The sequence below is a fragment of the Ranitomeya imitator genome, chromosome 2 (genome assembly GCF_032444005.1).
Source record: "Ranitomeya imitator isolate aRanImi1 chromosome 2, aRanImi1.pri, whole genome shotgun sequence".
NCBI lineage: Eukaryota > Metazoa > Chordata > Amphibia > Anura > Dendrobatidae > Ranitomeya > Ranitomeya imitator.
In genome coordinates, this window is record NC_091283.1 from 642,397,506 (window position 1) to 642,448,499 (window position 50,994).

The following is a 50,994-nucleotide window of genomic DNA, read 5'->3' on the forward strand; positions in this document are numbered from 1 at the left end:
GGCCCAAAGGCATTTAACCCCTTAAAAACATCAGTTACTTATTGAAATCTGTGAAAATGGGCTGTTTGCCCACTTTGATGCCAACTCTGGTGCCCAGAACCCATTTGGGCCAGGCTGGCGGGACCTGGGTTTGATGCAGGGCATCACTTTCTGTGTATTTTAAGTGTCAGATCAGTGGCCCAAAGGCATTTAACCCCTTAAAAACATCAGTTACTTATTCAAATGGCCAAAATTGACTGCCCACTTTGATGCCAGTTCTGGTACCCAGAACCCATTTGGGCCAGGCTGGAAATAACAGGTTTTGATTTGGGGCGCCCGGTTCTATATGTCTGCAGTGTGAGATCAGTGGCCCAAAGGCATTTAACCATTTATTCTGTGGTTTTTGGTGCCCACTTTGATGCCCATTTTTGTGCCAGTTTTATTATTTTTGTAGCCTTTTAAAGCGTATTCACATCAGGGCTCCTCACTGCATTTGTATGGTATTATTGTGATGCTGATTTTTTGTTGTTAAACCTATAAAAAACAGAAAAGGAAAAAATGCCGAATAAGAAACTGACGAATAAGAAACCAACTTCAGCCTCGTGTACATTTCCTGTAGGCAGTGCATGTCTTCAGCGTCAGACAGTAGAGGGAGGAGACTAGATGGAGTCATGTGACTGTGATGTCACGAAGGTCCTGTCAGGGAACCATAGGTGGCCGTGCGCAGAGCCCTGTCTTCGGCAGTGTCAGTATGTATGGCAGCGGGCGGTGTGCAGGCACGGCGTGGCTTTCCCAGGTGGCCGGTCTGGAGCAGATGTAGTTGTTAGGCCACACAATGACGATTTATGCTCTGACTGTCCAACACTCTTCCGCCGCCAGGGGTCGCTAATCCCCGTGTGTTCTATAGCGCTGTATTGCCCAGAGGAGCCACCTATTTCTGGTTAGCAATGTCTCCAGTGCTCCCTGGGAAGCCCCAATGTGGCTGCCATTTTCCGGAAGTCCGAGTATCATTGCACCCAATAGGAAGGGATCTCCTGTGACTTGCAGACCACTGCTGGGATTACTGGTTATGGGTTAATTCTGTTTTTTATATTATTCCTTATGGGTTTTGCCTCTTTCAATGATAGAAGTCATTATTTGGGCTACATAGTATGGGAGTTTTACCTTTTTCTATAGGACTCAGGAAGTACTCATTAAAGGACTACAAATCCCAGAATCCCATGCTGTATCACTTCCAGGGTGCTGTTTAGGGGTGACTGCCTGAAGTGTTCTGGAGATGCCTATAAAGCTGCCCTTTAATTGAAGCTTGCCGGGAGGGTAAGGTCTGGCATGTGCCATGTGTAAGAGTAGTATGCTGTATTAGCTGATCGGCAAGATTATTAATCCCTCACAATTAATGCATGTTAATATTTCATTGTTTCCTATCCTTCGTAGATTTTGATCATCTCCTAATGAAACCTTAAGTAAAGTATTCCAGTCTGCACCGCAAGCTGCCCATGTACGATGGACAAGAATCACATAAGTGAGAAGATCCTGAAACTCACCTTGGAGATCATCTACCTGCTGACTGGAGAGGTGAGGGGTGCGGGGAATTGATGAGGGGCTATAGTACGAAAATTGACCTTGCCTTCATCTCCCTCCTGTCTGTAACACTCTTTTTACTCCTCTTTCCTACGCAGCCTCATGGCTTATCTGTGTCACATTACAATTGACATGACTCTTTTTATTTTCCTACCAGTATGGATCCTATTCGTACACTGCGTGATCAGGTGATATATTTGACCCAGGCGGTTCAGGATCTGGTGGCCAGGGAGCACCAGTGATTTGAAAATTCCCAGTCTCAGTTTTCTAGCATGATGGCTGCTTCCCAGAGCCGGCAGTCGCTTTTATACCTTTTATATTCTGGTGTGTAGGTAGTATCTCCTGAACCAGTACAGGCCCTCCCTGATAAATTCTCCAGAAACAGTTTAGGGTGTTCAGGGAGAGCTGTGGGCTATACTTTACCCTGCTAGCCTGGTCGTCAGGGGATGAGTCCCAGTGGGCGTCACACCTGGAAGGCTAATGTCTTTCATCTACCTTTTATAATGTAATCAGGAAGCAGTTTTTTTTTATAATCCTAATACTCGCGGTAACTCTGGACATGACATGGCATCATGTGTGATTTCAACCATGCTTAAAAGGGTTTTCGAGTCTACTAACAAACGTCTACAATCACTCTGTGACTGCTGACTTCTGAATCCACGCAGCTTCCAGTGTGTATGGTGTCAGGAGTCTCTGGTATTGTGGCCACATGCCAACTAGTCGTGCTCTGCGTCTCTCAGTTTACTTTGAGTGAGCATGAGCACGACTAGTCGGAACGTTGTCAGAAGTATGCAAACTGAATCCTTGCGTCACGTGACTGCTTGCTCTCGCAGGCAATACTGGACAGTCCTGATAGATTGCTCGCCACACGCTGTAAGAATTCGACAGTCACATAGCGTGATTGCAAACTTAACAGAAGACCGGACAAACAATTTAAAGGCGACCTGTTATCAAGATATAAATGGACAGTTTATGCTCTTACTTTATGCTAACCCATCCCCTGAGTATTCCGTTTTTTCTAAATCCTCCGTACGGTTCGAGAGATTTGGACCTTTTTTATTTAGTGTTCATTTTTAAGGTCTCTGCCAAAGGTGGGTGATCATGCTAAGCAGCCTAAAGACACGTCCCCATGGTAAAGATCGTAAAAATAAAATGAAAAGACCCATATCTTTGAAACCCTATGGTGGATGTTAAAAAAAAAAATACTTAAAACTGGTGTCCATAACAATTTTATTATTTTTTTTGCTATGGGCCTAAAAAAACTAACAGGCAAGTAGTTATTAACAGAGGCAACTACCTGTCTCCCTCTACCTGGCTCAGAGTAGTCACCGACTGTTCCCGCCAGCAATTCAGGTGCTCCACGTCAATAGAGCTGCTTTTCTTCTTCTTGGCTGCTCTGTCGATGGAGCGTGACTGGTGATATCATGCTGATTGACAGCTGACCAGCCTCAGTTAAAGGGACACTGTCACCTGAATTTGGAGGGAACAATCTTCAGCCATGGAGGCGGGGTTTTTGTGTTTTTGATTCACCCTTTCCTTACCCGCTGGCTGCATGCTGGCTGCAATATTGGATTGAAGTTCATTCTCTGTCCTCCATAGTATATGCCTGCACAAGGCAATCTTGCACAGCGCAGGCATGTACTATGGAGGACAGAGAATGAACTTCAATCCAATATTGCAGCCAGCATGCAGCCAGCGGGTAAGGAAAGGGTGAATCAAAAACACAAAAACCCCGCCTCCATGGCTGAAGATTGTTCCCTCCAAATTCAGGTGACAGTGTCCCTTTAAGCAGTGGGGAGCCGGACATCAATCGGCATGACGTCAGCATAGGCCGCTGAATCACGAGGCGGTGTGGTCTGTGACTGCTCTGTGCTGACAAAGATTGGCACCTGTCCCAACAGGCAGATAGTTCTTAAGCCCATAGTAATAATATTAATAGTACTAGGTAACCACTTTAAGGGAACAGCAGGTAAAAATTATAGCAAAGACTGCAAATTTTACCTGATAACAGGTTCTCTTTAATGGGTTAATTAGGGCAAAGGGACTCCTTGTTTCGTAAGCCAGCCATACACGTGAGCTATGTAGGCCTACAGCTTTCTAATAATTCTTCTATAAACATGCTTTCAGACATTGACTGAGTAATCACGTTTAATACACCACTGGTAGACATCTTGGCTTATATCTGAGAGGAAAATTAAAGTAGGGTATGTTGCAATACAAATGCATAAGCCTACATGCCCCAAAAGAGTTAAAAGAGCTGTATGGCCAGTTTTACTCCATGTGTAGAACATCGGGAATCTTAATTCATAATAAATGTATGCAGATGTGCCTGAAAGTAAAAAGCGTTGTGTCCCAGTATAGACTGTATGAGTCTGCTGTAGCTAACATGGCCTCCAGTAAAGCATTGGTCCTATAATGTTTCGCAGGATTACTCAGTGGTTAACAAAGCCGGTAAGCATGTCAGTACCATCCGAGGCAATCCTTGTCAACCAGAGGGGTTGTGCAAAATGGTGAGGCCTGACATGGATTCTCCACCAGAGGTATATGAAAAGAACAATGAGCAGAAGATCCTGGATCTCACCAATAAGATCATTGCACTGCTGACTGGAGAGGTGAGCGCTGCTGGGAATACTGGGATAACGTTTGTACCGTAACCCTAGGGGAGATGATGACTGAATCATTGTGTGTGTCAGGTCCCTATGAGATGTGAAGATATCATTGTCTGTTTCTCCATGGAGGAGTGGGAGTATATAGAAGGACACAAGGATCTGTACAAGGACGTCATCATGGAGAATCACCCATTTCTTGGTTCCAGTGGTAAGATAAAGTCTAATGGTCTTTTTTAACATAATGAAATGTGTTTAATTTAATAGATTCATGGTTATACAAGATAAATCAACAATGCATTAGGCCTTTAATAACGGTTGAAGCCACCTGCAGACATGCTGCCCTTGGCACTGGTGGCATGTGCGACTGTAGCATATTCTCTTCTATACAGGGGTGAGAGACTGCTAGATATGTGAGTGCGCCTCTGATATGGTGGAGCATACCCCTAGCTTCAGAGGAGCAATTATGTGGAAGAAGAAAGCTAACTTCATGCGCAAGCTTTGCAGAAAGCTGGCTATGATGCCGGCTGTTGTAAATCATGTTATCACACCCACAGGGGCATGATAACATGCTAAGACAGGCGACTAGTCTGGGAAAAATGCCCCATCGACCAGTATAAGGCCTAATCAGTGGATGAAACATGCAGTTTATAAATCCTTTTTTCAACTCAAGTCTAGGTGTTAGACACTATAGAGGGCTTGTTAGGCAAGGTATTTAGCAACAAGTAGTCTAACGCTGTTGGGTTGGAGGGCAGGAGGGATCTGACAGGCTCAATTTTAAGTATTAGGCAGGGTTGCCCTAAAGAAGATCACACCACTGCAAATGCAATGAATATGTATAAAAATAAAACCGCAATAGTTTGAAAAAAAGGCAACTTAATAGTATAATACCTGAATCAATTGTGTTTCTTACATTGTGGACTGTACATGAAATATAAAATAAATGATCATTTGTGTATGTCACTCTATGAAAAAGAGGCCTGATAAAATGTATTACCACTGGACTGCCAACATTTTATTATTATTATTATTATTATACATTTTTATAGCACCATTTATTCCGTGGCGCTTTACATGTGAGTACGGTGCAAATATAGACAAATACATTAAACATGAGCAAAAAACAAGGCACACAGGTACATAAGGAGGGAGGACCCTGCCCGCGAGGGCTCACAGTCTGCAGGGGATGGGTGAGGATACATTAGGAGAGGGTAGAGCTGGTTGTTCGGCGGTTCAGTAGGTTGAGGATCACTGCAGGATCTAGGCTTGTCGGAAGAGGTGAGTCTCCAGGTTCTTTGTTGGGGTAGAGAGTTCCAGAGTTTGGGGGAAGCACGGAAGAAGTCTTGGATGCGGTTGTGGAAAGAAGAAATGAGAGGGGAGTAGAGAAGGAGATCTTGAGAGGATCGGAGGTTACGTGTAGGTAGGTACCGGGAGACCATGTCACAGATGTATGGAGGACATCTCTGGGTGATAGGAAGCCAGTGAAGGGTTTGGCATAGGGGAGAGGCTGGGGAATAGCAGGGAGACAGGTAGATTAGTCGGGCAGCAGAGTGTAGGATGGATTGGAGTGGTGCTAGAGGGGAGTCCAGAGAGTAGGAGGTTGCAGTAGTCAAGGCAGGAGATGATAAGGGCATGCACTAGTGTTTTTGTGGTGTCGTGGTCAAGGAATGAGCGGAGCCGGGAAATTTTTTTGAGTTTGAGACGGCAGGAGGAGGCAAGGGCTTGGATATGAGGCGTGAAAGAGAGGGCAGAGTCGAGGATCACCCCGAGGCACCGGGCGTGTGGGACTGGGGAAAGTGAGCAGCCATTGACATTGATGGATAGGTCTGGTAGAGGGGTAGAGTGAGATGGGGGAAAGATGATGAATTCTGTTTTGTCCATGTTCAGTTTTAGAAAGCGAGCAGAAAAGAAGGCTGAAATAGCAGACAGACAGTGCAGAATTTTGGTAAGTAAGGAGGTGAGGTCAGGTCCGGAGAGGTAGATCTGCGTGTCATCGGCGTAGAGATGATACTGCATACCGTGGGATTCTGTGAGCTGTCCCAGGCCGAAGGTGTAGATGGAGAAGAGTAGGGGTCCTAGAACAGAGCCTATTTAATGGGTTGTTCCAGGAAAAAGTAAAAATTTAGTCTTCCATCCAAAGTCTTGGTATTATATTTTGCTCCCGAAGTTTCTTTTACCTGAATTGTGTCCTTGTGGGAATTCCCTTGTCACAAACTAGGCCATGGCTGAAGTCTGCGCTGCCATATAATCAGAGCAGAGCTGTCCTGAGCTAGAGTCAGTAGGAGAAATACACTCACGCAGCATCACAAATAACTACCACTCCCAACATGCCACACTGTTCAGCCACCAATGATTGAGTCTTGGATGGATATTTATCTCAGCTCTATGTCTGCCATGCTCCATGAAGCATATTTTCCAGTTCACCTGACAGCACACTGGAGGACGTCCTTCTTATCCTTGATGGGACAGGAACACAAGAGGTTAAAAGGACCCTCCCCCTACCACCCTTCAGTGTTTTTCCTGTCCCATCAGGGATAGGAACGGACGAGAGGATCTGCCGTTCTGTGCGGGGGGATGTGGATCGGGGGGGCTCAGCCTCACCCGTCACTTCTGAGACACCCGTTGGCTGACACCCGCCCGAAGGGTCCCTCAGCCTACCAGTGTAGCGCTGCTCCTGGGTTGGGGATCGCTTCCTCCTGGCGGGGGCTCTCGATTCCTTCGTCCGTCCCCTGGTGTGTGCAGGCTCAGCGGCGGCCTCTGCTGGCGTCGGCGTCTCCATGCGGCCGCTGGGGAAACCAGTTCAATGCCGCACCTTCCTCTCTTTCCGGCCGCATGTCACTTCCGGTTTGCGGCTGAGGGGGACGGACGGCATCTCTGCTACAGGAAGTGCAGAGAAAAGAGTGGTGGAGAACGCTGGAGCGTCATTTTTTGTTTTTTTTGAAGTGAGGAACAGAATAAAAAGGTATGTACAGGGGCGGTAGTGATCTCTAGAGCATCATGGAGGACGCAGCTAGAGCAGAGGGTCAGGAGTCAGCAGCACTAGTAAGTAGAGGCCAAAAAAAAAACGCTAGTGTTTACTAATATATATATATATATATATATACAGGGTGGAGCGCGGTAATTTGCTTTTTTGCACTGCATGCTGTGGCGGCACTGTCAGTCGAAGAGAGGGGAGAGTGGGTGTGGCTTACAGTGGCTGATGGGAGATTTGTATTCCTCTGCCTTTCAGTTGCCATCATGCAGTGGACACGTGAGGAGAGGTCATTTTGTGTTGAAGCGTATTTTTCAAATGCCCACTCGATCATTGCAGTGCAGCGTGCTTTTCGTTTACAATTCGCTGTTCCTCCACGCGGACGTGTTCCTGGACGGCAATCAATTGTAAATTGGGTGAATGCATTCAGAACAGCAGGGAATGTGTCATGTGTACGAAGGGTACATTTCAAAAACCTGACCTGCACATCCAAACATAGACTGAGTGTGAACAGGTGCTGAACCCAGAGTCGCCAACTCGTATATAGTTAAATAAATAGGGCAGCACACCGCAGCGCCAAAACATGCAAACTTGAAAAAACGAAATTTGAACTGCATTACTGCACTAGAAACATGAAAAATGAGAGCTTTTAGCGCACAAAAATGGCCAATTTTATGTGTACCTCGTAGCCACGTTAAGGCATCTCTCTTATACGAGGTCCTACGCTTGACCTACCTCACTGAGAATAAACGTCTCCATCTGAATGGGTACATGTAGAAACCTCTTCTTGGACTCAAATTCTCTCTCTATGTGGAGGGGTATTGGACCTACTATAATTAAAACACCTGAAGCTAGGAGGCGGGGAGTGCACGATCAGAAGGCTAGAGAATACATTTCAAAAACCTGACCTGCACATCCAAACATAGACTGAGTGTGAACAGGTACTGAACCCAGAGTCGCCAACTCGTATATAGTTAAATAAATAGGGCAGCACACCGCAGCGCCAAAACATGCAAACTTGAAAAAACGAAATTTGAACTGCATTACTGCACTAGAAACATGAAAAATGAGAGCTTTTAGCGCACAAAAATGGCCAATTTTATGTGTACCTCGTAGCCACGTTAAGGCATCTCTCTTATACGAGGTCCTACGCTTGACCTACCTCACTGAGAATAAACGTCTCCATCTGAATGGGTACATGTAGAAACCTCTTCTTGGACTCAAATTCTCTCTCTATGTGGAGGGGTATTGGACCTACTATAATTAAAACACCTGAAGCTAGGAGGCGGGGAGTGCACGATCAGAAGGCTAGAGAATACATTTCAAAAACCTGACCTGCACATCCAAACATAGACTGAGTGTGAACAGGTGCTGAACCCAGAGTCGCCAACTCGTATATAGTTAAATAAATAGGGCAGCACACCGCAGCGCCAAAACATGCAATCTTGAAAAAACGAAATTTGAACTGCATTACTGCACTAGAAACATGAAAAATGAGAGCTTTTAGCGCACAAAAATGGCCAATTTTATGTGTACCTCGTAGCCACGTTAAGGCATCTCTCTTATACGAGGTCCTACGCTTGACCTACCTCACTGAGAATAAACGTCTCCATCTGAATGGGTACATGTAGAAACCTCTTCTTGGACTCAAATTCTCTCTCTATGTGGAGGGGTATTGGACCTACTATAATTAAAACACCTGAAGCTAGGAGGCGGGGAGTGCACGATCAGAAGGCTAGAGAATACATTTCAAAAACCTGACCTGCACATCCAAACATAGACTGAGTGTGAACAGGTGCTGAACCCAGAGTCGCCAACTCGTATATAGTTAAATAAATAGGGCAGCACACCGCAGCGCCAAAACATGCAAACTTGAAAAAACGAAATTTGAACTGCATTACTGCACTAGAAACATGAAAAATGAGAGCTTTTAGCGCACAAAAATGGCCAATTTTATGTGTACCTCGTAGCCACGTTAAGGTTTCTACATGTACCCATTCAGATGGAGACGTTTATTCTCAGTGAGGTAGGTCAAGCGTAGGACCTCGTATAAGAGAGATGCCTTAACGTGGCTACGAGGTACACATAAAATTGGCCATTTTTGTGCGCTAAAAGCTCTCATTTTTCATGTTTCTAGTGCAGTAATGCAGTTCAAATTTCGTTTTTTCAAGTTTGCATGTTTTGGCGCTGTGGGTCGGAGGTAGAGGAGGAAGATGAGAGTAGAGATCCCCCGGAGAAAGGGAGAAGATATCTGTTCTCTGCTGCGGACACTGGAGAACTGTTGGAAGCAGTGCGGCACACCATGCAGGTGGAGGACCCGCAGCCATCTTGCTCCGTTCAGGACGAAATGTTTGGAGGCTTGCGCTCACAGACATCCAAGGTGTTCCCTGTTAACTCCCATATCAGATCTATGATTCTGGAGGAATGGGAGGAAGCCGAGAAGAGACTGACTATCCCTAAGGACTTCAGACTTCGCTTGCCGTTTAACCCAGAGGAAGTCAAGGAGTGGGTTGATGTACCAAAAATTGACATACCCTTGGCTAAAGTCTCCAAAAGGACGGCGATTCCGTTTGAAGATTCGTCCAACTTGAAAGAACCCATGGACAGAAAAGCAGATGGCCTTCTTAAAAGGGCCTGGGAAAGTTCCTCGGCAATTATTGGGACTAATATTGCAGCGACATCTGTAGCCCGCTCCATGGACCTTTGGCTAGATGATCTCAAAGATCAGTTGATAGCTAAAACATCCAGAGATAATATTCTAAAATCCCTACCCTTGCTAAAACTAGCAACTTCCTTCTTGGCAGACGCATCTGCAGAATCGGTTAGGTTCGCAGCTAGGGGCCAGTCGCTATCGAATGCAGCCCGTAGAGCCATCTGGCTTAAGAGCTGGTCAGGGGACATGCATTCTAAGAATAAATTGTGTGCTATACCATTTTCCGGGGGCAAGGTCTTCGGACCAGTCCTCGACGATATTTTAGAGAAAGCTGCAGATGTTAAGAAAGGTTTTCCGGAAGAGAAACCTAAAAAATTCCAGCCCTTTCGGAGGCCCCGCTATAATCAAAAACCCGATTATAGGGGTAAGGGAAAGCAGGGTAGATGGAGCTACCAAAAAGGGGGGGATAACAGGCCTAAAAATAAAGAATCAAGCTACTCTGGACAGGGTTCCAGTTATCGCAGAAAATGACGCCATCAGAGTGGGGGGTCGTCTGACAGGTTTTCTGGAAGGTTGGAGGGAGATCACATCAAGTCCATGGGTCTTACAGATAGTATCCCAGGGATACAAAATAGAATTCACATCTCTTCCTCCCGAAAGATTCCTGGTATCCAGCTCCCATCTAAAACTGTCATCCCCCATGTGGTCAGACATTCAGGACCTTCTAAAAATGGCGGCCATTGTCCCAGTACCCCCTCAGGAAGAGGGCGGGGGTCATTACTCCAATCTCTTCTCGGTAACAAAACCATCGGGAGAATCGAGAACCATTATAAATTTAAAACATCTGAACAATTGGGTCATTTACAAAAGGTTCAAGATGGAGTCGATTCGGTCCACCATTCCCCTGTTGGGAAAAGGCATGGTCATGTGCACTCTAGACTTAAAGAGTGCATATTACCATGTTCCCATCTATCTAAACCATCAGAGGTTCCTGCGGTTCGCGGTAGTCTTGGAAGGAAAGATCTTCCATTTCCAATTCCGCTGTCTCCCCTTCGGCCTGGCCTCCGCTCCCAGAGTTTTTACAAAACTTATGGTAGAAGTAGTTGCTTTCCTGAGGAATCAGGATATAATGGTGGTCCCCTATTTGGACGACTTCCTAATAGCAGCAGACTCAGAAGTCCAACTTAGGATCAACTGTCGGTCCCTCATCTCAACTCTAGAGAATCTAGGATGGATTGTAAATTGGCAAAAATCAGACCTAATCCCAAAACCCAAAATAAAATTCTTGGGAGTCATGCTCGATTCACAAACAAGAATGTCCTTCCTTCCGGAGGACAGGCTGAAGGGCATAATACAGAAGATCCGTCACTTTTCCCGAGGTCGGAATACGATCAGAGACGGGATGAAGATACTAGGTCTGATGACGGCGTGTATTCCCTGTGTAAGATGGAGCCAGTTTCATTCTCGACAGCTTCAGAGGGGAGTCCTGAGAAGCTGGAACAGAAGAGAAAACTCGCTGAACCGAACTCTGAACCTTACTCCGCAGATCAAAAGATCTCTGGGTTGGTGGACTCTTCCCAGGAACCTCCGACTGGGGGTACCATGGCTTCAAACACCAAGTGTTTCAGTTACAACAGACGCCAGTCAGCTCGGTTGGGGAGGTCATGTACTGGGAAGATATTTTCAAGGTCGCTGGAAAGAGGCAGACAGCAACCAGTCATCAAACCACAGGGAACTACAAGCGGTTTGGGAGGTCCTGACGGCAGCACAACATCTGCTACAGAACAAACACGTGAAGGTCTTCTCAGACAACACGACAACGGTAGCATTCCTGCGGCATCAAGGGGGTCCAAGATATCCGGCATTACAAGACCTGGCGGAATGGATATTCAAGTGGGCAGAAAAGTCGGTTCTGTCAATCACGGCAATTCACCTGGAGGGCTCCAAGAACCAGTTGGCAGATTTCCTCAGCAGGAAAAGCGTATCCACCACGGAGTGGGAACTGAACAACGAGGTGTTCAAAGACCTGTGTCATCATTGGGGAATGCAGACGGTTGACCTATTCGCTTCAAAGGGAAACGCAAAGCTCAGGACCTTCTACTCCCTAAACCCTTGGGAGACTCCTGCCGCGATCGATGGTTTCTCACAACCCTGGAATCACGGTCTCCTGTATGCATTTCCTCCTCTAGCGATGATTCCGAGGACACTCAGGAAAATCTGCGAGGACGAGGCCAAGGTCATTCTCATAGCTCCTCACTGGCCGAAACGCAGTTGGTTCCCATTGTTGAGAAAACTATCAGTAGAAGAACCCCTCCTGTTGCCGGAGAGAGAGGATCTTCTTCTACAAGGACCAGTTCTACACCAGAATCCAGGAGCACTTCAGCTGGCGGCCTGGATCCTGAACGGAAGGTCTTGAGAGCAAAAGGTCTCTCGGATGATGCAATTTCTACCCTTCAAGCGAGCAGGAAGCCGGTAACATCGGCTATTTATTTGAAAATTTGGAAGAGATTCTGTGGGTTTTGCGGAGAGACGACAGTTGATACTGACCACCCAAATATCCCCAAAATTCTTGATTTTTTTGCAGTCGGGGTTTCAAAAAGGTCTTAGACCAAGCACATTAAGGGTCCAGATAGCGGCCCTAAGTGTATTCTTTGACTCTTCCCTTTATGCTCATCCCTGGATTAGCCGTTTCTCTAAAGCCGTCCAGAGACTAAAACCACTGATTAGACGTTCTGTCCCGCCGTGGGATCTGAACTTGGTTCTGAATTTCCTATGTAAACCGGCGTGGGATGTATCGGGGGATATAGAAGTGGATAAACTCTCTCTTAAAACCGCATTTTTAGTTGCAATCATGTCGGCAAAAAGATTGGGGGAACTACAGGCCCTGTCGGTGCAGAATCCATACTTGCAGATATTCGAGGATAAACTAGTATTCAGACTCGATCCGGCGTTTCTCCCTAAAGTTGTGTCAGATTCCAATATGAATCAGGAAATTGTCTTACCATCATTTTGCCAGTCCCCTAAAAATCAGAAAGAAAGATTTTATCATAACTTAGACGTAAGGGTCTCGGTGCTCAGGTACCTTGAAACATCCAGACCCTGGAGACAGGACAACAATTTGTTTGTCCAGTTCAGGGGTCCAAATAAAGGTAGGAAAGCGTCTAAAGCGACTATCGCACGGTGGATAAAATCCACGATCAACTTAGCCTATAGAGCTAGCGGGCAAAATTCCCCGGTCAACATCAAAGCCCATTCATCTAGAGCCATGGCCACGTCATGGGCAGAGAAAGGGGGGGCGACGGCAGATCAGATCTGCAGAGCTGCATCATGGTCTAGCCTTAGTACCTTTTCGAAGCACTACAAGTTAGATGTAGTATCGCCTCAGTTGGCTTTTATTAGGAAGGTACTTCAAGCAGTAGTCCCACCCTGAATACCATTCTCCTTTGGTATTTCTCCAGTGTGCTGTCAGGTGGTGAACTGGAAAACAGTAATTAGACCTACTGGTAATTGTATTTCCAGGAATCCATCCTGACAGCACTATTAGTTCCCTCCCTAATGTATGATCTTTATACTCATGTGATGTAACATTTGTATGATTGATTATTTTGTTGGAATAAACCTGTGTTTTTGCATCCATCCAGATGTGTTACTTTGGAAAAGCACTGAAGGGTGGTAGGGTGAGGGTCCTTTTAACCTCTCGTGTTCCTGTCCCATCAAGGATAAGAAGGACGTCCTCCAGTGTGCTGTCAGGATGGATTCCTGGAAATACAATTACCAGTAGGTCTAGTTACTGTTTTTTAATTTCCAGTTTTACATTTTCGCCACTGTTGGGCATTGCGTGCACCCGTCTACTGCTCTTTATGTAATTATTATTTGGCTTACAGAGTCATGGGGTTAACAGTCCCTGCAAACTCGGGTTGTCCTGAGCCAAAAAAGGGTTGTGTTTGAACACTTGAGCATGGGGCCAAAAAATGCCTCAAAATTGACAACATCAGTGTTATCCCCTTCACCCTTGGGGGACTTTCCATTTTTTTTCTTTTTCATTCTTTCCTCCCTTTCTTCCCAAAGCCATAACTTTTTTTGATCAATATAGCCATATGAAGGCTTGTTTTTTGCAAGACAAGTTGTACTTTTGAATGACACCATTCATTCTATCGTGTGATTCACAGGAAAGGTGGGTAAAACAAATTCCAAATGTGTTAAAATTGCAAAAAAAGTGTAATACCACAATTGCTTTGTTTATTTTTTTTATTTTTTTTATTTACAGTGTTCACTATACGGTAAAACTGACCTGGCAATATCATTGTCCGGGTCAGTATGAGTACGCAGATACAAAACATGTATAATGTTTTTTTATTATTATTTAAGTGGTAAAAAAATCGGAAGTTTGGAAGAAATGCAATTTTCGCTTGTGTCCTCATTTTCCGAGACATTAAACGTTTTTAATTTTTTTTTTCAAGATCTGGTGTTGGGTGAGTGCTTATTTTTTGTGCCCTGAGCTAATGTTTTTACTGATACCGTGTTTGGGTAGATACAATATTTTCATGGCCTCTTATTGCATTTTATTGCAATGTCACGGCGGCCAAAAACACGTAATTCTGGTGTTTTGACATTTGTTCTTGCTTACCGGAATGATATAATTTGATAGATCGGACTTTTATAAAATGCGGCAATACCAAATATTTTTTTTGTTCTTTTTTAATGGGACAAAAGGCTTTCACATGAGGATCATAATGACTAGCATGGAGGTCATGCAGGTCCCGGCTGTCATGAATACCCATCAGCACAACGCAATCACATCACGGGTCACGCTGATGGGCTCATACAATGACAAGCTCCCCTCCAGTGCATGTTGAATGCAGTTGTCAGAGATTAACAAGGTTTAAAAGGTTAATAGCCCCAGGTGGAACTCTGTTCCAACTACGGCTGTTAAAGGCACTTGATGGTTGATTAACCCCTTCCCGACCCATGACGCCACGTAGGCGTCATGAAAGTCGGTGCCAATCCGACCCATGACGCCTATGTGGCGTCATGGAAAGATCGCGTCCCTGCAGATCCGGTGAAAGGGTTAACTCCCATTTCACCTGATCTGCAGGGACAGGGGGAGTGGTAGTTTAGCCCAGGGGGGTGTGGCTTCACCCCCCCGTGGCTACGATCGCTCTGATTGGCTGTTGAAAGTGAAACTGCCAAACAGAGCGATTTGTAATATTTCACCTATTATAACTGGTGAAATATTACAATCCAGCCATGGCCGATGCTGCAATATCATCGGCCATGGCTGGAAACACTAATGTGCCCCCACCCCACCGATCGCCCCCCCAAGCCACCGATCTGTCCGGTACACTGCTCCGGCTCCCCTCCTGTTATGATCCGGTGGTTTGGACAAATAATGGACCTGATAGTTACTGATAATAAGGACGAGCTCTGGGACGTGGGAACTCTGCTGACCGCAATCCCTAAACCTATCAAACACACTAGAAATAGCCGTGGATTGCGCCTAACGCTCCCTATGCAACTAGGCACAGCCTAAGAAACTAGCTAGCCCTGAAGATAGAAAAATAAAGCCTACCTTGCCTCAGAGAAATTCCCTAAAGGAAAAGGCAGCCCCCCACATATAATGACTGTGAGTAAAGATGAAAATACAAACACAGAGATGAAATAGATTTAGCAAAGTGAGGCCCGACTTACTGAACAGACCGAGGATAGAAAAGGTTACTTTGCGGTCAGCACAAAAACCTACAAAAGACCACGCAGAGAGTGCAGGGAAAAATATCTTCCGCACCGACTCACGGTGCGGGAGGCGCCCCTCTGCGTCCCAGAGCTTCCAGCAAGCAAGGCAATATTGACAAAAGCAAGCTGGACAGAAAAAAATAGCAAACAAGCAAAATAGCACAGAGGAACTTAGCTTCTGCTGGAGCAACAGGAACTCAGAACGATCCAGGAGCGAACTAGAGCCATAGTACAACATTGACAGCTGGCATGGGGCAAAGATCTAAGTTGAGTTAAATAGAGCAGCCCACTAACGAATTAGCCTCGTCACCTGTGGAAGGAAACTCAGAAACACCCACAGGCACCAGAGAAAGTCCATGGACAGAACCAGCCGAAGTACCATTCATGACCACAGGAGGGAGCCTGACAACAGAATTCACAACAGTACCCCCCCCCTTGAGGAGGGGTCACCGAACCCTCACGAGAGCCCCCAGGCTGACCAGGATGATCCAAATGAAAGGCACGAACCAGATCGGCCGCATGAACATCAGAGGCAAAAACCCAGGAATTATCCTCCTGACCATAACCCTTCCACTTGACCAAGTACTGGAGTTTCCGTCTCGAAATACGAGAATCCAAAATCCTCAACCACATACTCCAACTCCCCCTCAACCAACACCGGAGCAGGAGGGTCAACGGATGGAACCACAGGCGCCACGTATCTCCGCAATAACGACCTATGGAACACATTATGGATGGCAAAAGAATCTGGAAGGGCCAAACGAAATGACACAGGATTGATAACCTCAGAAATTTTATACGGACCAATGAAACGAGGCTTAAACTTAGGAGAGAAAACCTTCATAGGAGCATAACGAGACAACAACCAAACCAAATCCCCAACACGAAGTCGGGGACCCACACAGCGCCGGCGGTTAGCGAAACGTTGAGCCTTCTCCTGGGACAATGTCAAATTGTCCACCACATGAGTCTAAATCTGCTGCAACCTATCCACCACAGCATCCACACCAGGACAGTCCGAAGACTCAACCTGCCCTGAAGAGAAACGAGGATGGAAACCAGAATTGCAGAAAAACGGCGAAACCAAAGTAGCCGAGCTGGCCCGATTTATTAAGGGCGAACTCAGCCAACGGCAAAAAGGACACCCAATCATCCTGATCAGCAGAAACAAAGCATCTCAGATATGTTTCCAACGTCTGATTAGTTCGTTCGGTTTGGCCATTTGTCTGAGGATGGAAAGCCGAGGAAAAAGACAAATCAATGCCCATCCTAGCACAAAAGGATCGCCAAAACCTCGAAACAAACTGGGAACCTCTGTCCGAAACGATGTTCTCCGGGATGCCATGCAAACGAACCACATGCTGGAAAAACAATGGCACCAAATCAGAGGAGGAAGGCAATTTAGAAAAGGGTACCAAATGGACCATCTTAGAAAAGCGATCACAAACCACCCAAATGACTGACATCTTTTGAGAGACGGGGAGATCCGAAATAAAATCCATGGAAATATGCGTCCAGGGCCTCTTCGGGACCAGCAAGGGCAAAAGCAACCCACTAGCACGAGAACAGCAGGGCTTAGCCCGAGCACAAGTCCCACAGGACTGCACAAAAGAACGCACATCCCGTGACAAAGACGGCCACCAAAAGGATCTAGCCACCAAATCTCTGGTACCAAAGATTCCAGGATGCCCAGCCAACACCGAACAATGAAGCTCAGAGATAACTCTACTCATCCATTTATCAGGGACAAACAGTTTCTCTGCTGGGCAACGGTCAGGTCTATCAGCCTGAAATTTTTGCAGCACCCTCCGCAAATCAGGGGAGATGGCAGACAAAATTATCCCCTTTTTGAGAATACCTGCCGGCTCAGAAACACCCGGAGAGTCAGGCACAAAACTCCTTGACAGGGCATCAGCCTTCACATTCTTAGAGCCCGGAAGGTACGAAACCACAAAATCAAAACGGGAGAAAAACAACGCCCATCGAGCCTGTCTCGGATTCAACCGTTTGGCAGACTCAAGATAAATCAAATTTTTGTGATCTGTCAAGACCACCACGCGATGCTTGGCTCCTTCAAGCCAATGACGCCACTCCTCGAATGCCCACTTCATGGCCAACAATTCACGATTACCAACATCATAATTGCGCTCAGCAAGCGAAAACTTTCTAGAAAAGAAAGCACATGGCTTCATTCCCGAGCCATCAGAACTTTTTTGCGACAAAACAGCCCCTGCCCTAATCTCAGAGGCATCAACCTCAACCTGAAACGGGAGCGAAACATCTGGCTGGCACAACACAGGGGCAGAAGAAAAATGACGCTTCAATTCCTGAAAAGCATCCACGGCCGCAGAAGACCAATTGACCACATCAGCACCCTTCTTGGTCAAATCAGTCAACGGTTTAGCAACACTAGAAAAATTAGCGATGAAGCGACGATAAAAATGAGCAAAGCCCAGGAACTTTTGCAGGCTCTTCACAGATAACGGCTGAGTCCAATCATGAATGGCCTGGACTTTAACAGGGTCCATCTCGACAGTAGAAGGGGAAAAAATGAACCCCAAAAATGAAACCTTCTGAACTCCAAAGAGACACTTTGACCCCTTCACAAACAAGGAATTAGCACGAAGGACCTGGAACACCATTCTGACCTGCTTCACATGAGACTCCCAATCATCCGAAAAGACCAAAATATCATCCAAATACACAATCAGGAATTTATCCAGGTACTCTCAGAAGATGTCATGCATAAAGGACTGAAATACTGATGGAGCATTGGAAAGCGCGAATGGCATCACCAGGTACTCAAAATGGCCCTCGGGCGTATTAAATGCTGTTTTCCATTCATCGCCCCGTTTAATACGCACAAGATTATACGCCCCTCGAAGGTCTATCTTGGTAAACCAACTAGCCCCTTTAATACGAGCAAACAAGTCGGACAGCAACGGGAAAGGATACTGAAATTTGACCGTAATTTTATTAAGAAGGCGGTAATCAATACAAGGTCTCAAAGAACCATCCTTCTTGGCCACAAAAAAGAACCCTGCTCCCAACGGTGATGACGATGGGCGAATATGGCCTTTCTCCAAGGATTCCTTTATATAACTCCGCATAGCGGCGTGTTCTGGCACAGATAAATTGAACAATCGGCCCTTAGGAAACTTACTACCAGGAATCAAATTAATTGCACAATCGCAATCCCTATGAGGAGGTAGGGCACTGGCTTTGGGCTCATCAAATACATCCTGATAATCCGATAATCCGACAAAAACTCCGGAACTTCAGAAGGAGTAGAAGACGAAATTGACAAAAATGGAACATCACCATGTACCCCCTGGCAACCCCAGCTGGACACAGACATAGATTTCCAGTCCAATACTGGATTATGGACCTGTAGCCATGCTAACCCTAAAACGACCACATCATGCAGATTATGTAACACCAAAAAACGGATATCCTCCTGATGTGCAGGAGCCATGCACATGGTCAGTTGGGTCCAGTACTGAGGCTTATTCTTGGCCAAAGGCGTAGCATCAATTCCTCTCAATGGAATAGGATGCTGCAAAGGCTCCAAGAAAAAACCACAGCGCCTAGCATACTCTAAGTCCATCAAATTCAGGGCAGCGCCTGAATCCACAAATGCCATAACAGAATAGGACGACAAAGAGCAAATTAGAGTAACGTACAAAAGAAATTTAGACTGTACCGTACCAATGGTGGCAGACTTAGCGAACCGCTTAGTGCGCTTAGGACAATCGGAGATAGCATGAGTGGAGTCACCACAGTCTGTGTTCCTGCCGTTCAGCTCTGGTCAAAGTCCTATCACACTGCATAGGCTCAGGCCCATGCTCAGATAGTACCGCCAAATGGTACACAGTTTTACGCTCACGCAAGCGCCGATCGATCTGAATAGCCAATGACAGACTCATTCAGACCAGCAGGCATGGGAAATCCCACCATGACATCTTTAAGGGCTTCAGAGAGACCCTTTCTGAAGATTGCTGCCAGGGCGCATTCATTCCACTGAGTGAGCACAGACCACTTTCTAAACTTCTGACAATATATCTCCGCTTCATCCTGACCCTGACACAGAGCCAGCAAGATTTTCTCTGCCTGATCCACTGAATTAGGTTCGTCATAAAGCAATCCGAGCGCCAGGAAAAACGCATCTACATCACGCAATGCCGGGTCTCCTGGCGCAAGTGAAAATGCCCAGTCTTGAGGGTCGCCACGTAATAAGGAAATAATGATCCTTACCTGTTGAACAGGATCACCTGAGGAGCAAGGTTTCAAAGCTAGAAACAATTTACAATTATTTTTGAAATTCAAGAACTTAGATCTATCACCAAAAAATAAATCAGGAATTGGAATCCTAGGCTCTGACATCGCATTCTGAACCACAAAATCTTGAATGTTTTGTACCCTCTTAGCGAGATTATCCATCCAAGAGGACAGACCTTGAATGTCCATGTCTACACCTGTGTTCTGAACCACCCAGAGGTAAAGGGGAAAAGTGAGACCGAACACGCTGCAAAGAAAAAAAAATGGTCTCAGAGCTTCACTTATCCCTCTATTGAGATGCATCAATACTTCTGGCCAGCTGTACTGTTATGATCCGGTGGTTTGGACAAATAATGGACCTGATAGTTACTGATAATAAGGACGAGCTCTGAGACGTGGGAACTCTGCTGACCGCAATCCCTAAACCTATCAGACACACTAGAAATAGCCGTGGATTGCGCTTAACGCTCCCTATGCAACTCGGCACAGCCTAAGAAACTAGCTAGCCCTGAAGATAGAAAAATAAAGCCTACCTTGCCTCAGAGAAATTCCCTAAAGGAAAAGGCAGCCCCCCACATATAATGACTGTGAGTAAAGATAAAAATACAAACACAGAGATGAAATAGATTTAGCAAAGTGAGGCCCGACTTACTGAACAGACCGAGGATAGAAAAGGTTACTTTGCGGTCAGCACAAAAACCTACAAAAGATCATGCAGAGAGTGCAGGGAAAAATACCTTCCGCACCGACTCATGGTGCGGGAGGCGCCCCTCTGCGTCCCAGAGCTTCCAGCAAGCAAGGCAATATTGACAAAAGCAAGCTGGACAGAAAAAATAGCAAACAAGCAAAATAGCACAGAGGAACTTAGCTTCTGCTGGAGCAACAGGAACTCAGAACGATCCAGGAGCGAACTAGAGCCATAGTACAACATTGACAGCTGGTATGGGGCAAAGATCTAAGTGGAGTTAAATAGAGCAGCCCACTAACAAATTAGCCTCGTCACCTGTGGAAGGAAACTCAGAAACACCCACAGGCACCAGAGAAAGTCCATGGACAGAACCAGCCGAAGTACCATTCATGACCACAGGAGGGAGCCTGACAACAGAATTCACAACATCCTCCGTCCTGTGCTCCGCTCCCCCCGTGCTCTTGTCCACTTCCCCCGTGCTCCAATCACCCTCCCCATGCTCCAATCACCCCCGCTGCACTCCGATCCACCACCCCCTGTGCTCCGTTCCACCCCCCCGTGCTCCGTTCCACCCCCCCGTGCTCCGTTCCACCCCTCCCGCGCTCCGATCCACCCCCCGCCCATGCTCCGATTTCCCACCCCATCATACTTACTGATCCTGCCGGGGTCCATCCGTCTTCTCCCTGGGCGCCGCCATCTTCCAAAATGGCGGGCGCATGCGCAGTGCGCCCGCCGAATCTGCCGGCCGGCAGATTCGTTCCAAAGTGCATTTTGATCACTGAGATAGATTATATCTCAGTGATCAAAATAAAAAAAATAATAAATGACCCCCCTTCCCCCTTTGTCACCCCCATAGGTAGGGACAATAAAAAAGAATTTTTTTTTTCCACTAATGTTAGAATAGGGTTAGGGCTAGGGGTAGGGTTAGGGCTAGGGTTAGGGTTTCGGTATGTGCACACGTATTCTGCTCCTCTGCGGATTTTTCCGCTGCGGATTTGATAAATCCGCAGTGCTAAACCGCTGCGGATTTATGGCGGATTTGCCGCGTTTTTTTTGCGCATTTCACTGCGGTTTTACAACTGCGATTTTCTATTTGAGCAGTTGTAAAACCGCTGCGGAATCCGCACAAAGAAGTGACATGCTGCGGAATGTAAACCGCTGCGTTTCCGTGCAGTTTTTCTGCAGCATGTGTACAGCGATTTTTGTTTCCCATAGGTTTACATTGAACTGTAAACTCATGGGAAACTGCTGCGGATCCGCAGCGTTTTCCGCAGTGTGTGCACATACCTTTAGAATTAGGCTATGTGCACACGATGCGGATTTGGCTGCGGATCCGCAGCGGACTGTTCCTCAATAGGAATCCGCAGGTGAAATCCGCACAAACAACACTGGCTATCCGCGGAAAATCCGCAGGTAAAACGCAGTGCCTTTTACCCGCGGATTTTTCAAAAATGATGCTGAAAAATCTCACACGAATCCGCAACGTGGGCACATAGCCTTAGGGTTAGGGTTGTGATTAGGGTTATGGCTACAGTTGGGATTAGGGTTAGGGGTGTGTTGGGGTTAGTGTTGGAGGTAGAATTGAGGGGTTTCCACTGTTTAGGCACATCAGGGGTCTCCAAACGCAACATGGCGCCACCATTGATTCCAGCCAATCTTGTATTCAAAAAGACAAATGGTGCTCCCTCAATTCCGAGCCCCGACGTGCGCCCAAACAGTGGTTTACCCCCACATATGGGGTACCAGCATACTCAGGATAAACTGCGCAACAATTACTGGGGTCCAATTTCTCCTGTTACCCTTGTGAAAATAAAAAAATGCTTGCTAAAACATCATTTTTGAGGAAAGAAAAATGATTTTTTATTTTCACGGCTCTGCGTTGTAAACGTCTGTGAAGCACTTGGGGGTTCAAAGTGCTCACCACATATCTAGATAAGTTCCTTGGGGGGTCTAGTTTCCAAAATGGGGTCACTTGTGGGGGAGCTCCAATGTTTAGGCACACAGGGGCTCTCAAAACGCAACATGGTGTCCGCTAACGATGGAGATAATTTTTCATTCAAAAAGTCAAATGGCGCTCCTTCCCTTCCGAGTCTTACCATGTGCCCAAACAGTGGTTTACCCCCACATGTGAGGTATTGGTGTACTCAGGAGAAATTGCCCAACAAATTTTAGGATCCATTTTATCCTGTTGCCCATGTGAAAATGAAAAAATTGAGGCTAAAAGAATTTTTTTGTGAAAAAAAAGTACTTTTTCATTTTTACGGATCAATTTGTGAAGCACCTGGGGGTTCAAAGTGCTCACTATGCATCTAGATAAGTTCCTTGGGGCGTCTAGTTTCCAAAATGGGGTCACTTGTGGGGGAGCTTCAATTTTTAGGCACACGGGGGCTCTCCAAACGTGACATGGTGTCCGCTAAAGAGTGGAGCCAATTTTTCATTCAAAAAGTCAAATGGCGCTCCTTCCCTTCCAAGCCCTGCCGTGCGCCCAAACAGTGGTTTACCCCCACATATGAGGTATCAGCGTACTCAGGACAAATTGGACAACAACTTTCGTGGTTCAGTTTCTCCTTTTACCTTTGGGAAAATAAAAAAATTGTTGCTAAAAGATAATTTTTGTGACTAAAAAGTTAAATGTTCATTTTTTCCTTCCATGTTGCTTCTGCTGCTGTGAAGCACCTGAAGGGTTAATAAACTTCTTGAATGTGGTTTTGAGTACCTTGAGGGGTGCAGTTTTTAGAATGGTGTCACTTTGGGGTATTTTCAGCCATATAGACCCCTCAAACTGACTTCAAATGTGAGGTGGTCCCTAAAAAAAATGGTTTTGTAAATTTCGTTGTAAAAATGAGAAATCGCTGGTCAAATTTTAACCCTTATAACTTCCTAGCAAAAAAAAATTTTGTTTCCAAAATTGTGCTGATGTAAAGTATTCATGTGGGAAATGTTATTTATTAACTATTTTGTGTCACATAACTCTCTGGTTTAACAGAATAAAAATTCAAAATTTCCGTTTTTACCACAAATAAACGCAGAATTTATTGACTTAAATTTACCACTAACATGAAGCCCAATATGTCACGAAAAAACAATCTCAGAACCGCTAGGATCCGTTGAAGCGTTCCTGAGTTATTACCTCATAAAGGGACACTGGTCAGAATTGCAAAAAACGGCAAGGTCTTTAAGGTCAAAATAGGCTGGGTCATGAAGGGGTTAAATGAGCCATCATGTGCGGGGAAAGATGCGAGCCTGCCTCAAGGTCAGGGACACGACTTTTGATGTACATGTATGCGAAAAGTCGTGAAGGCCTAAGGCCGTGTTCACACTGCGCTAGCAGCAGCCCATTCAGCACATACGCTAAGGGGCTGCTGCTAGCGCAAGTGCAGGCGTTCAATGGCGCTAGCACAGATAGAGCATCTGCTAGCTCTATCTGCTTTAGCAGTGACGGACCCGGAAACGCTGCAGCCCGCGTCTCCGGGTCCGTCACTCAATGACGGCACATCCCTAGCGCACGCCCATTGTGGGCGTGCGCTAGCGATGCGTCCGACATTGCAGTTAATGGCGGCCGTAACGGACTACGTTACAACGCGTTTATGCCGCAGTGTAACGTAGTCCGTCTAGCGGACTGCCTTGACGCAATGTGAACCAAGCCTTAATAACTATGATATGTAGTAATCTCCTACACCTTAGGCCTTTAACCCCTTTCTGACATTAGACGTACTATCCCGTCGAGGTGGGGTGGGCCCCTGTGACCACCGACGGGATAGTACGTCATAAGCGATCGGCCACGCTCACGGGGGAGCGCGGCCTGGTGTCAGCTGCCTATCGCAGCTGGCATCCGGCACTAGGTGCCAGGAGCGGTCACGGACCGCCCCCGGCACACCGCGATCAAACATGATTGCGATGTGCCGGCGGTATAGGGAAGCGTCGCGCAGGGAGGGGGCTCCCTGCGGGCTTCCCTGAGACCCCCGCAGCAACGTGATGGGTCTCCCTACCTCCCTCCCTGTAGCAGGCACGGATCCAAGATGGCCGCGGCATCCGGGTCCTGCAGGGAGGGAGGTGGCTTCACAGAGCCTGCTCAGAGCAGGCACTGAAAAAAAAGAAAATATTATTCCCAGAAATATATTTATCTAAATAAAAAAAAAAAAAGTACACATATTTAGTATCGCCGCGTCCGTAACGACCCCACCTATAAAACTGGCCCACTAGTTAACCCCTTCAGTAAACACCGTAAGAAATGAAAAAAAACGAGGCAAAAAACAACGCTTTATTATCATACCGCCGAACAAAAAGTGGAATAACACGCGATCAAAAAGACAGATATAAATAACCATGGTACCGCTGAAAACGTCATCTTGTCCCGCAAAAAAACGAGCTGCCATACAGCATCATCAGCAAAAAAATAAAAAAGTTATAGTCCTGAGAATAAAGTGATGCAAAAATAATTATTTTTTCTATAAAATAGTTTTTATCGTATAAAAGCACCAAAACATCAAAAAAAATGATAAATAAGGTGTCGCTGTAATCTTAATGACCCGAAAAATAAAACTGCTTTATCAATTTTACCAAACGCGGAACGGTTTAAACGCCTCCCCCAAAAGAAATTCATGAATAGCTGGTTTTTGGCCATTCTGCCTCACAAAAATCGGAATAAAAAGCGATCAAAAAATGTCACGTGCCCGAAAATGTTACCAATAAAAACGTAAACTCGTCCCGCAAAAAACAAGACCTCGCATGACTCTGTGGACCAAAATATGGAAAAATTATAGCTCTCAAAATGTGGTAACGCAAAAAATACTTTTCGCAATATAAAGCGTCTTTCAGTGTGTCACGGCTGCCAATCATAAAAATCCACTAAAAAACCCACCATAAAAGTAAAATCAAACCCCCCTTCATCACCCCCTTAGTTAGGGAAAAATTAAAAAAATGTATTTATTTCCATTTTCCCATTAGGGCTACAGTTAGGGTTGGGGCTAAAGTTACGGTTAGGGTTTAGATTACATTTACAGTTGGGATTAGTGTTAGGTGTGTGTCAGGGTTACAGGTGTGGTTAGGGTGACCGTTGGGATTAGGGTTAGGGGTGTGTTTAGATTAGGGTTTCAGTTATAATTGAGGGGTTTCCACTGTTTAGGCACATCAGGGGCTCTCCAAACACGACATGGCGTCCGATCTCAATTCCAGCCAATTCTGCGTTGAAAAAGTAAAACAGTGCTCCTTCACTTCCGAGCTCTCCCGTGTGCCCAAACAGGGGTTTACCCCAACATATGGGGTATCAGCGTACTACAAATAGGACAACAACTTTTGGGGTCCAATTTGTCCTCTTACCCTCGGGAAAATACAAAACTAGGGGCTAAAAAATAATTGTAGGAAAAAAAAAAGTTTTTTATTTTCACGACTCTGCGTTACAAACTGTAGTGAAACACTTGGGGGTTCAAAGCTCCCACAACACATCTAGATGAGTTCCTTAGGGGGTCTAGTTTCCAAAATGGTGTCACTTGTGGGGGGTTTCTACTGTTTAGGTACATTAGGGGCTCTGCAAACGCAATGTGACACCTGCAGACCATTCCATCTAAGTCTGCATTCCAAATGGCGCTCCTTCACTTCCTAGCCCTCCTATGCGCCCTAACAGTGGTTCCCCCCACATATGGTGTATCATCGCACTCAGGACAAATTGGGCAACAAATTTTGGGGTCCAATTTCTCCTGTTACCCTCGGGAAAATACAAAACTGGGGGCTAAAAAAATAATTTTTGTGGGAAAAAATTTGTTTTATTTTTACGGCTCTGCATTATAAACTTCTGTGAAGCCCTTGGTGGGTCAAAGCGCTGAAAACACATCTAGATAAGTTCCTTAGGGGGCCTACTTTCCAAAATGGTGTCACTTGTGGGGGGTTTCAATGTTTAGGCACATCAGTGGCTCTCCAGATGCAACATGGCGTCCCATCTCAATTCCTGTTAATTTTGCATTGAAAAGTCAAACGGCGCTCCTTCCCTTCCGAGCTCTCCCATGGGCCCAAACAGTAGTTTACCCCCACATATGGGGTATCAGCGTACTCAGGACAAATTGTACAACAACTTTTGGGGTCCATTTTTCTCCTGTTACCCTTGGTAAAATAAAACAAATTGGAGCTGAAGTAAATTTTTTGTGAAAAAAAGTTAAATGTTCATTTTTATTTAAACATTCCAAAAATTCCTGTGAAGCACCAGAAGGGTTAATAAACTTCTTGAATATGGTTTTGAGCACCTTGAGGGGTGCAGTTTTTAGAATGGTGTCACACTTGGGTATTTTCTATCATATAGACCCCTCAAAATGTCTTCAAATGAGATGTGGTCCCTAACAAGAAATGGTGTTGTAAAAATGAGAAATTGCTGGTCAACTTTTAACCCTTATAACTCTCTAACAAAAAAAAATTTTGGTTCCAAAATTGTGCTGATGTAAAGTAGACATGTGGGAAACGTTACTTATTAAGTATTTTGTGTGACATATCTCTGTGATTTAATTGCATAAAAATTCAAAGTTGGAAAATTGCGAAATTTTCATAATTTTCGCCAAATTTCCGTTTTTTTCACAAATAAACGCAGGTACTATCAAAGAATTTTTACCACTATCATGAAGTTCAATATGTCACAAGAAAACAATGTCAGAGTCACTGGGATCCGTTGAAGCGTTCCAGAGTTATAACCTCATAAAGGGACAGTGGTCAGAATTGTAAAAATTGGCCCGGTCATTAACGTGCAAACCACCCTTGGGGGTAAAGGAGTTAAAGTGATCCTGTCAGCAGGATTTTGCAAAGTAAACTACCGGCATTGTGATGTTGGCATTGTTACACTGATTAAAATGATACCTGGGGTGAAGAAATCCGTCTTGTGGTTCTTGTGTAATCAGTGTTAGAAGTTTTCAGTTAATGATATGCCCGTGCTCCGGGGCAGGACTGTAGGCAGTCTTATCTTCTGCTCTAAGCAAGAGAAACCAAGGATAGACCTGCCCATAGCCCTGAAGCTCAAACATGTTCCTCATCATAGAGACAGACTGTTTATGCTTCAGGATGGCCTGTGGGCAGGTCTTTCCTTGGTGTCTCTGGCTTAGAGCAGGAAGATAAGACTCTGCCTACAGTCCTGCCCCGGAGCACGGGCATATCATTAACTGAAAACTCCTAATATTAATTGCACAAAGTAAGACAGAAAGGGGAGGAAAAATGATCAAAAAGTCCCATGTAGAGTAAAATTGTAACAAAACTTTATTTAACAATTGTAATAAACAGGCAAGGAAAAACACATGCAAACACATTGCATATACAAAATACGTGCATGGGACACACAGGGCAAGGAGGTATGACATACCTCAATAGTGGGGTATTCGTAATAGGACATTTATAATGATATATGTAACATATAAGGCAGGCCTGCGGTACAAACCAGGTGGTATGATGTCAGGTGATTTATGAGCGTGAACAATAATCACCTAAGAGAAGGTGAATGTAGAATAGATGGCCATAAGGTGGTAGCCTGAAAACTGACCCCAATATAAGCAGGGGCTCACAATGCCTCTGAAGGGGCTATTTGCTTACATGCTTTATAGTCTGTTACCATCCTGCCTTATCTATTCCTCCAGATGTGCAATACAGCCAATAAATCACCCACCAACCAACTGCTCAACCTACAAAGCTGCAAAAATAAAACCCACCAAAAAATGGCCCAAAAAACTATAGTAGTAACAGAAAATTGATTTAAAGAAAGATACAGTAATATATTTCTGAAAACGTTTCCAAATAATGTTTTGAGAATTTTTATAACAGTAGTCCTGAAACTAAAATGGACAGAGTGTCTTGGAAACAAGCTTGTGGGGGCTGGAGATGCCGTCTGGTTTTGAGCATGCCACTTTATCAATTTTTCACTAATGTAAAATCAGACGCTAATTTTAATGCTGAACTGTATTGTGTTACAATTTTAATGTGTTTTTTTTTTTTTTGTTTGTTTTTAGATTTTCCAAGCTCCGACAACTTGTCAATGAAGCTTAATTTACATGTACAATCCCCTGACGTTGCATGTGAGGATCATTCATTAACCTTATGTAAACCAAAGGCTAAAATCGGTGTTTTTGAAGACAAACAAAAGGTCACTCTCCAATCAGACCATGACAAATTCACTAGCCTGTCCACCTGTACGAAATACACACAGACCGAAGCTGCTGACAGTGAAGAAGGGGTACTATCTGAGGACACAGAAGTGGACGTTATTTATGTACCCCCACAAAATACTCAGCTGGGAAGTTCTTCTGATGCCTACACAGCATATAAAGGAGGAAATCCCAAAGACTCGGATATTTGCTTGCTCAGTGAGCAGATACAAAATACACCCGATGGGAACAGAAGTGTGGTGGAGCCTTGTGAAGATGGCATTCTTGCAGTTGACAATATTTACACGCCCGCATGTGTCAAATCTATGGATCTTACAGACCAGTCAACACAATGGGGAAACGATGTAAACTTAGGGCATTCCACAATGAGCCCACACCACACAAATCCCCAATATATGTCTGGTTGTATTATTGAGGTTCATTCTGATTGTGAAGAAGGAATTGTCACCGGCACAGATGTTTACACTCCCACAGTCCATAAATCAGCATTGTACACATCTGACAAGGTGAAGGAGATACCCATTTCATGGGGCAAGGATGTCATATACACCAACGTTTATACACCTGTAGAACTAACACAGGCAGATTTATCTAGTATAAAGAAAGAATTGGTTTCATGGAAAGATGGAAGTCTGGAGCTCCAGAATATTTATATACCTTCAAAACCTATGGGAGAAAAAGCAGAGTCCACTAGTTATAGAGTTGATACACTACAATGGAATGGAAGTCATGCTAACCCACATTCCTCACCTTCACTACATAAGGTATCTCCTCACATTAAGACTGAAGAGCATTTTCCAGACTACTATGAAACTGCAGGACAAACTCAACCTTCTCATACTCCTGTTAATCCAGAAGATTACAATGATGATGCCATTAAGAAGGAAATGTTAAATATGTCTATAGATTATGAAAGTGATCACGGCAGACCAGAATACACTACATCCCAAATGTATAGTTGCTCTGATTGTAAAAAATGTTTTTCCAGTGACACAAATTTAGTCAAACACAGGCTGATGTGTAGAGGTAGAAAGCCCCATGTTTGTTCCGAATGTGGAAAATGTTTCGCTAGCGCCTCCTATCTTGTGATACATGAGAGAATCCACACAGGTGAGAAACCATATTCTTGTTCTCACTGTGGAAAAAGCTTTAGTCGGAAACCAGATCTGATCCGTCACGAAAGGATACATACGGGGGAGAAGCCATTTGCCTGCCCGGAATGTGGTAAATGTTTTACCAGCGTCTCCAATATATTTATGCATCGAAGAATTCATACAGGTGAAAAACCTTTTCCTTGTGGTGAATGCGGTAAACGGTTTATCAAAAAGTCTGACCTGGTTCGCCATCAAAAAATACACTCGAGATAGAAGCCTTTGCCTTGTTCTGACTGTGGAAAATTGTTTAGCTCAAAGATATATAAGATATGACTGTGCCGATATCTTTTTTTTAAATAAAAAGGTTAGTTGACATTTATTATAAAGGGGTGTTCCCTCAATGGAAAGATATTTTCTATCCATCGAACTGCCAGAAGTAGCCAAATGCTGTACTCGGTAGTTTGTGAAAAGGTTGTCCACTACCCTTTCTCCACCTGAATGTTTGCCTCTTTTAAAATAAAAACACTTATACTTCCCTCCCATGCCGGCACCATTCCGGATGTGTCCGCACTCGTGTTCCCAGAGCTCCCATAACTTAATCTCACATGAGCCCGGAAACGCAAGTACCGACACCAACGGTTCCAGCACGGGAGGCGAGTATAAGTGTTTTTATTTAATGGGGGCAAACATTCAGATTAACAAGGGCTTGTCCTAGTAGTGGACAACCCCTTTAAACAACAAATTGAGTTCAAACATACAGACCTCCACTCCATTAAGAAATCCCTGTTCTTGGGATTGCTTTGGCTCTTAGTGGTCGGATCCCTAGAGAGTACTAATCAAATAGTGGCTCATGTTGAATTTTGGGAAAACCCTATAAAGGGACTCTATAAACATTGTTGAAATTAATGTAGATATTTAATGGGTTGCCATGGTTCACATTGGTCTCTCAAAACTGTAAACTTTTAATGCTTATCAGCTACATAAGAAAATAATTTCTCAGATGAGAAATGGCCCACTCTTACCCTTGGTTGTCAGGTGGTATAACTTCTTTGTGTGACATTCACGTGAATGACAATTATATGTCATTATTGGGTAAATATTCCAATCACAGAATTGCAGAGTTCTGTTGTGAATTATCATTCTCTTTCAATCCACATCATAACATCGGAATCTGTATATATATATAATAGGTAAATATGTTCTCTTTTTGGGTCCATTTTGGTATTTTTCATATATTTGGGACTCAAATAAGCTCAAAATGATCTTTCGTGGTTAGCGCTTGAAGCTCTGGTTAGCAGTCTCGGAGGTCTCCTAAAGGAATCTAGATTTCATCCTGGAATTGGTTCGCCAGCCAGTTTCCTTGATTTGGCCGGTCAACTAGAAACCTCAAATAAGCAGAACTCCCATTGGTAATCCTACTTGGGTGGCCAAGCACAATGTGCACCCGCTGCCAGACATTTCTGCCAGCAGTGCCAAGATAAAGGAAGTGGCAGCACCTGACAGAGGAATGGTGTAGGAACACCATGAGGCTTTATATGAGAGGGTCATGCTTTTTTCCAATGCTTTTGTAAGGCCATCTGGTTATACATTTCTTCAAACCCGTAACATATAAGTTAATTCCTTAGAGCTATAACATAGGCTGGCCACATTTTGACTTTTGTGAGGGTTTTCTTTCTACAATGCCAGTGATAAACTTAAATTATTAATTTGATATTTTTCAGGTTTTCTTTAGTCTATCCCAATCGAAGGCAATATGTGGGTGTTCTCTTTTGGGGACTATTTTTTTTCCAGGTTACTATTTTAAGTCACCCTTGTTGGCACCATGGCCAAAAGAGGCCATATTTAAAGCTAGTGGTATAGGGGAACCACTGATGTTAACCATAGTAATCCAGCAGATATCTGCATTAATTTGGACATCACAGAAGCTCAGTGGTGCAATCAGTTTGTAAGTAGTGTTTTGTAAGTAAGCACACAGATGATATATAGCAGAAATATATAATGTTAAATATGTTTAATAAGACTTTTTTTTTTTACAGTTTGTTGCATGAATTTTAGGATGTTTCTACCAGTAAAATAAAATATAGTACATTTCTTCTTCATACGTCTTAGATTATAATTTACATGTGTTCTGGATGTTGTTAAGGACAATGGTGCACATTTATTTTAGAAACCAAAGTTTGTATGCCCTGATAGACTATAACCTTAATGATTGTGGTTTGATGCATTACTTGATATATAGGACGTAGAACCAACCTTAACCTCTTCCTGATGGGGCCAATTTTTTTCCTTCTACTTTTTTCCCTCCCCTTCTTCCAAAAGCTATAACTTTTTATTTTTCTGTCAGTTGTTCTGTGCATGGACTTATTTGTTATACGGCAAGCAGATGTTTCATTGCTACAATTATGGGTTACATATAATGTTTAGATTACTTTTTTTTTTACGACGGATGAGGAAATGTTATATTTTAGAAGTTTAGACTTCTATGGATGAAATTGGAAATTTTAGGTTTCCTTAAGTTGTTGTTTTTTTTTTTAATGACTTTTTACTTAAAATTTTGTGATTGGCGAGCTTGAGTATCTGGCGATTCGGGCGCCACCCCCGCATGTTTGGCGCATTATTTTCAGTCATTAAACATGCGGGGATTGCCTGAAAATCACTGTACTGCCATAGACCTATTGGCTACTGACATCTCTGTGATTGGCCAGCCACACAGCGTCATCGGATCTATATAAGACCCAGTGATGCCATGTGCGGCACGCTGTACCCAGAAATAGTGTAAGGAGAGTTTCTGTTGTAGAAAGGACAGTGTGTTATATAGCGTTCCAGTACCTTCTGGGGCAATATTAATTCCCTACCTCCGCCGTACTATTACTGCGAAGGTTGGGCCCCCTGCTTTGATGTTGGCTATGGCGCTGAGCCCACCTCAAAGCTGGGACATGTCGGCTGTTTTGAACAGCTGACATGTGCCCGCAATAGCGGCGGGTGAAATCGCGATTCACACGCCGCTATTAACCAGTTAAATAACGCTGTCAAACGCTGACAGCGGCATTTAACCGGCGGGGGTCAGCGGAAATTATCGCATCGCCGACCCCGTCACATGATCGGGGGTCGGCGATGCGTCAGGATGGTAACCATAGAGGTCCTTGAGTCTTTGAGGTCTGATGATCGCTGCTATGTAGCAGAGCCGATCCAGTTGTGCCAGCTTCTAGGCTCCCATGGAGGCTATTGAAGCATGGCAAAAGTTAAAAAAAAGTTTTAAAAAATGAAAAAAATAAAAAAATATAAGTTTAAATCACCCCCCATCCAAAATAAAAACAAAAAAATCAAACCTACACATATTTGGTATCGCCGCGTTCAGAATCGCCCAATCTATCAATAAAAAAAATTAACCTGATCGCTAAACGGCGTAGCGAGAAAAAAATTTGAAACGCCAGAATTACGTTTTTTGGCCGCCGCGACATTGCATTAAAATGTAATAACGGGCGATCAAAGAACGTATCTGCACAAATGTGGTATCATTAAAAACGCCAGCTCGGTACGCAAAAAATAAGCCCTCACCTGACCCCAGATCACGAAAAATGGAGACGCTATGGGTAACGGAAAATTGCGCAATTTTTTTTTTACCAAAGTTTGCAATTTTTTTTTTTACCACTTAGATAAAACGTAACCTAGACATGTTTGGTGTCTATGAACTCGTAATGACCTGGAGAATAATAATGGTAGGTCAGTTTTAGCATTTAGTGAACCTAGCAAAAAAGCCAAACAAAAAAGTGTGGGATTGCACTTTTTTTGCAATTTCACCGCACTTGCAATTTTTTTCCCGTTTTCTAGTACACGACATGAAACCAATTATGTTGTTGAAAAGTGAAACTTGTCCTGCAAAAAACAAGCCCACACATGGCCATATTGACGGAAAAATAAAAAAGTTATGGCTCTGGGAAGGAGGGGAGTGAAAAACTAGAACGCAAAAACGGAAAAGGGCAAGGTCGTGAAGGCGTTAAACCAACAGCCCTTTTTAGGACTAATTCAAATAGATATATTCTATAATACTGCTCTTAGCTGCAATTAGGGTAGAATTAGCTGCTGGAGTAGGAATAGTGTATTAGACGCACTTGGAGCAGGGTTGATTGCATTACATTCCTTGATGCTGCTACGTTAAATCAACAGTCCTTTTTAGTGACAATTTTAAATAAATTATATTCTCTAATAATACCACTCTTATTTGTAATTCGTTTAGGCTTAGCTGGCTGAGTATGGATGGCATATTGCAAGCATATTGTCACTGTTTTACCACGACAGAGAAGAGCCAGAAGACCAGTGTCTGATTTCATGTACTGATTAGAAGCACTTCAAGATCATATTAAACCGTGCAGGTATCTGCTAGCAGTGCAGGGGTTAATCTGTTCAAGTTGCGAACTCCTGGAGCTTTCCTGCTTTGATGGTCTGAGCTGTCCTGTTTTGGCCTCCCCCCTTTGCTATATATTCTCGCCTCTTTCAATCAGGGACTGCTAGTATTGGTTTTATACTGCTTATGGAGTTGGAGTGTTGTTCAGAAGACTGTGGTTTGGTGATTTGTCTTTGTGCATTACCTCATTATTATTATTATTATTATTATACATTTTTATAGCGCCATTTATTCCATGGCGCTTTACATGTGAATACGGGGCAAATATAGACAAATACATTAAACATGAGCAGATAACAAGGCACACGAGTACATAAGGAGGGAGGACCCTGCCCGCGAGGGCTCACAGTCTGCAGGGGGTGGGTGAGGATACACTAGGAGAGGGAAGAGCTGGCTGTACGGCTGTTCAGTAGGTTGAGGATCACTGCAGGCTGTAGGCTTGTCGGAAGAGATGAGTCTTCAGGTTCTTTTTGAAGGTTTCTATGGTAGGCGCAAGTCTGATGTGTTGGGGTAGAGAGTTCCAGAGTATGGGGGAAGCACGGGAGAAGTCTTGGATGCGGTTATGGGAAGAAGAGATGAGAGGGGAGTAGAGAAGGAGGTCTTGGGAGGATCGGAGGTCGCGTGTAGGTAGGTACCGGGAGACCATGTCACAGATGTATGGAGGAGACAGGTTGTGGATGGCTTTGTATGTCAGTGTGAGGGTTTTGAACTGGAGTCTCTGGGCGATAGGAAGCCAGTGAAGGGCTTGACACAGGGGAGAGGCTGGGGAATAGCGGGGGGACAGGTGGATTAGTCGGGCAGCAGAGTGTAGGATGGATTGGAGTGGTGCCAGAGTGCTAGAGGGGAGTCCAGAGAGTAGGAGGTTGCAGTAGGCGGGAGATGATAAGGGCATGCACTAGCGTTTTTGCAGTGTTGCGGTCAAGGAAAGCACGGATCCAGGAAATATTTTTGAGTTTGAGACGACAGGAGGAGGCAAGGGCTTGGATATGTGGCTTGAAAGAGAGGGCAGAGTCGAGGATCACCCCGAGGCACCGGGCGTGTGGGACTGGGGATAGTGAGCAGCCATTGACATTGATGGATAGGTCTGGTGGAGGGGTAGAGTGAAATGGGGGAAAGATGATGAATTCTGTTTTGTCCATGTTCAGTTGTAGAAAGCGAGCAGAAAAGAAGGCTGAAATGGCAGACAGACAGTGCGGGATTTTGGTAAGCAAGGAGGAGAGGTCAGGGCCGGAGAGGTAGATCTGCGTGTCGTCAGCGTAGAGATGGTACTGCATACCGTGGGATTCTATGAGCTGTCCCAGGCCGAAAGTGTAGATGGAGAAGAGTAGGGGTCCTAGAACAGAGCCTTGAGGAACACCGACTGACAAGGGGCGAAGTGAGGAGGTGGTGTGGGGGAGGGAGACACTGAATGTTCGGTCTGTCAGATATGACGAGATCCAGGAAAGGGCCAAGTCTGTGATGCCAAGGGATGAGAGGATTTGTAGCAAAAGGGAGTGGTCTACAGTGTCAAAGGCAGAAGACAAGTCCAGGAGAAGGAGGACAGAGTAGTGTCGCTTGCTCCTGGCAGTTAGTAGGTCATTGGTGACTTTAGTTAGGGCAGTTTCAGTTGAGTGATGGGAACGGAAGCCTGATTGTAACCGATCAAAGAGGGAGCAGGAGGAGAAGTGGGAGGACAGTTCAAGATGGACGTGTTGCTCCAGCAATTTGGAGGCATAAGGGAGAAGAGATATTGGGCGATAGCTAGACACAGAGGATGGGTCGAGGGAGGGCTTTTTGAGGATGGGTGTGATCTTGGCATGCTTGAAGGATGAGGGAAAGACACCTGTTGTGAGTGAGAGGTTGAAGAGGTGTGTTAGGGTTGGGATGAAGACCGTGGAAAGGTTAGGGATGAGGTGGGATGGGAGCGGGTCAAGCGTGCAGGTGGTGAGGTGTGATCTTGACAGGAGGGTGGAGAGCTGATCTTCTGTCATGGTGGAGAAGCTGGTTTTGGAGGAGCAGGGTTGAGCAGCTAAGAGGGGCAGTGGGCGCTGTGGGCCAAAGCTTTCTCTGATCTTATCGATCTTCTGTTTAAAGAAAGAGGCAAAGTCATCAGCAGAAATGAGGGGGGAGGGAGGAGGTGCGGGGGGACGGAGTAGAGAATTGAAAGTGTTGAAAAGCTGTTTAGGGTTGTGGGACAGGGAGGATATGAGGGATGAGAAGTAAGTTTGTTTTGCGGCAGTGAGCGCAGACTTGAAGCTGGCGAGGGACTGCTTGTATGCAGTGAAGTGGTCGGCAGAGTGGGATCGCTTCCATCTCCGCTCAGCAATCCTGGAAGCCCGTCTCAATTCTTTGGTCAGGCTGGTCAGCCAGGGCTGCCTGTTAATTGTACGAGTTTTACTATGCATGAGTGGGGTGGCCGAATCGAGTGTTGTTGTTATTGTGGTGTTATAAAAAGTGGCAGCAGCATCTGTGTCATGAAGGGAGGCTATGTCTGTGAGAGGGAGAAGGGACTCAGAGAGTGATTGTAAGTTGAGATGTTTGAGATTTCTGCGAGGGTGAGTGAGTTTGTGGAGTGGGGGTTGCACACTAGGAGAGGAGAGGGACGAGAATGTCAGTAGGTTGTGGTCAGACAGGGGGAGGGGTGTGTTAGTGAGGTTAGTAAGGGAGCAGAGGCGGGTGAAGATGAGGTCCAGCGTGTGGCCATCTTTGTGAGTGGCCTCAGAGGACCTCATCCTCTCCTATTTGTTTTCTCCATCCTTTACTTCTCGGTGTTCCACTCTGTTGTTTGTGAGTGCATTTTTGAATGATTGGTATTTTCATTTATCCCTGTACATCTTCCCTAATTTGTCTGGTTTTTGTATTCTTATACACTGCAACTCCTCACTTCCTTATCTTCCCACAGATAAGGGCTGATTTAGGAGCTTAGCAAGGCATGTGACCCCGGCATCTTCACCATCAGAAGTAATCCGGGGAGCAGGTATAGCTAATGAGCCCCTAGCCACAGGATATCCTGTAACAGTGCCGTGATACATAGACTTGGTGCTGCGATGTACATGCAAAACTCCTTTCAGGGACATTTTAAATACATTCTATTGGGCTGCGTAGATAATTTAAAATGCACAAGGAATGCGGTAAGGGACGGGGAAGTGGATGTGCTGCTTACGGTGCACGTAGAGGCCATGGTCCAGATGAAACTATGCATGCTGCAGGAGAAAAACACGCTCATCCAGGCAACCTAGCTTCCTGCACCACTTTTTAGGGGGGCATGGGACACCACTTTTGAAGCCGGAACAGTGCAAGCAGGTTGTGAGTTGGATGGCAAATGTTTCTTGTCTGTTTCCAGTACCACCCTGTATTCCACATCGTCTAGTCTCACTAGCCAAAAATCTGGACCACATAATCCTCATCCTGATCCTCTTTCTTCCCACCATGGTGAGTCCTAGGAGACAAGAAACCCCATACTTGGACACTCCGAGGTGCTTTTTAACTTTCAATTTATGGCTTCTTCTGGCCTTTCATCATGCAAATTTCAAGAGGGACATGAGGAGATTGTGTGCGGTAATATCCAAATATTTGAGCAGCCACGGTTAGAAGAAGCTGACAGGTATACGGCAATTTCTGTCTCAAGAGGTAGATGATGAGATACAGTTGCCAAAAAGTCAAGACAACAAGTCAGGAGGAGGACCACAGTGAGTAAGCAAAAAATGAGTTGGTGGCTGATGAAGTCTCTGACCCAACTTGGCAAGATGGCATGCAGAGCGAGCACAGCAGCACAGAAGGGGAGGGACCAACAGCACCGCAGGAAGAGGCAGTGGTGTGGACAGATGGAGAAATCGGTCAACTGTTTCCCAGAGCAATCACACATGGCTAGATCCCAAGCCAATGGTTAGGTGTTCCCCAGTCTGGTGCTTTCTTGCAGAAAGTACGGAAGACAAGAAAACAGTCATTTGCAATCTGTGCTGTACCAGCCTCAGCAGGGCCAGATCACTACAAGCCTGACCACCACCAGCATGCTCAGGCACGTCATCCAAGCACCCGAGAAGGTGGGACGAACACATGGGTCCATAATCTGTGTCTGCGGGTGACACCATTGTCACTTTTCCTGTGCTATGTGCTTGCCAATCCCGTGTCCAGGACACAGGCGTGGATGCCTCCCACCCTGCACCTGTCATTGCTGTCACGAATCCACACCACTGCCACCAATTTGTCACGATTCACACTGTGACTGTCACCCCCACGTCACGGATCGGGGTAACTTTAGACCAACAGACGGCTATCACATGTGCAGGGGGGCTTATCTTAGTTATCCCTCCACTGCTACAATGTGATGAAAAACACACACAAGGCTATTGACCTCTTAGTTTACAGCAGGGGCTTATTTTAGGTATCCCACTACTCTTCAATATACCACGAACTGCAGGGATTTATGTATATCCCACTTACAGTTCCACTTGAAACTTGCAGCTCTCTGGCGCCCCCCTTACTCTCAGGTCAGATTAGGTACTGCACCTAGGGTAATTAGTCGCCAGAAAGGCTGCCTGCTATGTACTGGCTATTGGGCACGCTGCAACATGGCGATATAAATACTCCCGCTCAGGCAGGAACAATAATTATCAATGCCGCAGTTGCTACAACGACACCCAAAGGCCCCGCACACCGTATGCTGCCACCAACTTCGATTAAACAGGTCCGAAGCTAACCCAAAACAGTAACGTAATTCCCTTCAGAAGACTTGGGGTACGTTTTAGAACAGGAAGAACGAATCTAGTATTTTAAATATGTTACTCCATTAAAATTAAGCAGTGTTTATGAAAAATATTACAAGGATGTTACAATATGAGACAATTGAAAATATGTACAAGGTAATTATAAAAATAACAGGTTAAATGAGAATTTTACACTTACATGTGTTCAGGACATTGCAGGCAACCAGGCTAGTGGGGGGGGGGGAGTTCCCATATGTCCCAGTTCATCAGGGCTAGCAGTCAGGGCTTCTCAGGTAAAAACAAACTGCTGGGAGCCTAGCAGAAACTTATAAACCGCAGCCCGTGACATCACCAACAGGGCTGGTTTACCCAGACCCTCCTCTCTCTTCAGTCTTAGTAAATTTCACACAAGTTTGTCTAATGCCTGTATCTCCGTTCCAGAACATGTCAGAATCATAACACACCCAGCATTCATCTTGTATTAAGATTTGCTCTCTATAGATACTAAATTCAGGCTAGTAGGGACACTCCGTTCCAGAGAAATCCATACTCTGTCCCTGTTGGAACTAGAAGCCCGCGTTTACCGTGGCGACTAGATCCGCCGATGGACGTTAACAATATGTACTTTTATTTTCTTAGCCCAAATCGTTGGCCTAGAATCTTACAAGATTAGGACAAAGCACCTCATGTTTTAAAGAACTTCTATACCAGTCCTAGCTAGTACAGATGGGAGGGGGGCGAGTAAGTTGCTCAGAGCTTGGAATTTATGGCCAGGGCAATAAAACCTCTTCTACACATACACATCTCAGAAACAAGGAAGGGGGAAATTTTAGCAAGCAGCTTTTAGGACCATGGTCAGAAGTGCAAAAATCCCTCAGCTATGGTTTTTACATTATCGTGACATACATTTTCCTCACAATTGCACTTACGCAACCACGTCCACTTCCTTGTTCAAGCGCAGTGATCAGCTGTCCATCCCACATGCATTGGAATGCAAGCAGAAATACGCAGCCACCCACCCACAGGCCCAAACGCTGAATGGCCACATTTCCAGACTGCTTAACCTGGAAATGTTGCTGTTTAGGATTGTGGACACTGAGGCTTTCCACAACCTCACTGCAGCTACTGTTCCTCAGTACTCTGCCCCCAACTGCCATTATTTCTCTCGTAAAGCAGTCACTACTAGGGTTGAGCGAAACGGATTGGACAAATTCAAAAATCGCTGATTTTCGGCAAAGTCGAGTTTCATGAAACCCGACTCGATCCTAGTGTGGGATCGGCCATGGGGTCGGCGATCTTCGCGCCAAAGTCGCGTTTCGTATGACGCTTTCAGCGCCATTTTTCAGACAATGAAGGAGGATGCAGAGTGTGGGCAGCGTGATGACATAGGTCTCGGTCCCCACCATCTTAGAGAAGGGCATTACAGTGATTGGCTTGCTTTCTGCGGCGTCACAGGGGCTATAAAGGGGCGTGCACGCCGACCGCCATCTTACTTCTGCCGATCGTAGCATATGTAAAACAAGAGGGGATTATGAAAAATGGGAAGCGCAGACTTCTGAGTGTAGTAGTTAGTTTCCCAAGGTGTGTACTCAGTGTGAATCCACTCACCTTTTTGGTGTCTTGATATACTGTGTATAGATCCAATCCATGGATCACTCCATTCCTCTTTCCACTCAGTTTGCTGCAAAAGATCTGGGAACTGATGAGCGCACTGAACTGTGCTTTCATAGGCGATAACACTTTGTGGATGTTTTTCCCAGCAATATGCGCTCCTGAAGGATGATGATGGAACTCGATATTCTGATTCAAGGATGATTTTTATTTCAAACTAAAATACAACCGGTTTCGACTTCTTAGAGTCTTCCTCAGGTATAATGTCATGCATATAAACAGATCTATCTGAACACATTTTATAGCAGATATCCCTGTATGTCAATTTGGGTGGGGGCTGTCTGACACACCCAGGTACTCAGATATGCAAGAATTTGCACTCTGAGGAATCCAACAAAATTCATATAACAAATACATTTTATACTTTTCTCTTTTCCCACACAAGGAAGAAAAAAAAAAAAATTCCACACTGAAATTTTCTTTTTTTTTTTTCCTTCCTTTCCCTTCTCTCTTTCCCTTTTCTTTCTTCTTTTCCTTTTTACAAATTATTCACTAAAATTATCTTTTCTTTTCTAAGAGCACTATAAATATAATTATACTATATAAAAAATTTCTGTTAAAATGTTATTAAACATACTAAAGTGTGATTTCATACTAAAATGTAAAATCCTACAATTATATACATAACAAAAAAAAAACTTGCTTTTTTCATATTGGGACTATTTCCATATGTCAAATACAAATTTTCGAAATTTCATTCAGATTAAAACTGAAAAAACTAATATGCAATCTTGTACCTGTCAATTTATTTGCTTTGCAGCTTTGCACATCATATACCTTCTATAACATCATTTAATCCATCTGGGTATAATGTACCCAGACGGAAGATCCAATATGATTCTTTCCAGTTTAACTTTTGTACCCTATTAGTACAATTCACAGGTATTTCTCCAACGGGGTTACAGAAATATTGAATGTTTTGTTATGCTTCAAACATAGATGCCGGGATAAGCTCTGTTTTAAAAAGCCATTTTTTGTATTGTGTCTGTGGCCATTCATACGGGATCGTAAGGACTGAATAGTCCGACCCACGTATTGCAGGCCACAGGTACAGGTAATAACATATATCACAAAATCACTATCACACGTTAGTTTTTGTGTGATCGCTATGGTTTCACCCGTACTATACGACGTGATGTGATGAGTCATATGGGTGATAATTTTGCAGGTACAACATTTTCGGGAACCACATCGATAAATACCCGGTTTGGAAGCATCCGTTTTGTTTATCCTAATTTTTTCTTTTCTCTTTATACATTCACATTCCTCATCTTTGGTCATTCTGAGATTACTAGGGGCAATTATACCCTTCACTGTTTGGCCCCTACGAAAAGTAATATTGGGTTTGTCTGGTAAAAGTTTCTTCAAAAATGTATCTTTTTTCAATAAGTACCAATATTTATTTAAAATGTTTCTTATCTCTGTATTACTACTATTAAAAGCAGTGATAAAATTATACTGCCACCCATCTTTTTTTCTATCCTTATTCTTATTTTTATTGATCCGCTCGGGTTTTTCTCCTCCTTCCTTAGTTATCCCCTCTTCCACTTCCTTATTTTCATTATTCTCTCTGGATAAGCACTCCTGCTGAGTTCTTTCTAGATTGGTTTTATATGCTGCCATAATTAATCGCTTTGGATATTTCTTATCCGTAAACCTATCGATCAAAATCGTAGCATAGGGAGAGGTTGCCGCAGCTTCATCAGAAGAAGGGATATAGGGAGGGAAGATTAAGCCCCGAAACTGCTTGTGCTGTAGCCATTTCCACTGTCCAACACCACCATTTGTTTGCAGGGACAGTGGAGTTTATATTTTTGTGCATCAGCTCTGTAGCTTATTAGGCTGCCTTATAAGGCTCCCTGATAGCTGCATTGCTGTTGCACGCCGCTGTGCAAACCAACTGCTTTTTTAAAAGCAAAAGTCCTGTTGCTCCTTTCTGCACAGTTATCTTGTTTATTTGTTCACACTTTTGTGTGCAGCAGTCCTTTTTATTGCTGCCATACTTGTACTGAGATCATTGTAGGGAGATTGAAATTGTACTACAGTCCTTGTATTTTTTTCATATATCTTCCAGCCACTTTCTGCCACTTACATTGTGTTGTTTTATGCACAGGGCCTGAGGTTTGGTTTAGTCTCCCCCCAAAAAAAGAGATTCAAATTATCACAAAGTGGATATATTTCAGTCCTCTTAGTTTGTGGTATATCAGCCAGCCACTTTCTGCCACTTACATTGTGTTGTTTTATGCACAGGGCCTGAGGTTTGCTTTAGTCTCCCCCCAAAAAAGTGAGATTCAAATTATCACAAAGTGGATATATTTTGTGGTATATCAGCCAGCCACTTTCTGCCACTTAGATTGCGTTGTTATATACACTGGGCCTAAGTTGTGGTACAGTCTCCCCCCAAAAAAGGGGAGATTGAAATTCTCACAAAGTGGATATACTTCTGTCCTGTTAGTTTGTCGTATATCTGCTAGCCACTTTCTGCCACTTACATTGTGTTGTTTTTTTGCACAGGGCCTGATTTTTTGTTCAGTCTCCCAAAAAAAAAGGAGATTTAAAATCTCAACACGTTTATATACACCTTCTACCTTGTTTTACAGTACCATATAACGGTTGTTATTTTGGTTAAATTTTCCAAAAAAATGAGGAAGTCAGGTGGAAGAGGCCGTGGGCGGTGGTTGCGCGCTAGTACTGATGGTGGTGGTGGTGCATCTGGTGGTAGTGGCAAAAGCACAATAGCACCTAAGGCTGGAGGTGTTGAGCCAGCGTCATCATCTGGCTACACAAGGCCTCGAAGGCTCCCTTATCTGGGAGTAGGAAAACAGCTTTTAAAGCCAGAGCAGCAGGAAAAAGTTTTGGCTTTCCTTGCTGACTCAGCCTCTAGCTCTTTCGCCTCCTTCAGAAAGTTCCAAATATAAAAGCAGCGATTCGTCAGTGGATGCTCCCGGTCAGGAACAAGACGTTTCCTTGTGTCCTTCACCCAAACCAAAAGTGAAGGATGCGTCAGGCGACACTACAGGTTACTCGATGGAGCTCTTTACACATACCGTGCCTGAGTTAGAACGGGAAATTGTTACCTGCCCATTCCAAGATAAATCGGACATGGAGTGCACTGATGCACAGCCACAGCTAGATTATAATGCTGTTCCATTGACTAAGATCACTACATTGCCCTCGCAGTGTACTGAGCCAGAATCTGACCCTGATGAGACTATGGTGCCCCGTCCCGAACGCTAGGACAGCGTGGCCATCCGGTGAAAGTAGCACAGCGTGCAATGCCTGAAAAGGTATTCCATAGTAGGAAGAGTGCAGTGTGGCAATTTTTTAACCAAGATCCGAATAATCAGTCAAAAGTTATCTGTAAGAAATGCTCAAAGACCTTTAGCAGAGGGAAGAATCTTCAAAATTTAAATACAAGGTGCATGCTTAGACATTTAACCAGCATGCACTTGCAAGCCTGGACTAACTACCAAACGTCCCGTACCATTGGTGCACCTGCTCAGAATGAAGGTAGTCAGCAACGCTACATTGCTTCCCTCACTGTAAGCCCACCGGTTAGGACACCACCAGCAGCAAATGTGGAGGTATCGTCGCAAGGCCAAAGCAGTCAGGGAATCACAAGGTTTTTGGTAGGAAACACTATATGTAGGCCAACATCGAGAATACCATTACCAACCCTCTCTCAATCCGCCATGTCCACCACCACCACCACCGCTAGTTCCACCAAATGCACCTCTCCAGTCCAGCTCACTAGTTCCACCAAATGCATCTCTCCAGTCCAGCTCACCCTATAAGAGACTCTCGTTAGGAAGAGAAAGTACTCATCCTCTCATCCGTGTACACAGGGTTTGAACGTCCACATTGCTAGACTAATCTCGTTAGAGATGATGCCCTACCGGTTGGTTGAAAGCGAAGCTTTCAAAGCCCTGATGGCCTACGCAGTACCACGCTATGACCTACCCAGTCGACACTTCTTTGCGAGAAAAGCCATCCCAGCCCTCCGCCAGCATGTCAAAGACTGCATTGTCCATGCACTGAGGCAATCCGACAGTAGAAAGGTGCACTTCACAACAGATGCATGGACCAGTAGGCATGGCCAGGGACGTTACGTGTCCATCACCGTACACTGGGTTAATGTGGTGGATGCAGGGTCCACAGGGGACAGCCATAGTGGGACAGTTCTGCCTAGCCTACGGTCTAGGAAACAGTTGGCTGTAGGCGTTCGCCACCCCTCCTCCTCCTCCTCCAGAAGCGAAAGCTTGTCCACAGAGCGCAGTCGCACGACCACTCCATCCGTAGCTGCCAGTGTTGCACACGAGGTGTCCCATTATCGAACAGCTAGTGGTAAGAGTCAGCAGGCTGTTAGAAATGAAGTGTTTGGGCGACAACAGACACACCGCGGAAGTACTGGCCGAGTACTTGCAGCAACAAACTCAGTCATGGCTGGGCAGTGTAAATCTTGAGGCAGGCAAGGTAGTCAGTGATAACGGAAGGAATTTTATGGCTGCTATAGCCCTTTCACAACTGAAACACATACCTTGCCTGGCTCACACCTTGAACCTGGTGGTGCAGTGCTTCCTGAAAAATTATCCGGAGTTACCAGCCCTGCTCCTGAAGGTGCGAAGACTTTGCTCGTACATCTGCCGGTCGCCCGTACACTCCATGATGACCGATGACGATTACTGGTTGGCCTGCCTCCTGGATCCACAATATAAAGGAAAATTACAAAATATCATGCCACATGAGAACCTTGAGCAAATATTGGCTACCAAACAAGCAACTCTTGTAGACCGTTTGGTTCAGGCATTCCCAGCACACAGCGGCGGTGATGGTTCTCACACGAGCCGTAGGGGGCAACATGGCAGAGGTGTTAGAGGTGCACAAATCCGATGTGGTGTTGGACAGAGGGGTTTTATGACCAGGTTGTGGAGTGATTTCACAATGACCGCAGACACGACAGGTACTGCTGCATCGATTGAAAGTGACTGGAGACAGCATTTGTCCAGTATGGTTACGAACTACTTTTCCTCCCTTATCGATGTTCTTCCTCACAGGTCATTCCCCTTTGATTACTGGGCATCTAAAATAGACACCTGGCCTGAATTGGCAGAATATGCATTGCAGGAGCTCGCTTGCCCTGCTTCTAGTGTGCTATCAGAAAGAGTCTTCAGTGCTGCTGGTTCAATACTGACCGAAAAAAGGACACGTCTGGCTACCCAGAATGTTGATGATCTAACCTTCATTAAAATGAACCAATCATGGATTTAAAATTATTTTGCCCCACCTACTCCTGCTGACACGTAGCTTGCCTGAAAAATGTCTTGCTTTTGGCCTCCTCTTACTGACTTTTCCAATTCCGCCATTTGCAGCTGCTGAATGTCTACCATAGGCCATTTTTATACCTCCCTAAATGGGCTGACTCCCCCCACAGGGCTGTGGTCACCACCTGGCGCAAGCACCCGTGCGAATGCCGTTTGCCTGGACAGGTGGGTGCGCCCACTCTTGGGCGACGGTACTGGTACAGGGTCCCTCATAGTACAATGAAGTGTCTCTGACGGTGGTGGTGCACAACCAACGTCAGACACACCGTCGTAATATGGGGGCTCTGTACCAGTACCGCCGCCCACGAGTGTTCCCCCCCAGCTCGAACAGTGCTCTACCACTTGCAATACTTACCTCTCCCTGCTACACCACTGTATAGTCTGTGCTGTTAAATCCTTCAATGGCACTGCCAATACAAATTTGTTGAAATGATAGATGATAGTTAAAATATACAGGGGCCCTGGCCTCCATTTAGACCAGTTAATACTTTGCGCCTACTACCAGGAGGAGCCCACCCCAGTACCTAGCTATGCCGCCTGTTTAGTTCTGTTACCAATTTTGAACTGCTTTTAGCCTACTTTTGTATTTGGGCCTACTAACCGTGTCTGCTCCACTCATTACAGTTGTCCTCCACTGAACAAATTATCTCACATTTAGCGTGACCAATAAATAAAATGATCTCCACTATGGTACTTATGTAAAAACCATTATCTTATTGACAAAAATCACTTAAAAGATGTTAAAAACAACCAATTACTACATGTCAAGAAGGGTACAAAATCCAAAAACAAGGGACTATACTGCCATAGGTTATTTTAAAGATCAGGCTGACCAATAGCAAGTATATTAAGCCATTTACCACTTATAAGAAGCCTAAATGTACTATAAGTTAGTGTATAACTATTATCTCTAGGTATACAAGGTGGTGTGATGTAGATGTTACTCTATAGAATTATATGGGTAAGTCGGTGCTTGTTCCCATAATAATCTAACCACCAGTACACTACTGAAAGATGGCATGCATACAGTGGATAACATATGGTTAAAAATGTACCTTGCAGTCAGCCACGTGAAAATACCTCGGCGTCCCTTTGCCCCTTCGCAATGCTTCTTCGGGAGGCGTGTCAGGGCAGGGGGTTAGCCGGTTTAAATAGGGTAAGCCATGCTGTTGATTGGACAATATAAACGAAAAAACTACAATCAGCTGGGATGGAATGATGTGGCTCATCTAGTTGGCGCCTGCGCCTGAGTCTCAAACCTCCGCGTAATGATGTACGGAGGTAGGAAATGCCTAACAGGAAGTGATGCTGCTGTACAGAACCAGCGCTGTCAGTGAGCTTTTCGGCGCTTGCGTAGATGTGCAGGTTCCTGTATCCAATGGGGAGTCGGATCGCGGTCACGAGGTCAGGTGCACCGGGTCATCCGTAAGTACGACTCGCCAACGCCGTCCCTCTAACGACCGCTAGCCGCCCTCCCCTCAGGTCTGCAATCCACGCATGCGCACTGCCCATGATGTGAGTGAGAAAGCGACAATCTTAATGTGCCATATAAAAAGGTCTATATTTAACAAAGTGCACTATACAATTTTGAATGACAATGCTCTAAATGTGATACATAAAATAACATATATGGATGCGATTAAAGATAAAAGAAAAAATGACTAAAATGAGTGTCCGCTAAATGAATAGCTCGGATGAACTACTACGGTCATAGGTATATACTGTATAATAGACAAGACTGTGCAATATAATGTGTACATATGTGCAATTAGATACAAAATAAAGTGACATAGTAACAATAAGTTACAGTGTGTGCCCCTATAGGCCTATAAAATAACATAATTATACATACATATACAGGAACATACACATATGTGCATTACATATATCCATATATACATGCATGTATACATATACTAAAACATAGACAAATATAAATAAATCACCAGTATCCAATATAAAAGAGGGATAACCATATCGGTTCTCTCACTAAAATACAACAATAAATATATGCTAACTGAATGTGATACATAGGTCCCGCTCAGAGCAGAGTGCTTAAAGGGACACTGTCACCTGAATTTGGAGGGAACAATCTTCAGCCATGGAGGCGGGGTTTTTGGGTGTTTGATTCACCCTTTCCTTACCCGCTAGCTGCATGCTGGCTGCAATATTGGATTGAAGTTCATTCTCTGTCCTCCGTAGTACATGCCTGCGCAACATCTCCAGTTCATATTCTTGCTGGGCTTGGTGCTCGGTTCTCTCAGCCTCAGGCTCGGCTCTCTCCACCTCTTGGAATTGCAGGACCAGCTGCAGACGTCTCTCTGTGTAGTCCGCGGAGCATTGTTGCAGAGCCAGCTGCAGGCGGACGTCCGCGCTCCCCTGGTTGCAAGTAGGGCCGGCATTCAGTGGTTGGAGCTCTGCGGCAGCACCATTTTTGCGGGTGCCAGCATCAGCGGCATCTGGGCTCTGAGAGCGGTCTGGAGCTGCTTCCCATTGCACCAGAGCCGTGACCAGTTGGACTTTGACTTTGCAGGCAAAGTCAATCTGCTGTGAGATGCACAAGGCCATAAGAATGTCCTTGGACTGCTTCTTATAAAAGGTTTCTCCCAGCACAACCATGGTTGCCAAATAAAAGATAGGATAGAAAAACAAAGAAAAGGGGAGGGGGTAATCGCAAGTACACACGGTATCGTCTCAGGACTAGTAAACACTGAGCTTGCTCTCCAAATTTATTTGCGCAGAGTCCTCGCAGCTATGTACTGGCTATTGGGCACACAGCAGCGAGGACTATATAACTACTCCCACACAGGCGGGAACAATAATTATCAACGTCGCTGCAAAGATTCCCAATCGCACAGAACAAGGTATGCTGCCACCAGCTCCGATTAAATGGGTCCGAAGCCAACCCAAATCAGTAGCGCAATTCACTTCAGACGACACACAGTTCGTATAGAGCAGAAGAGACAAGCTTAGTAAAATTATATATTTTACTCTGTAAAAGACAGGCAGTATTTACAAAAATATTAAAAAGATATTATAAAGGAGACGAGTCATGTGTATTTTACAATTACAAATAAACAGGGATTATCAGTGAAAATTGACTTACGATTCTTTCATATCATTCCATGGTATACAGTGGGCAGGCTGGGGGAGGAGACCTTCCCCACTTTTCTTCGGGTCAAATTGCACAGCCTGTCTCCAGCTGAATCCCACAGCAAAAGACACCGCACGCATCTTGTTTTACTAAGTTATTCTAGCCCCAATCCCAGGCACTCCCCTTGTAGTGACATCACTTAGAAGCGGAGACCTCCTTTTTACTTACACTTAAGAAAACTATTGTTACGCATATCTTGCTAAATGAACTTCGTATCCAGAATACACCCGAATCTCTACAGTCATGGCCAAAAGTATTGACACCCCTGCAATTCTGTCAGATAATACTCATTTTCTTCCTGAAAATGATTGCAAACACAAATTATTTGGTATTATTATCTTCATTTAATTTATCTTAAATGAAAACACACAAAAAGAATTGTCCTAAAGCCAAATTGGATAGAATTCCACACCAAACATAAAAAAGGGGGTGGACAAAAGTATTGGCACTGTTCGAAAAATCATGTGATGCTTCTCTAATTTGTGTAATAAATAAAAAAAAAACAGCACCTGTAACTTACCTGTGGCACCTAACAGGTGTTGGCAATAACTAAATCACACTTGCAGCCAGTTGACATGGATTAAAGTTGACTCAACCTCTGTCCTGTGTCCTTGTGTGTACCACATTGAGCGCGGAGAAAAGAAAGAAGACCAAAGAACTGTCTGAGGACTTGAGAAACCAAATTGTGAGGAAGCATGAGCAATCTCAAGGCTACAAGTCCATCTCCAAAGACCTGAATGTTCCTTTGTCTACCGTGCGCAGTGTCATCAAGAAGTTTAAAGCCCATGGCACTGTGGCTAACCTCCCTAGATGTGGACGGAAAAGAAAAATTGACAAGATTTCAATGCAAGATTGTGTGAATGTTGGATAAAGAACCTCGACTAACATCTAAACAAGTTCAAGCTGCCCTGCAGTCCCAGGGTACAACAGTGTCAACCGGTACTATCCGTCGGCGTCTGAATGAAAAGGGACTGTATGGTAGGAGACCCAGGAAGACCCCACTTCTTACCCCAAGACATAAAAAGGCCAGGCTGGAGTTTGCCAAAACTTACCTGAAAAAGCCTAAAACGTTTTGGAAGAATGTTCTCTGGTCAGATGAGACAAAAGTAGAGCTTTTTGGGCAAAGGCATCAACAAAGAGTTTACAGGAGAAAAAAAAAGAGGCATTCAAAGAAAAGAACACGGTCTCTACAGTCAAACATGGCAGAGGTTCCCTGATGTTTTAGGGTTGCTTTGCTGCCTCTGGCACTGGACTGCTTGACCGTGTGCATGGCTTTATGTAGTCTGAAGACTACCAACAAATTTTGCAGCATAATGTAGGGCCCAGTGTGAGAAAGCTGGGTCTCCCTCATAGGTCATGGGTCTTCCAGCAGGACAATGACCCAAAACACACTTCAAAAAGCACTAGAAAATGGTTTGAGAGAAAGCACTGGAGACTTCTAAGGTGGCCAGCAATGAGTCCAGACCTGAATCCCATAGAACACCTGTGGAGAGATCTAAAAATGGCAGTTTGGAGAGGGCACCCTTCAAATATCAGGGACCTGGAGCAGTTTGCCAAAGAAGAATGGTCTAAAATTCCAGCAGAGCATTGTAAGAAACTCATTGATGGTTACCGGAAGCGGTTGGTCGCAGTTATTTTGCCTAAAGGTTGTGCAACCAAGTATTAGGCTGAGGGTGCCAATACTTTTGTCTGGCCCATTTTTGGAGTTTTGTGTGAAATGATCAATGTTTTACTTTTTGCTTCATTCTCTTTTGTGTTTTTTCATTTAAGACAAATTAAATGAAGATAATAATACCAAAGAATTTGTGTTTGCAATCATTTTCAGGAAGAAACTGAGTATTATCTGACAGAATTGCAGGGGTGTCAATACTTTTGGCCATGACTGTAGGTGCACCACGTCGGGGCGATTCTTTTAAGTGTACATACGGAGCAATTACATGAACTGCTTAAGGATAAATCCGCACTTCGCAATCGCTGTGTCTAGCGGCTTGCGCTTTCAGTGGAAGATAGGTCTACCGATGGACATCTAAAATATGTAACTGGTGTATT

The 50,994-nt window shown here is 44.7% G+C and overlaps 1 protein-coding gene across 8 annotated transcripts; it reads left to right on the forward strand.

Annotated features, from left to right (window-relative positions):
* Positions 1 to 633: 633 nt before the first annotated feature.
* LOC138665361 (oocyte zinc finger protein XlCOF29-like) lies at positions 634 to 31,810 on the forward strand. Of its 8 annotated transcripts, none has more exons than XM_069752771.1 (6): positions 655 to 728; positions 1,156 to 1,296; positions 1,414 to 1,554; positions 3,987 to 4,172; positions 4,254 to 4,377; positions 28,460 to 31,810. In XM_069752771.1, exons 3-6 carry the CDS (start codon positions 1,483 to 1,485, stop codon positions 29,980 to 29,982), a joined length of 1,905 nt encoding a protein of 634 aa, XP_069608872.1. In that variant the 5' UTR covers positions 655 to 728; positions 1,156 to 1,296; positions 1,414 to 1,482; the 3' UTR covers positions 29,983 to 31,810. The 8 variants fall into 8 exon arrangements, with proteins under 8 accessions (XP_069608874.1, XP_069608879.1, XP_069608872.1 ...); XM_069752775.1 differs by having other exon boundaries at positions 668 to 728; positions 1,218 to 1,296; XM_069752772.1 differs by lacking the exon at positions 655 to 728 and adding an exon at positions 735 to 919.
* The last annotated feature ends 19,184 nt before the right edge of the window (positions 31,811 to 50,994 follow it).

Coding starts and splice junctions, on each gene's coding strand:
- LOC138665361 (XM_069752773.1), top strand. CDS start 1,483: ATGGACAAGAATCACATAAGTGAGAAGATCCTGAAACTCACCTTGGAG. Junction 1,555..3,986: donor TCTACCTGCTGACTGGAGAG/GTGAGGGGTGCG, acceptor AATGTTTCGCAG/GATTACTCAGTGGTTAACAA. Junction 4,173..4,253: donor TTGCACTGCTGACTGGAGAG/GTGAGCGCTGCT, acceptor TGTGTGTGTCAG/GTCCCTATGAGATGTGAAGA.